The 72,089-nt window shown below is 42.0% G+C and overlaps 1 protein-coding gene across 1 annotated transcript; it reads left to right on the top strand.

Annotated features, from left to right (window-relative positions):
• The first annotated feature begins 25,426 nt into the window (after positions 1 to 25,426).
• LOC124596481 (turripeptide Lol9.1-like) lies at positions 25,427 to 57,444 on the top strand. Its single transcript, XM_047135627.1, has 3 exons — positions 25,427 to 25,505; positions 51,693 to 51,889; positions 57,259 to 57,444. Exons 1-3 carry the CDS (start codon positions 25,498 to 25,500, stop codon positions 57,315 to 57,317), a joined length of 264 nt encoding a protein of 87 aa, XP_046991583.1. The 5' UTR covers positions 25,427 to 25,497; the 3' UTR covers positions 57,318 to 57,444.
• The last annotated feature ends 14,645 nt before the right edge of the window (positions 57,445 to 72,089 follow it).

The raw sequence follows: 72,089 nt of genomic DNA, 5'->3' as shown, positions 1-72,089 counted from the left end.
AAATCTATGGGATGAAGGGGGCAAGCAATCCGAGAGGGAAGCTGCTCAATATAGATGAAGTTAAGGAGTGTATAATGAGTAATGTTGATCATCTTAATGAATATAGTGAGGAGGATGGAGTACATGAAGTGCAGAAGAGTAGAAGTTCTGTTCATGCCGTTCCAGATTCAGCCGAAATAGTTTGATTTGAACGGACAGCTGGTAACTGAAGATTGGCAAGAATATGTAGATTCTGACAGCCGAATGAAATAGGCGAGCGTAGCGGATGGTTGCAATGTATGCTATGTCAAAGTAGATGTAGTTCGCTCAGAGGACAGCAATGAGGAGAGTGAACCTGCCAATCAGTTAAATACGTCGAAATTAAGACATGCTTGGAATCAAAAGACGGAAGGGAACAGGGAAAGGTAGAAAATGCCCAAATAAATTGTTTGAACGAGATGATGCTTTGTGGAGTGATTTCGAAGTGGAGCAAGACCTGTTACAGAAAGACTGAGGAAGTGAAAAGAAGCGATGTGATCAAACTACGGTACCTGTTGGAGTATATGGAATAGAGACCCAGTTACGAATCGCTAGTAGTAGTCAGATTAGTGCCCTGTCTCAGTCATTTTATGAGCATATTAAAAAGGTAGCAGATGTAGCTGAAATACCTGTTATGGGAGTAAAAGTAATAGGTACTGTTGGAGTCTGCAGTAAACCAATCAAGACTCTAGTCTTGATACAGTTTTCTATTAAGAGTATTTTGTTTTTGAGCACGACTTTTTGGTGTGTCTCAATTGAACACTGAAATTATTGTGGGCCTAGACTGGATGATGAAAAACGAAGTGCTTATTCATTGTCATAAGAAGGTAACGGCATGTTCTATGAGATAAAGCAAACTGGAAATAAGTTCTGATGGCGTTGGTAGTAGGGTTGAGATTCAAGATACAAGGTTAAGTCCAATTACGTTACCTACGAATGAAGGGTGGAGTGAAGAGTCTGAGTGTTATTATGTTATGATTTCTCTCTTTGATGACGAATTTGCAAATATGGTGGACAATGTTTTGGGTATATCTCCTGAACAAAAGGAGGATTTATATAATATTTTGATTAATAACAGAGAAGTGTTTTCAGACAAACCCGATCGTATGTGACTCTGAATAACAGATGAAAGCGACATCCCATGAGCCATTTTTTTGGACCAGTCTACTAGGTACCATAAGCTAGGAAAGAAGCAATGCAGAAGGAAATAAACAGCTTGGAGGAATGGGGTTTATAGAACGATCTAAGAGCCAATACAACAAGGTTGTGAGGCATGAGACAGATCGTCCTGAATGTTTAGACTATGTGTTGCAAAAGTTTCACAACATGCTTGATGACGAGTCTCAACCTTACAACTAGCTATTGACAGAGACCTCTGGAATAGGAATCACGAAACCTGACAGCATTCCCTTTTGCAGGAAAATGATATCAGTTAGAGTTATTACTTTCAGATTAAATAATTCTGTAGGCCTATCAGCATTCATCCGAGCCCTGGATAGTGTACTATCGAAAGAAGTTAGCGCCAGAATTACAATCTATTTTGACCACTTATTAATAGTGACTTCTTCATGGGAGGAGCACTGCGAACTATTAAATGTGGATTTCCAAGCACTAAGACGTTGTGGAATGACATTGAAAATGAAACAGTGTGAATTTGTGAAAAGGAGGTAAAATTTTTGGGCCATATTATCACGACTGCACGGATAACCAATAAATAATCTACGAAAATTAGAGACGAAAAGAAACCACCTAGAACCAAACAACAACTGCAAGCATTTCTCGGTCTTCGCAGTTTTTATCGTATACGTGCGGAGGTGCAAATTTTTAATGATCCAGATTTATACAGTTTATTAAAGAAAAGTAGTGAGTTTATTTGGACTCAGAAGTATCAAATATCATTCGAGAAGTTAAAGGAAGAACTTCGAAAGACCTAATTTTACATCATCCAGATTTGGTGATAGGCCTACCATTGCACATGGCAACTGATTCATGAGATTACGGTGTCGTAGTCCATATTTCCCAAGGAATAGGAGAAGGTGAGAACAAGGAGAGTCGGCGTATAGCTTTAGCGAGTAGGACTCTGACGAAATACGAAAAGAATTATACTGCGTCGGAAAAACAAGTAATGACTATTGTGTGAGAACACAAAAAATATTAATATTTGTTATGGATATATGAAGTTGTAATTCCTGCTGACCATAAAGCATTAAAATTTTTAAAGAGCTATTGTTTATTGCACTACAGATTGAGGAGATGGACGTCGTATATACAACAGTTTCACTACAAAATATGTCATGTAAGAGGTGTAGACAACAGTGTAGCCGATGTATTTTCGAGGCTACCATATGATCATGATGTGACAATTAACTGGGAAAATTCCGAGAAGAAACCGAGAAAGTAATTTATTTCAAGGATGTTAAAGGTAAAGAGAAAATGGAAGCTGTATGTAGGTACATGTGTCGTTATCAAAACAAGTACGAATGTTCGAAGTCTATTGAGACCGATTTTGACGTAAAGGATGAAAAATATGAGAAGTTTCAGAAGTATTATAAGATCTGCATGATTGTACTGTACTCACGAAGGGATATAGATAAGGAAGACAGGCGTGTGAAATGGCTAGACAAATACGTATCAGAGTTAATCGATTATTTTCATTTAGGCTTTGGTCACTGGCAGACGAAAAAGCTTATGGACAAAATAACTGAGTCAGTAAGTTTTGACAATGTGCACAGATGAGTAGATGAAAAAATGTGAATGTGTGATAGATGTCAAAAAGTGAAAGTAACAAATCTAACTAGCCTTGGTCCCACGCAGAGTATTATACCTAAAGATAATTTAGAAATGTTGGCAGCAGATCTTTTGTTCTGCTACCCAAGACAATTGGTAATTCTGCATACGTTTTTGGTCGCTGCATAGCTTTTCAAAATTTGTGAAACTGTATACTTTACGTAAGGCTAACACAGTATTTAGCAAAGTGGGAGATGATTGTTTCGTAAAAATGGGGAAACCAAAACCTATATTACCTGATAATGGACCTCACTTCACATCCAAAATTTGGAATAATGTATGAAGGAAAAGGATGTTCAGGCTATTGACATATCGGTATACCACCCGTCGAGTAACCCTGACATGTGTGAGTTGGCTAGACATTTCAGGGCGCATTACCACAACAAACATAGACCGTGGGGCAAATTTGCTGTTGACATTGTCTGAATTATGAACTCTGTGTCTCACGGAAGTACCAGTTTGACACATGATGAGATTATTTTGGGTGTTAAATCGAAGAGTAGGATAGAAGAACTGATTGTTTTTCCACAATACAAGATGTAGACGTCCTGCAAAAGAAAGAGATGCTCAGAGAAAAAAATGAGAAAGCGTGCTGAGGTTCGAATTAAAAGACACGGTACTAATCTAAAACCAGTGAAAGTAGGATAGGGGGCAATGTCCTTGTAAAAACTCACGAAAAATTTGCTGAGACAGACAGTGAAATCTCTAAATTCAAATTTATCTATGATGGACTATTTAAAATTGAAAGCATTCCTCTCCCTAATGCTTTCTATCTGATATAGTATGTTAGGTAAAACAGTAGGTTTGCGTAACATTGTGGGCTAAGAACCTTACCAACCCAGAAGTAATTAACGTTTATACCACCTGTAAGTAATTATACAGAATTAACAACGAAAAGATTCTTGTTTTTTTTTTTTTCATTAATAGTCCCTAACGCTGATGTCACACTGAAATACTAGAAGCAATGCTTACGATATCAAAAATTTAGTAAACAAGAAGATTGTCTAGCAATTAGTTGTAAGGAATGTATTGTAAATGTACTTAGTGACTTCAGATGTACACAAACTTGTCATTTAAGTTGCAGGTGAAATTGAAATAGATGGATGTTTATTAAGACGCAAAAAGGTAACTAACACCTAGCAGAAGAAACGGAAAAATGAAAGAAATTAGACAAGGATGACATGCAGGCATAAAAGTGAGCGCTGATGAAATGTATCAACCAGTGCACCACTAATTTGCTTTTTATTTTCAGAAGAAAGAAATTTGTGAGAAAGTGATTATAAAAAGAGGATGTAACATACGTGTGAAACATGTTACGTCAAAAATGGAAATAGTGATTGTAAGATTTTTATATGGACACAGATAATGTCAATGCTGTGTGAATGTTTTTCATGATATGCTTTGATTAATGGTAATTAACTTTCATTGTAAATTTAATAATGAAAATGAGTTTGTTAGGAAACAGACATAGTTTTAACTAGGTGCAGTTGCTCACTTTATTTGATTTGTAACAGAATGCTGAACTGAAAGCAAACTTATGTAATTATGTTACTTGTATATATACCCATGTATGTGAGAAGACATTTTGTGTCTTGTACCGTAGTAACCGCAGACAAATTTCGTGTGAGTATTCCATAATGATTGCGTCAAAGACAACACAAAATAGTTATATAGACGTTCTGATTTCATTTCATTGAAAAGTAAACAATTTTAGCCAATGTTTGTTGCTTGCTTGGGTATTTCCTTGGGTCCATATAGGGTGAACATCAATAAAACCGACAAACTACAGGGACGCATTCCTGACTGGAAATGGAGTCAAATAGATCCTATGAATATGTGTCTGGAAGTGCATCGTTGCTCTGGTAGACGGCGTGGATGAATGCAAGTTCCTCTAACCACGTTCCATGTGCTCTCTGTGTGTTCCAGGCTGTCTAATTGATTCAGGATACTGTAAACAGCAGAATGGCTCTTCAGTAAAGAGGACTAATGTCAGAAATCCCATAATTGTGACGACCTGGTGCAAAAACCATCGAAAAAATCCTTCCAGTAGAGGAAAATCCGATGCTGATGATCCTTACACCAGTTTCAGGTGATTGGTATACACCATGTTAGTGGTACCGTTGCTTGGAGCTTGTACTAGCTTGTACCACTGTTCATCTCAATATGCTGTAGAGTCCAGTCCTCCAAATCTGGTGTACGCACAGACCTCCATCTCCCTGCACATAAGTTGTGTCAAAGGACCCATGATAACTCAAGCGTCCAGAAAGGGCTTGTAAGGTTGTGTGATGTAATTGGTGTCTGTGTGAGTACTTGTTTTGGTATAGAAGTGCTGCCTCTCGACCGTTTCCGTCTGCTTGGCCATACACAAACGCCATCTCGGCTTGTCCCCGACCTGAACACCGGACCATTCTGCTGCTTACGGTACACTGCGTCAGTCACACAGCCTGCAACACGCAAGGAACACAGGGCACGTGGTCGGAGGAACTTTCATTCGTCAGCGCCATCTACCGTGGCAACAAAGCATTTCCGGACACATGTTCATAGGACCTTTTCTCCTCCATTTCCTGTCAAGAATTCGTCCGTCTAGGTTGTCGGTTTCATTGATGTTCACCCTGTATTTAACAGTATAGATCAGTCAAACATGGGGCATCTGAAGCATTAAACAGTGCCTAATAATTATTTCGCATAATTAAATTTGTAAATATAATGTAATTCGATGTAATTAGTGTCATACACACCTTTTGTTGTTTTATTAATGTTGACATATAATTAAATCTTAATAATTAATTCAAACGAACTGCACTACTGGCCATTCAAATTGCTACACCAAGAAGAAATGCCGATGATAAACGGGTATTCATTGGACAAATATATTTACTAGAACTGACATGTGATTTTATTTTCACGCAATTTGGGTGCACAGGTCCTGAGAAATCAGTACCCAGAACAACCACCTCTGACTGTAATAACGGCCTTGATACGCCTGGGTATTGAGTCAAACAGAGCTTGGGTGGCGTGTACAGGTACAGCGGCCCATGCAGCTTCAACACGATACCACAGTTCATCAAGAGTAGTGACTGGCGTATTGTGACGTGCCAGTTGCTCGGCCACCACTGACCAGACGTTTTCAGTTGGTGAGAGATCTGGAGAATGTGCTGGCTAGGGCCGCAGTCGAACATTTTCTGTATCCAGAAGGGCCCGTACAGGACCTGCAACATGCGGTCGTGCATTATCCTGCTGAAATGTAGGGTTTCGCAGGGATCGAATGAAGGGTAGAGCCACGGATCGTAACACATCTGAAATGTAACGTCCACTGCTCAAAGTGCCGTGCCGTCAATGCGAACAAGAGGTGACCGCGACTTGTAACCAATGGCACCTCATACCATCACGCCGGGTGATACGCCAGTATGGCGATGACGAATACACGCTTCCAATGTGCGTTCACCGCGATGTCGCCAAACACGGATGCTACCGTCATGTCCTGGATTCATCCGAAAAAGGACGTTTTGCCATTCGTGCACCCAGGTTCGTCGTTGAGTACACCATCGCAGCCGCTCCTGTCTGTGATGCAGCGTCAAGGGTAACCGCTGCCATGGTCTCCGAGCTGATGGTCCATGCTGCTGCAAACGTCGTCGAACTGTTCCTGCAGATGGTTGTTGTCTTGCAAACGTTCCCATCTGTTGACTCAGGGGTCGAGACGTGGCTGCTCGATCCGTTACAGCCATGCGGATAAGATGCCTGTCATCTAGACTGCTAATGATACGAGGCCGCTGGGATCCATCACGGCGTTCCGTATTACCCTCCTGAACCCACCGATTCCATATTCTGCTAACAGTCATTGGATCTCAACCAACGCGAGCAGCAATGTCGCGATACGATAAACCACAATCGCGATAGGCTACAATCCGACCTTTATCAAAGTCGGAAACGTGATGGTACACATTTGTCCTCCTTACACGAGGCATCGCAACAACTTTCCACCAGGTAACGCCGGTCAACTGCTGTTTGTGTATGAGAAATCGGTTGGAAACTTTCCTCATGTCAGCACGTTGTAAGTGTCGCCACCGGCGCCAACCATGTGTGAATGCTCTGAAAAGCTAATCATTTGCATATCACAGCATCTTCTTCCTGTCGGTTAAATTTCGCGTCTGTAGCACTAAATCTTCGTGGTATAGCAATTTTAATGGCCAGTAGTGTAATTAAAAAAGAATATTGTAATTATGATGTAGTAAAAATGCTGACCTATTCAGGAAGTTTGCTATTATATAGAGCCAAAGACCACTTCTGAAGTAGGAGTATTGTCCGGGGGTGGGCAAGTGCGGAGTTGTGCAGGAGTAGTCAGCGGAGGGAGTCGCTAGCGAAAAGGGGTCAAGTGCAGACATGGTATCTGGGAATGTAAGGAATAAACTGCAAGAATTTTAATACATGGTGAGGCGTGTTATGCGGCTGTAAATCGGTACAGTACATTGTCATCAAGAGGAGATAATATTCAAGAAGAGTACTGTGGGCCCAAAGTAGTTGTGTGCGGCTACGATAAAGAAGAGCCTGTTGCCACACATTGTCGAAGAACAATGCATTACATCGCACCAGTAGCAGCTCATCAATGTAAGATCCGGCCAGTTTCATCTCTAAACTGCAAAACCAGCCAGCTTAGTAGTTTTTCGCAACTGAATAAGAAAGTGCTTAGTGCAGCAACTGTTATAGAGTAAATAAACTTTACCTGAGTCATCTACCTTAAAAGGGTCCTACCCTGTCACCATTATTGATTCCGAGAATATCACCAGTGAAACAATAGTAAAATATTGAAAGTGATGAGCTTATTTAATTACGGTAACTAAGATAAAGAAATGCACGTTACAAAACTAAGAACTATCTAAAACGGTCATTTAACAGCAGTGAACTTTATTTGCTTGGTGGAACGACTAATTAAAGAATACGCACTAACAATGAAAGAGTAAAAGCATAATTTAAACGAATGTTGTCAAAATATTACTTCAGAATAATGCATTTCATGTTTTTTGTGTGCATTGCAAACTCTGCTCACATCTGGAAACTACTTTACATTGTAGTCCAAAATTACTTATTCTTTGCTAAACGAAACATTGCGCACTTTCCAGAAAAATCTTATTATAAGAGAAAATAAGTACTTATGAAAATTTCCATTTCCAAAACCAGGAACAGTTAGCATTACATTGAGTAACAAAAAACTATTCGTGACGTGAACTGTTTTGTAAGTAATTGCCTTTTATGTGCATGTGTTCAGTACAAATTATTCTGCTGGTTTTCTGATTGATGTTAATTCATGGTATTAACTGGGTTTTTAAGTCTGAGCTAGAGTCAGGGCCTTTGCTTTCGTCCTAGCCTGATTACAGTTCAATGATTAGTTCGTAATTTCAGTTTATAAACAGTTAGTAATCATAGAGTAACTTTTGCTCACACATTGAGCTGGCAACTGTTCTTGAGTAATTTGCAATCTAAATTTATAACAGATTCAGTTTTGTTTACGCCAAATGTCGCTAACTATTTGTTATATTTACCTTTTTGGTCACAATTTCCCCTGATCGTTATCGTGCAAAAGTAGTCGCGCCATAACGAATCACTTATTATGGTATCTGCACTTATCCAGATATTCATTATTCTTTGGAATGGATACCTTTCCCAAACAACAGGGACCATTAGGTGCCTGTGTCATTTAAAAATCTTAATTAAATGAAAGTGAAGGTTAGTTATAGTGTGATGGCATGTCTGTCCCTCCCTTCCACTGTCATGTATCAAACTCTATACATTTTTTGATGGTGCAGTAATTCTAATAGTGTTCTCCTCTTTAGTACGAACTTATATCTTCCGGTATAACAAATCACACACATTTTGCCAAAAGCCTTGTCAAAGAGGGCAGAGCGGACAGTGGTTCAGGGTGATAGTAGGGTACTGGGGCTCTGAGTACAATTTTGGTATCAAATTGATGTTCAAGTTGATTAAATGGATCAATTAATACCTCACCCCCACACACCCACACACGCCCCCGCCCCCAGATGATGTCATCCGTTTTCCTCCTCACCTCTCCCCCCTTCCGCCCCAACCCTTTTAAAGCTAGTGATATCCCGAGATGGTATTCAGACCACTGCGTGTTGAATATAGTTCTAGGGATTTGCTGAAAATGTTGTCTGTTTGAACTAATGCGCAACTGGCACCTGCAGACTAATGATCGTCTAATACGCTCAAAGCAACCAAGTGTTTCACGAATAATTGCTGCAGTTTCGGCCAAATAGGAGTGTACTGGTGTTTCGTACACCAAACGCTTCATCTCCCCCCATAAAAAAATCCTTAGGAGATCAGAAACATCTGTAAAACAACCACACGGCTCTTTGAACACCGTCTCTCAGCAACACTAGTGTCAAAACCTTCTTGGATCTCTAGTGGGAAAACCGTCCAGCTGTGACATTTTTGTCACATAAGAAAGTGTTTTTTTCTGTCTCCTCTCAACAGTCTAAAATTTTGAGTACGTAGTTTTTCACACCGTCTGTACGGTTTGAGCGTTTCTGTCACTCTCTTTTACGAACGTAGGTCTGTTTTGTAGTGTATGGCAACTACATGTCATTTCAGTAATTTCCAGCACTCTGGTTGGCATAACGTGAACAACTGTATGATTTACTGAAGTATACAATGTATTTTAGAAAAAGGCAAAGTTACAATATTAATGTTCTTTATTACTTGATGACTAATTTCGAGCCTAAGCTCATTATCAAACCATCCAATAAATTATGGAATAACGTTTATTACGACAAGCATATGACTGTTCATTCTTATTAGACACATCTTGTAAAGCAGTGCGGGGCTGAACTTCATTCACCTATGTACCATTTTGTACACAGTATTACACTGCATTTTGTTTTTCATTGTAGCGTACATCAAATCATTTATACTATGAACCCGTCTATGCCCCAAGATCGGTAATGCATGCCTGCACGATGATGCTCAACTCGGATGTAAACCCGTTCGGATCCTGGTGGTGGTAGAAGAAATTTTCACTGCCCGTATTTCGCCGGCAAGGGGCGGAGAGATGGTGGCATCAGGCTCCAGATCACCACTCTTTGCGCCATTGTCCTGGATTAAATTCCGCACCTCTCCTCAATGTCTCACGAACTGAGGATATGTGATACTGTTGATGGTGATCATTCCGTCGCATAGGGACGTTAAGCTCAGCGGCAACTTCGTGCTGTTCGAGAAGTCTAGCGTATGTAGAAACACAAGGTTTCACCCTCTCCTTTCTCTCATCGTCTTCCATTATATACATAGCTAAGCTCCACATACGACGCAGCTATTACGTGCCTTCAAAGAAAGAGGGCAATGTTCGCGGAGGAAGAACAGTATGTATGTTCCACATATCCTATACTTCCTATTGGATCGACTTGAACGACACTTGGTACACATATCATTTACTGTCTGGAAAGAAGTTCTGTGGGGGTAAGAACCACCTACCCATCAAACGGATGGCGGTGGGACTGAAAATGAATGGAAGCCCGCAACGCGGTAATACCCATTGTTTATTCATCCAGTATTTGAGAATAACACTTAGTTACGAGGCGTGTTTTTTAAGTAAGTACCGTTTTGAAATTAAAAGAAGACGTGCTAAGATATCTCAATATTTTTATTTTTACATGAAAGCCTGTACCTTAATCTACGCATTGACGCCATTACAGTCTGATTCTTCCTTGTTTACGTTGTGTACTGAGTGTTTAAGATGCCTCCGATAATCGTGAGTCCCGCCGACTGTGAAGTACGGGCTGTTATAAGATTTCTTAATGCTAATGGCCTAAAAGCGATCGATATTAATCGTGAGATCTGAGCAGTTTACGGAAAAAACATTATGAGTGATGGAATGGTAAGAAAGTGGGTGACAGCATTTAAAGATGGCCGCACAAATGTGCATGATGAACAACGGAGTGGGCGTCCTTCGGTCGTTAATGAAAGTTTGGTACAGGAAGTGGACAATAAGGTGAGAAAAAACAGACGCTCTACGATTTCCTCCTTGCGGGATGACTTTCCTAATGTTTCTCGTAGAGTTTTGTATGGCATTGTGACCGAGCACTTGTATTACCGAAAATTGTGCGCACGTTGGGTACCGAAAATATTGACTGATGTGCACAAAACCAAACGTTTAGACAGTGCATTGACTTTCCTTGTGCAGTACCACGACGACGGTGATGATTTCTTAAGCCAAGCTGTTACGGGCGATGAAACATGGTTGGCCCACGTCACACCAGAATCAAAGCAACAGTCAATGGAAGTTGAGCAAGGGCATCGTTTTGCTTCAAGACAATGCCAGTCCGCATCAGACCAAAGATCTCATCACATCTTATCGATGGGAAACTCTAGATCATCCTCCGTACAGCCCCGGTCTTGCGCCCAGTGACTGCCATCTGTTTCTGCACTTGAAGAAACACCTGCGCGGTCAGCGTCTTCAAGACGATGACGAAGTCAAAACAGTGGTGATGCAGTGGTTAGCAAGTCAGGCGGCAGACTTCTGTAAGGAGGGTATTCAAAAACTGGTACAACGTTATGACAAGTGCCTCAATATTGACGGAGATTGTGTAGAAAAGTAGATTAAGGTACAGGCTTTCATGTAAAAATAAAATTATTGAGATATCTTAGCATGTCTTTTTTTAATTTCAAAACGGTACTGTCTTTAAAAAACACGCCTCGTACCTACAATAAATATAGCAGATAACTTCAAAGCCTTACGAAAATTTTTCTTCGTGTCAAATTCCACAAAATAACGAAAGGAGTTTATCGTTTCCTCCCTTTTGCTGTTCATGTAATAATACTGCCACATCAGGCATGACGATGTAGTTTAATACTTCTTTATTACTAACTCTATTCGCGAGACAATCGCAGACAGTATTCAGATATGCCGCTGAATGTACCTGCAAACTTTGTAAGACACATAGTTCAGGAGATAAGACGTCGCAGATATTGAGCTGCGTGAAAACGAAACTACAGGGCGAAATTCGCTAGAGGTGCAAGTGAAACATGTGCTCAGGTATGTGCGAAATATATTAAACACGTGACATGTGTGTATCCAGCGAAGCCGAGGGGAATTAACGCCTCCTACCTTGGATCAATTTCAGCTAGGCTCTGTTCACATGTTACTTACCATCTAGAAAGAAGTACTGTGGGGGTAAGGCTCACCAGTCTCCTGTTGGGGTGGGAATGATGGACAAAGATGGGTGGGGGAGGAGGAGAGGGACAGACAGAGAGAGGGTAAGATGAGATAGATACAGATAGATGGGAAGAGGATGAGATGGAGAGAGAGAGGGGGCAGGAGGAGATGGACAGAGAGAGGGAAGGATGAGATTGACAAAGAGAGGGGGAGGAGGAGATGAACAGAGAGGGAGAGAAGGAATGGTCTAATAGAAGATTAGAATAAATCCATTCAAGGGCAATACCCACTACTCAACTACTACATAATATGCAAACAGTTTTGTATCAAAAATTCTTTGGAAGATTTTTGAAAATCTTTTTATTGCTTATCTCTCTCTCTCTCAAGTCTGAAGGGAGTTTTTGCATGGCTTTTGCTCCTGTATAGGACGCCTTTGATTTGTATTTTACGTTGTTGTGACCGTGCTCATGTAGAAATTCCTTTTCGTTATGTCAATGTTGTGCCATATCAAAATATTTTGAGTATCAGTAAAATATTTGCATTTCGTTCGGCATAAGAGTTAATATCCGTATATTCTTAATAATGTTAATATCTTAAGTGCTTTAAATGCTGGCCTATGTGTTTCTATAACCACATTCGTAAGGGAATTCAGGAGAAGATGGAGGGTCTCAGAAATGGAAAGAGAACATGGACACCGACAGAGTGGAGGAGGAGATGGACAAAGAGAGGGGAGAGGAGGAGATGGACAGAGAGAGGGGAGAGGAGGAGATGATCAGAGAGAACTAGAGGAGGTGATGGGCAGATGGAGGAGGAGATGGACAGAGATAGGGGCAGGAAGAGATTGGCTGAGAGAGGGGAGAGGAGGAGTAGGACAGATAAGGGGGAGGAGGAAATGTTTAGAGAGGGGACAGAATCAGACAGTCAGAGAGAATGAGATGATAAGATGGACAGGTGAGGAGGATATGGATAGAGACAGGGGAGGAGGAAATTGACAGAGTGAGGGGGAGAGAGAGATGGACAGAGAGAGAGAGCTGGAGGAACAGATGTTCAGAGAAGGGGGAGGAGGAGAGGGAGAGAATGGGAGGGGGAGATGGGTAGGTGGAGGAGCAGATGGACTGAGAGAGACGGTGGAGGAGATAGACAGAGAGATGGTGAGGAGAAGATGGACAGAGAGGGGGGTGGAGGAGAATTACAGGGAGGGGGAGGAGGAGATAGAGAGAATGAGAGGAGGAGATGGAGCGGTGGAGGATTGAGATGGTCAGAGAGAGAGGGAGGAGGAGGAAATGGATAGAGAGAGGAGGAGGGAATGGCAGAGAGAGGGGGAGGAGGAGATTTACAGGTGGAGGGAGGAGGAGATAGAGAAAACTGGAGGACGGGAAGGGAGGTGGAGGAATAGATGGACAGAGAGAGGGGAAGGAGGAGACGGACAGAGAGAGGGGAAGAAGATGGACAGAGAGAGGGGCAGGAAGAGATTGGCAGAGGGAAGGCAGGATATGCATAGAGAAAGGGGGAGGTTAAGGTGGGCTAATAGAAGACTGAAATAAATCCATAAACGGGCAATGCTGTTTACTATAATATACACAGATACAATTTTCTCTAAAAAATGGTTTGGAAGGTTTTTTAAACTCTTTTTATTCTCTCTCTCTCTCTCTCTCTCTCTCTCTCTCTCTCTCTCTCTCTCCCTCCCTTCCTCTCTCAGATTTGAAGGAAGTTTTTTCATCGTTTGGGCGGCTTTGTTTTGAGTTTCATGTTGTTATAGTTGCGCTCATGGAAGAAGTTCCTTTTCATTGTGCCAAGATTGTGCCGTGTCTCAATACTTTAGGTATCAGGAAAATATTTGAATTTTGTCCAGCATAAGAGACTTGATGCGTATATGCTTGATAGTGCAAGTGCCATGAGTCTTTTAAAGGCTGGCCTACCTGATTCTACAACCACATTCATAAGGTAATTCATAAAAGAGCTTCCTAAGTCCATCCAGCATCCATTTGCCTGGCTACATGTCCTGACCATCTCAATTTCAGTTTCACTATGTTCATAATTACGTCTTCTACTTTGTCCTGTTCCATAGTAGATTTGTTTGTTTTTCTGTTGTTCGCTGTTCCCGACACATATTTCTCCACTGTACGACCCTCAGTGTTTCAGTGATGTTCGTTTTAAAAGTTCAGTTCTCGCTGACACGACCCAAAAGTGCTAATACATGCCAATGACAAACTTTCCTTTTGGACACATCAGAAGATTAGTTTTGAAGACACTTGCTAGTCCATTTTCACCCTGCTGTTTATTCATTTTTCTGTCCAACCAGTTGGTGTCTTCAACTATTCTAAACACACTGCCTGACAAAAAAAGTTAGGGATCCAGAAACATAGTCGGATGCCAATTTAACTTCGTACAGTTACAGAGCGTGTCAGGAAAGTAAGTTGCGTGACTGTTTTTTGCCAACTCAGAAGGGCGCAGTGTTACGTCTGGTGGTGGCAGTGTTGGTGTGTGGAGTGGGGAGGGGATCTTGGGAAGGCAACGTGTTACTCACCAGTTGCCAGCTGGGCGTTACCCAGTGCGGATTGCTCGTAGAGTGTATCTGCATTCGAGTGATACGTTGGGAGATCAAAATGCCACAATTCACTGAACAGAGAAGTGCCACTGAATTTTGTGTTAAGTTAGGGGAATTAGGCTCCGAGACCGTCACAATACTTTGAAAAACCTTATGGGGATAATGCGATGTCCCAGAACATGATTTACCAGTGGCGCAAGGCGTTCCGGAAGGGGAGAGATGACATTGACGATGAACAACGGCTTGCACTCTTGTCAACATTTCGTGTTGACGAGAATTTGCGGCAAGTGAAGGTCGTTTTGGACTCACACCGACGCTTCATTGTGTGAATGATAACAGAACAGTATAACATACCGAAAACTGTTACGCAAGAAATTCTTACTGAACATTTGGCCGTGCGGTAGGTCTGTGCAAAGATAGTTCTGGAAGTGATGTCGGATGAACCAAAGGCTGGTGGTTTAACAGTCGTGTGTGATCTTTTCGATAGTTGCGAAAGTGACACGAATTTTTTGGATAACGTAATAATGGAGGACGAAACATGGGTTTTTGAATACAGCCCTGAATCAAAAAGACAATGTGCCAAGTGGCACACGAAGACTTCCCTGAAGTCAAAAAAGACAAGGATGACAGAGCCCCGGATGAATGCGACGCTCATCGTCTTTTTTGGTTCCAAAGGCGTTGTCCGCTGGGACAGACTGTCAACAATCAGTTTTACTAGAAAGTCCTACAAAGGCTGCGAAACTGTGTGCTTCGCGTGAGGATGAAGATCAGTGGAAACTGGCAACTCCTTCACAGCAACGCGCCATGTGCTACCGACTTCATTGTCAGCGAGTTCCTGGCCAGGCACGGTGTAACATTCCTGTCCGAGTCACCATATAGTCCCCATCTGACACCAGCAGCTTCTAAAGAAAAGCTTAAAGGGCCATCATTTTGGGATGGTAGATGCTGTGAAAGGTGCTGCGTCAAGGTGTATGAAGGAGGTCCCTATCACTGTGTTCGAGGAGGCCTTTCAGAGCTGGCAGAATGGATGGAAAAAGTATATTGACGACCAAGGATATTAATTTAAAAAATAATGCTCGTTTGTACTTTTATTTTCTATGAATTGCAAGGATTTATCAACTTATTTTCCGGACACACCCTGTACACACCAACGGTGGGTGTGTTAATGATTAGAACTATAGTTCCCTGTGACATGTAGAACGGCCACCAAGTGCATTACTGTTGTTATCAGGCCTGGTAGGGTATATAGAGGGCGCGAATAGTGTCAGATGTTGACTGATCACTGTCAAAGGCACAGACGCCGGCTACTCAGACAGCGTTGTCACAGTCTGAAAGAGTTTGGAAGGGGCCTCTTTGTGAGTCTCCATTTGGCCAGCTGATTGAACAGCGCAGTATCCAGATTTGTGGAACATTCGGACGTGCCAGTGGCCCGATGTTGCACAGCTTGGTTCAAAAAATGGTTCAAATGACTCTGAGCACTATGGGACTCAACTTCTGAGGTCATTAGCCCCTAGAACTTAGAACTAGTTAAACCTAACTAACCTAAAGACATCACACACGTCCATGCCCGAGGCAAGGATTCGAACCTGCGACCGTAGTGGTCTCGCGGTTCCAGACTGCAGCGCCTAGAACCGCACGGCCACTTCGGCCGGCTGCACAGCTTGGGAACTTAAGGACTAGCACAGTCATTGTCAAGCATCTACGCGATCACATCTGACCATCATAATGGAGGATCCCCGTATTGTGCACCAAGCACACCGTAAACCCTTCACATCTTCGTACAACATCCGAGAAATGCGATGCCATGTGCAGGCTGCCGTTAGCACCACAACACAAACGGCTGCGTTTGAAGAGGTGGCGTGACTGGGAAGCATGAACCACTGACGAGTGGAATCGCACTGTGTTCGGCAATCAACTGCGGTTCTGCACTACGCTGAATGACCACTGTTGGCGAGTGCCACAGAGATCTGGGGAGAGGTCACTTTCTTCTAATGTTTTGGAGAGGCACAGTGGTCTCACTACTGGCGTCATGGTGTCAGAAGCCATCGTGTATGACTTCAAGTCGCGGCTGGTAATAATTGAGGGAATTCTGCCGTCACAACGGTATGTCATCGACATCCTGAATACTTGTGTTTTAGCTCTTACGCGACAGTGTCGTGGTGGCAGTATTCAGCAGGTCAGTTGCTCATGAATGGGATCACATAGACAATTTCTTTGTAAATTTGGATCGATTTTGTGATCACCGCAAAAACAGCACACACTCTGTCAACCCGTGAACTTTCATTTGTTTTCCTCCTCCTGTTCTGGGTGCTTCAATTGTTTTTGGTAAGCAGTGTGTAGCGTCGCAGCTATTACGCGACTGCAGATTCTTGCAGTAGGTTTATTACATTATGGCAAGCTGTTTTGGGAGCCTGCAGTATAGTAGCGTCTGGTGCGGCCAGCATGTGGCCTGCCGTATGTGTCATAGCCCCACCTGTCGCTAAAGCGGACCTTGAGAATGCTCACTGTGTCACCTACTAAAATCACTTATTCACTTCACCTAAGAAACTAAGTAACTACGTTAAATATTAGCTATTTTATTCCAAATGTAGTACATGACATTTTGTTATTCAGACGAGCTTTGTGTCGAAATTTGATACCACTACCTATAACGGTTTCAGAGATATAAAAACCTATTAAAAAAGTACTTAACCGACACTTAAGAAAATAAATTCAGATAGTAATAATAACAGTTATATTTCTTTTGTTATCTGAATACAGTAATAGCACTCTTAGTGTGCTGATTTAATTTATAAAGATTTTCAGTTCTAAACTTTCGATAATTTTTCGTTTGTAACGGAAATAACAGCTTAAATGTTTATATTTATATTTTGTGTTAGGGTGAGAGTAAATGAGAGTGAGTGTGAGTATGTATGTGGGACATAAGTCAAATTTCAATTCTATATTGTATTACACCTTACGTAGCTAGCAAGTGTTACGCCACCAGGAGTCACGAAAAAAACTGTGAATCTCCCTAACTGGCGGATGACGTATGTCTATGAGCGTTCGCTTTGTAATAAGGCAGCCAGAAAGGTAGTAAGAGGACGATCAATTCTAAAGGATGTTTCAAGCATAGTTTTCTCTTAGTTTTCATTTAGTTTGTTTCCTTGGAACATTTTTTTAATACTTGCAGCATGAGATGACGTAGATGCATCTGCGAATGTTGATTGGAGTAAAGCAGTTTGAGCGCGAATATTATCATGAAAGATTGATCTGATTGGCTGTTCATTTTGATCAACCAATGAGAGTGAAGTCTTTCCCGCGCATTGGAATGAGTTATATGCCCTGAAAGCAACGGCATTGTCAGTCGTGGACTAGCTGCCGGACGAGAAGGTCATGTTATACGTGCCCGAAAAAATATTTGTAAAATGAAGAAAAGTGTTATATCGCGTTCGGTTTGTATCGCCATGCAAGCAGATGCAGTTACAGACAGTTCTGCAAAGTTTGGGAGATTTTGGAGTGTCTGTTGTAGAGAAACCCACGTGTGAGACTATCGGCCTTTGTAAGGAATTCTGTGTGGCGTGTTCAGTTTGCGTTTACAGAACATTTTTGGCGAGCATCTTAATTAGAAGAATCCACTGAAAAGGACCGAGTATGAAACTCATTTCGTAGCAGAGTATTGACTGTATTAATGTCGTAATATTTCGGGTTGGACTTCGTACGATGCTGGCTGTCTTGCGTGTGACATTAGCTGCATGAACTATTAGTGGATGTGCTATCGACGGAATTGTGGGCATGTTGACACCATAGGTAAAAGACAATAAAAACCATTAGTATCGATAAGAGGACATTTTCAATGAAGGAAGGAAGGATCACCTTATGCCTGTTATTACTAGAGATTTGCAGGTTCATTTTGTTACCTGAGTTACGCAGACTTTGCAGTCGTAAGTATGGACGATGGTTTTCTTCAACGCTGCTTTTAACATTATTTGCATAGTATCTACGAATGCAGAGCAACGGACGGTGAACAAACGCTATACTGAGGTAGGTGGACATTAATTTTGCAGGTTGCTTCACTCAGTGCCAGCGCTCGAGAGACGAACCGCCACGCATCAAGTGTACACAGAACTCATAAAATGGTTGTATGACTTCGTTGCTGAAGTATTTATTTCACTATACTGGTTACACATTATTTTAGTCTTATTGAAATTTATATCAGGCGTACTTTCAAAACTTATTAAGTTCTTCCCCGTCTCATCGAAGTTCACTTGCACTCGAGGAAAATACCGCAATGTCATCAGCAGAAGGAAGGTTGCTCAAATGCGTTCCATTAACACGCGCTACTTCATAGTTTTCTGAGTTTAGGTGTCTGAGTATTTGCTGTGCGACTGCTGTGAATAGTTTTGGTTACATGAAATCTTCTTGTCTGGCTCCTCTTTGAATGTTGAATTTCTTACTATTCTGATGAACTCTAATGGAACTAGCAGCTTAGACGCGTTTATTTTTAAGAATGCTAACATCAGTTTTAAAAAAATTGTGGTATGATCCTATGGGACTAAACTGCTTAGGTCATCGATCCTTAAGCTTACACACTACTTAATCTAACTTAAACCAACTTACGCTATCGACGGGGAGAGCCGCGTGAACCGTGACAAGACGCCTAAGACCGCTCGGCTCCCTCGCGGGGCTATCATTAAGTTTAACCATTGCCTTGTTTCTCGAGGGATATTAACGAAGATTCAAAACCTATTTCAAAATGCATAAACCTCAGCTAAAGTATAATTCATATTCATTCTCACTTTCTATGCTGAGGAGCCGAAGAAACTGGGACACCTGCCTAATATCGTGTAGAACACCGCGAGCATGCAGAAGTGTCACAACATGACGTGGCATGGACTCGACTAATGTCTGAAGTAGTGCTGGAGGAAATTGACACAATGAATCCTGGAGACCTGTCCATAAATCCGTAGGGGTACGAGGGTGTGGAGATCTCTTCTAAACAGCGCGTTGCAAGGCATCCCAGATATGCTCAATAATGTTCATGTCTGAGGAGTTAGGTGATCAGCGGAAGTGTTTAAACTCAGAATAGTGTTCCTGGAACCACTCTGTAGCAATTCTGGACAGTGGGGTGTCTCATTGTTCTTCTGGCATTGCCCAAATCAGTGGGAATGCAGAATGGACTTCAGTGGATGCAGGTGATCACACACGACGCTTACGTACGTGTCACATGTCAAAATCGTATCTGGACGTATGAGCGGTACCAATCACTCCACCTGTACACGCCCCATATCATTACAGAGCCTCCACCATATTGAACAGTCCCCTGCTAACATGAAGCGTAAATGGATTCATGATGTTGTCTCCATACCCGTACTCGTCCATCCGCTCCATATAATTTGAAACGAGACTCGTCCGACCAGGCAATATGCTTCCAATCATCAACAGTCCAATGTCGGTGTTGACGGGCCCAGGCGAGACGTACAGCTTTGTCTCGTGCAGTCGTCAAGGGTAGACGAGTGGGCCTCCGGCTCCGAAAGCCCACGTCGATGATGTTTCGTTGAATGGTTCAGACGCTGGCAATTGTTGATGACGCAGCATTCAAATCTGCAGCAATCTGCGGAAGGGTTGCACTTCTGTTGCATTTAACGAGACTCTTCAGTCATCGTCGGTCCCGTTCTTGCAGGATCTTTTTCCGGCCGCAGCGATGTCGGAGATTTGATGTTTAACCGGATTCCTGATATTCACCGTATACTCGTGAGATGGGCGTAAGAGGAAAACATCGGAGATGCTGTGTCCTATCGCTCGTGCACCGACTATAACACCAAGTTCAAACTCAAATCTTGATAACTTGCCATTGTAGCAGCAGTAACCGATCTGACAACTGCGCCAGACCCTTGTCTTAACCACAGTTGAGTCCCATAGTGCTCAGAGCCATTTGAACCTTGTCTTACATAGGCATTGCTGACCGCAGCGCCGTATTCTGCCTGTTTACGTATCTCTGTATTTGAATAGGCACGCCTATACGAATTTCATTGGCGATTTAGTGTATAACATAAACGTGATACAATAACACACGGTTCAATAAACCGTCAGTCGGAAAGTCTCAGCGGAACAAGGGTCACCTCTGTAGATGTCCAGCGCAGCTCGGAACGAAACTTCACGCAAAAGTTTCGTGGAACACGACCACACAACCCAGGAGACTTACCAGCAGAAAAGTTATCTGGTGGTGAAAGCCTTTGTTGTATGCCTTTTCCCTATGCTTTTGGAAGCTAGCAACCTTCCTCTTGTGTTTATTAGTCGACATCTCTCCACCGAAATCCATATTTCTGAACATCTCATCATCAGCCTTACTCCAGTCACAACACAGGAATTCATTATTAATACATAAATGAACTGGAACAGATTGCTGCTAGTTGTCGGCAGTAATCGTCGAATCCGATGGATCCGATCTCGTAAAACTGCTGGTTCCACACGGCTGTAAATACGAGAGAGCGTGCGGAGAGCGAAACAGCCTCCTCACCTCCAGACGTATCGGAAGCGTCGAGGTATATCGTCAGTATGTCAAGTAAGTGAGCGTACACCGTAGCTGAACTTTCTTCTTTTACCGTTCCTCCAGTTGCCGAACCAGAGATGGCATGTTCCCCTCTACGGAATAACTTTATACCAGTAAAGCTCAGATTCTTCAGCCTGTAATAGGGCAAAGAAACATAGATAGATTACTGACAGAGAATTACTTGACAAGTAGCGGTAGTTCTAAAATAATGAGAAACTTGCAACGTTATAGCTTTAGAAACAAATGACAGATTAATTAGAAAAAGCTCCGTCAATCACAACCGCAAGAGGCGGTATAAGTATACATTTCAAACTGGGTGGCTAAAGTTAAATGTTCCACAGGAAGACACGACTAATGTTATCAAACAGATGTTTATAAGGGGCAGTGAAATGGAAACGAGACAGATGGAAAAAAAGTACGGAAACTGGTTATTATTTCAAAAATAAATGCCATAATTATAAATACAGGTATCCCACTTGAGGCAAGACGATCAGTGCCTTCATAGGAAACTATAATTGTACCCAGACGTGCACGTCTTCGTTCGGAGGAAATCGGCGGCTACGAATGTCTTTCTACATGGCTCCAAAAACATGGAAATCGCGTGGGTAGTGATCAGAACTGTATGGAGGATGTGGGCTTTCCACAGAAAGTTCTGCAGCGGGCCTGTATGTTGCGAAGGTTGTTTCGATTGCGTTGCAGAAGTTACGCTGTGAAGTCTCTACACATCCTTCATACGACAGCGATATCTACGCCATTTCCACATTTTTGGAGCCCGAAGAAAAATACTGGTAGGCGTAGATTTCTTCGCACAAAGAGGTGAACGCCTGGGTACAACCATGTCTCCCTAGACAACCGCAGCCATTTTTCCATGAAGACGTTGACCGTTTTGTGCCACAGTGGCATCAATTCATTAATCGTTATGGTGATTACTTTTGAAATAATAAACACTTTGTTTACTATTTCCCATCTGTCTCGTTTTCATTTGACTGCTATTTCTTTTAGTCCCGTGAAACTTTATTTGTCAATCGAGGAGAACTTAATTGAGATATTACAAAAACATTGTTCAAGACAAATTTGATTGGGGTTGTTTACCAAAAATATGTTGTACTTTTCCTGGCAATGTTGTATTATTTAGATATTTGGCTTATTGGATGGACAATGGCTAGGCACCTACAAATAAAATTTTTCTGATGTGGATGAATGTGTTTTACCAGGCGTAAAAATACATTTAATGTTCACAATATCAGTAAATATGATCGAGGGCGTGCAGAAAACTAATCCTTGAGAATTTTTTAATTGTGTTCTCAATGTGTGTTGCGGTATTACATGTCATGCATGTTGCTCGGTCGGCTTTTCCGCTTCGCTGAAGCAATATGCAGCGCTCTGCCAGAACGGAGTTCAGAATTGTTGTATGTAACATGGCGGTGTGTAACGTAACTATGTCGGTGCGTGAGAAACAGCGTGTTGTAATCTAGTTTCTAAGCGAAGAAAACGTGTCTCCATTTGATATCCATATAAAAATGAAAGCTGTGTACGGTGATGATTGTATCGACATCAGCAATGTGCAACGTTGGGTCGTTCGTGCTCATACTGAAGAAAACGGTTGTGCTAACCTCAACGTTTAAGATAGGCTCGGAGTGGACGTCCGCATACAGCAACGGACTATACTCATCGAAATCAGGTTGATGAACTCATCAGAGAAAATCGTCATATAACATACACAGCTCTCAGGTAAGTGTAGCATATCACGAGAGGGTCTACAGGCCATCATCGCATAACTGCGGTACAGAGAATTGTGTGCCCAGTAGGTGCCCCGAAAATATGTCTTGATACGAAAGAGAGGAGAATGGACATCTGTTAACAATTTCTTGTGCTTTTTCAGCGTGAGAGTGATGGATTCTTTAACAACATTGCGACACGTGATGAAAGCTAGGTTCACCATTTTGACCCCAAAAACAAGAGAGCTTCTGTGGAGTTCCGACACAAACAATGACCGACGCCAAAAAAGTCCAATGCTTTGCCATCAGTAAGCAAAGTCAATCTCACAATGTTTTGGGATCTTCAAGGTGTGGTGCATTTGGAATTCATGCCTAAAGGCACCACCACAACTCTGCGAGGTACTGCGAGACTCTCAGAAAACTGAAAGCACAAATTCGAAGAATTCGTCCGCACATTGAGCACCCTCTCTTTCAGCATAAAAATGTCAGGCAACACACGAGCGCTGAGACATCTGCAACAACCCGATGCCTTGGGTTCACTGTTGTCGATCGTTCCCCATACAGCCCCGACTTGACCCCATTCGATTTTCATCTGTTTCCAAAACTTAAAGAACGCCTTCGAGACTTCGCTTTTGATACTGTTAGAGCGGTGCAGTCGTAGATGAGGAGGTGGCTCCGTCAACGAAGTGAAACAACCTACGGTGACAGTATAAAGAAACTGTTCCTCACCAGGGTGACTATGTTGAGAAATAAACACGTAGACATGAGTAATAAAGATGTAGGAAGTCAATAAAATTTGTTTCATTTAAATATCTTTAATAGTTTCAAGAAAAAAAATTGGGAAGCGTTACTTTTCAGCACGCCCTCGTATGAATAACCTCCCGAATTAATAAAACGACTTACTAAATTATTGTATCCAGCGAACATTTTCGTTAATTCATTATGTATGACTATTATTATTGCAGATAAAACTTATAGACTTACAAATCTATTCCTAGACTTCTTTTTGTCAGCACGAGAGCTTCACAGATACACAGATTAATTAATTAAGTCGGACTATTAGAAAATTACCGAGATTCGCTGAAATTAAATCAGATATCTCATTGTTGCAGATTGAATTTACACACTTGCAAATCTATTTCACGATCGCTTTCTCAACAGTTGATCTCTTCACATTATTTTTATCTTCTCTTTGTTGGGATTAGGATAACGGCCTTGCCGCAGTGGACACACCGGTTCCCGTCAGATCACGGAAGTTAAGCGCTGTCGGGCGTGGCCGGCACTTGGATGGGTAACCGTCCTGGCCACCGCGTGGTGCTGCCATTTTTCGGGGTGCACTCGGCCTCGTGATGTCAACTGAGGAGCTACTCGACCAAACAGTAGCGGCTCTGGTCACAGAAAACCATCATAACGACGAGGAGAACGGTGTGCTGACCACCTGCCCCTCCTATCCGCATCCTCATCTGAGGATGACACGGCGGTCAGATGGTCCCGGTGGGCCACTTGTGGCCTGAAGACGGAGTGATTTTTTTGTTTTTTGTTGGCTTTAATCCTGTTTTCGTGGGTCACATTTGACGAACACTCATTTCGTGTGTACCGTGATACCATTCCTGTTGCTAAATTGAGGCGAAAGTCGTGTACACTCTATGCCTGAACTGCTTAACTTCTGTTCTGTGCGTTTTCGTTCGTTTTAGTGTTTGTTTACAGTGTTTGTTTATAGGTGTTTGTATTATTTGTTTACAGGGTTTTAGAGATGAAGTGAGACTTACATTTACCTCTACGTACGAACTCCACAAGCTGTTGTACAGTACATGGCGGATGGCGTTTTGTACCAATGTCGGCAATTCACGTAGTATTCCTTTCGTGCGTGGAGTGGGGAAAGTTAATGTCTTTATGTGCTCCGTAGTCTCTAGTCTGTAATCTTTTTCTCCAAATCGCAAAGATAGATGCATAGAAAAATTGTGGCTGTAGAATCGAGCCACAGACATCTAGTCCTCTAGACCTTCCCAACAAGATTTCGTTAGAAGAAGGTCGCTTTTATCCCAGCGATTGCCATTTAAGTTTCACAAGCATTTCTATTATACTTAGGTATTCGCTGCACCGACCTGTCACGATTTTAGTAGGGAATTTCCAAATTCCTTAGCATCAGCTGCCAGATTTACTAGATACGGAAGCCAAACACTGGACCAGTACTCTAGAATATTCGCATTAGACAATTATGTATGATCTTGTTAGACGGTACACTTCATAGAATATTCTCGACCAGCCCATCATTTACGTAGAAGAATTTGGGAAAAAGCCTAATAACTAAGACTGATCGCCTCACCAGACCAACGGACATTAATCTGGCTCTCTGATTTCGTTTCGAGTGTGACTCACGTCAGTCTCGCAATATGTATGAGGAGGTAACTGATTTTAGCTTCTCATCTGTGAATAGTAAAGTCACACGCACTACGTAAGCATGAATCATGACAGAAGTTTTCATACATTCCACGAACTACCTGTCTACTGCATAATGATGGTGACACTGTGTGACACTGTCGAGATTAGCCAGCCAATCAGTGAACGACGCGTCGTTTGATCGCTACGCCATGACTTATCGCCGGGCGCCTATCTGATAACACACATACACACACACACACACACACACACACACACACACCGCTGCCGTCTGCTGGTACTTAAATGAGCGCACAGGTCGCAGAACTTCATATCCTGAAAGTCAAGAATCAATATGGACAGGTGAGTGTAGCCTCTCGCTCTCTCTTTTCTCCCTCTTTCTTTCCCTCTCACTCTGTGTTTGTATGTGTGTGTGTGTGTGTGTGTGTGTGTGTGTGTGTTTTGTCCTCTTCTCCTCCATTTTAACCTGTCGCACTTGTCAATAGCGCTCCCACATACCTTGCTGAAATTCTCTCTGTGTTAGTTTAAGCAGCTAAACGTAAATAACGTGTCCTCGAAAATGGAAGCCGCTCTTCAGTCAGCCAGCCCTTAAGAGTGCGCAACATATACGATCGGACTTGGTCACGTGATGTCCAGTAGCCGCTATTTCTTTAAAAAGCTAACAATGCAACCCCACCCGTGCCTGACATTAAGCTGATGTGATGTTTATGTTTGCTTACTTATTTCCTCTTCAACGATTGTGCAGTTATACGTCACCCGTTCTGAGTCATGGATGCCTAATTAAAATTATACGAGGGCTGGAACTTCAGTAGTGGCAACTATTTATTTACAGCACGTACCAAATAGATACGCGTTTCAAAGTTTTACTGGCCTTCAAAGCAGAAGTCGTAGGATACTCTTAGCAGCGCCAGTTGTGTTGACAGTTCGAGCGGCGCGGTCTATTGCCCGACGAATTTGTAGCAGTTCTGATGCGAATGCCGTGAAGTGTTTCCTTCAGTTTAGAAATCGAGTTGAACTCACGAGGGCTTAAGTCAAGGGAGTGCAGTAGGTGGTATAGCACTTAGCAGCCCCATCAGTCAAACCAATCAGTAACAGCCTGCACTGTACGTGCTTGAGCATTGTCCCGCAAAATGATAGTCAGGTCCTGCAGAAAGCGTCATCACTTCTGTCTCTAAGCTGGTCGTAGGCTGTGTTCCAAAAATGAACAGGACAGAGACAGAAGTGATGACACTTGCTGCAGGTCCTGATCATCATTTTGTAGGACAATGCTCAAGCACGTACAGTGCAAGCTGTTACTGATTTCTTTGTCTGATGGGGCTGCCAAATGCTATAACACCTACTGCACTCCCTTGACTTACGCTCTCGTAAGTTCAACTAGATTTATCAACTGAAGGAAACACTCACGGCATTCGCTTCAGGATTGCTACAAATTCGTCGGGAAATATACCGCGGTGCTCGAACTGTCTCAACACAACTGGCACTGTTAAGAGTATCCTACGACTTCCACATAGCTGGCAATGGGTTATACACAATGCTGGTGACCACTTTGAAGGTCAGTAAAACTTTGAAATACTTATCTGTTTTGTACGAGCTGTAAATAAATACTTGCCACTATTAAAGTTCCAACTCTCGTAGCAAAATACCATGATTGCTACAAAATTGTATTATGATCTCTATATGGGTCTAGAGCTACAGGTGATGAGTAAAAGCTGTAGATGTTTGCGCTGTTTGCCAACGTCTTTTTTTTATACGAATATTACAGTAAGTTGCTGCCGTTATATGGTCGTTAAAACTGCGGTTGTCGTTAAAAGCAATCGTCCATGACGGAAACTGTGCAGATTCCGTCTCTTCTAAAACGAAGTTAATTTTAGTTAATTTGTTTTAAAATAGGAAACGAGGTTATGGTAGCGGCAAGAGAAGCAGACACACCATAACAACTACTTCTATATGTTGACTGAAGATGGTAGATAGAAACAAAATATTACGAATCTTATCCAGTCAACGTCGTTGCACAATTTACCATCTTCGTTCAATATATAGCAACAGTAGTTACCGTATGTCTACATCACTTGCTGCTACCATAACCTCGTTTCCTATTTTAAAACAAATTAATCAATATTAATGTCGTTTTAGAAAAAAACAGTGATGTCTGTAAGAAAAGTATTCTGACACTTCACAATTTGTATGTATGTTTTCCACAAGTTAAACATGTAATGTTCATTACTGTACTGAACGTAACGTGTAATCTTCGAAAATTGTGCATGAATATTGTAAATGCGCCTGAAAGGTATCTCACCCGTAATCTTTCCGCTCATCACGTGAATAATTCATATACAACACAATCCATAGTAACTCCTTTGTTATAATTTTTGTGTCATTAGCCCACGTCAAGCAACTATTTCACTTTTTCGATTGCTTTCATCGTAATGAAGAATAAATCTGTCAAATTACTTCTTTGATGATATGTATTCTAAGATACAACGTATCAAATTTGTTTGGTGTACCGGTTAATAATTCCAAGAAAATAAATATGGTATTATTTGAAGGCTAATGATACTAAGGAATGAAAGCATAACAGCAACGTCTTTTTCCTCGGTACAGAATCAACCCTTCATTGTTAGTGTTGGGTCATCGAGACCCGGACTAGATTGGCGATTAGTTTTTGTTAGGTTTACAACACTGTACCCGTGTTGATAATTTCGTGTTGCTTCTTATTTTTCACTGTTGTGAAATTTGATTGTTGAGGGCGGGTTGAAGTCCATTGTCTAAGAGTGATTCTGACGTGTTTTGTTCTGCCAGACCCGACGGAATCTAGCAGGTAAGTACTGTTAGGGTCTGCAGGTATCTTTTTTTTTTTATAACACAAATGCGATTTTAGCACACGTTCAGTACGCTGAATCAGCCTGCTCATTTCAGGAGAGGGCTAAAACTGATGAGACAGAAGACTATACATTGCTAAATCAGGCGAAAAGGTGTAGACTCAGACTTTGAACTGTATAGTAAACATGATACAGAAAGTGAAGAAAGTAAGGATGACTGTGATACAAAGCAGAAAATAATAAATATTTCTTTGGCAAGAACAAACATACCAAATGGATCAAAGACATTCCTTGTCCTCATTACAGGACTACATCACATAATCTTGTATCAGATATTCGAGGTGTGAAGGGAACTGCAAAGGATAAAAAGACATATATAGAAATATGAGAGTTGTTTTCCACTGATGAAATTATGGATAAAATAGTGACACGTACTAAACTATGCATCAGGTGTGCTAATTCTAGATACTCTTCTTCTTAGTCCTTTATTCATGAGACAGATAAAGTTGAAATCGGAGCCTTTATTGGTGCCGGCCGGTGTGACCGAGCGGTTCTAGGCGCTTCATTCCGGAACCGCGCCGCTGCTACGGTCGCAGGTTCGAATCCTGCCTCGGGCATGGATGTGTGATGTCCTTAGCTTAGTTAGGTTTAAGTAGTTCTAAGGTCTAGGGGACTGATGACCTCAGATGTTTAGTCTCATAGTGCTCAGAGCCATTTCAACCTTTATTGGTCTGATGTATTTGAGTGGAATATGCAAGACTGGTACGGTAAATTTAGAAGCAGTCTGGGATTCAAGATAGTCTATTCTACAATGACTCTACAGAGATTTAGCTTTCTGGAACAGTGTCTAAGATTTAATGATAGTCAACTAGATCCGACAGACGGAAACAGGATAAATTGACTCCTATAAGAAATATGTTTCATTTGTTCACAAAAAAACTGCAAGGCGCACTTTTCTCTTGGATAGTATGTGACTGAAGATGAAATGCTTGTAATATTTCGAGGACGCTGTAGTTTTCGGATGTACATTCCTTCCAAATCTGGCAAATATGGAATGAAAGCTGATGCAAGAACAGCTTACATCACAAATGTGGAAGTTTATTTAGGAGATCAACCAGATGGATCTTATCAGCTGACAAAATTTGCGCCACCTATGATGTAGCAAGAACAATTAGAAGATGATCTTTGGCCTTATTCTTTTGAGCAGTGAATGTAGCATGCATCGTCATTTTCAGAGCAGACAACCAGTGAGAGACGAATAGAAAAGACTTTCTGAATTCTCTTGGGAAAACTCTAATCAAAGGCCAGTTACTGCAGAGGACTAGCAGTAAGCATATCAACCAACCTCTCAAAAATTTGTGAACAGACTGATTGAACTCAAGCGACAGGAAGATGAAAGTGACAAGCTGAGTACAGTCTCTAAGCAAGGAAAGTGCTATGGTTGTAAAGATAGTAAAACTGAATATATTTGTTGCAAATTCTCTAAGTGTTTACGTCTAAAAAACGTTCCAATTTGTAAAGATTGCATGTAATAGCCCGATAAATTAAAAAGACATTTGGATACAACATGTTAAAACTAAATTGTGGAGACTCTCAGTTCACTACGTAAATTTGCTTCAATGGTATTTATTTAAATCATCATGCCTGATTGTGAGTTTCTTAAATTTCATTGTTCTTCCTAATTCGCCATTACACAGTTCTTGGTAAACAACAAAATAGTGTTAATTCGATTTCTACATTGTTCGTGTAAATTCATCCCTTGCATTCATTTTCGATATTGAACTTAAGTCTAAGAATTTTTTCTAAATTCCTTAAGTAGCAAAACAAACAAAAATCTACTCAAATCCAAAACAAAGTGTGTGCTAATTTAATATATACAACACAATTCTATTTCAAGCGTTTTTGTACTCTGAATCTCTAAAAAATAGGAGAGAAAAGCAAATTGGGTCCAAGAGACTCATCATAGTAAAGGAGATGCAAGTGAACACAGTAGCAATGCAAGGTAAAATTCAAAATGACTGTTACACTCGTTAACAGAACCACTGATAATGAGTTGAGAAAATGACTTCTTATTTTTACGAGTTCTCTTTACAATTGTTGACTAAATAAACGGTTTTAAAACATTACACCATTAACAGTGCGATAAAATAATCCATCTTTTAAACAGTTTTGATTGTACGGTAGTTAACGCCTAGCTTAAGGAAAACGTCCACTTTTTCGGGAAATGATAGGCTCATAAAAATGTACAGAGCTAGTTACAAAATCAGTGTCATTTGTTTTTTACCCTTGTCCTTGGTCGCATACTGGAGGAGCAGGACTCAAATAGATTAGATAGTAAGTAAGCAATTATATTCAAAGATGTGATGCTACTATAACCGAGCAGCCGAAAGCCAGTTAGTAAAAGTGAAAATTTGAACATGAAACAACAAAATGGAAGACTGCCTGTTTATATGATTGTGGAATACGGTCCCGAACAACTCAGAGAGTCGTCAACGTTTCAAACACGTTGTTTCCAATTCAGCCACTCAAACAAGTCGTGTCATCTTCTGAACCCCAAGTTTCTTCTAGTTCCACTCTTTTAGTACACAGTATTCCGAAATACGCTTTACACACTTTACTTGCTTGTGTATCTTTCAGAAAGCAGCATTAGAAGCATTCTTCTAAGTTTCAGTGGAAATCGAGGCGCTCCAGCCACTTCTTCTCCGTAGCAGATCCTTTTAGTTGCGAGCGGACTGTCCTGAGCCTGTGTAAAGAATGGCGCGTCGATATTCGCCTAGCAGGTTTGCTGCACAACTACATTCAGAAAACATTTGCCCAGTAGCACTGTTGTGTTGGAGAAACCACAGATATAACTTTGAACACAGATCGATGTTTTTTTAAATACCTAGGAGATCACTCTCCATTTGTTTTTGTGCATCGCCATAACTTACGACTCCATCCGACAGATCGATCGCTCCAAACAACGTCAGTTGCCTTCACTTTATTAAGCACAATCTGATTACCGGGGACTGTCAGGTTATTTATTATCTCAGTCTACTAGAAGACAGGAAATGGACAGGCTAAAAAAATAAGTTTTACGTTAAGGTTTTTAAAAATATAAGAACATTACAGAAAGAATATAGTAAAACATTCACTAATTCAGTGTAATAGTAATTTACCATAAAATCTGATTATAGCAACATTTTAATTCCTCCCTCCAGAAGCTAGAATAAATAAATTCTTCAGTGGGAGAAATAAGATGATCTCAAATTCAATCTGTAGTACTGTTTTGTATATCAGTCCCTTCCAACTTCAACATTGAAGATGGAAATGTTACGTCAATGGGACTGACTCCAGTCAGCCTAGAATCTTTGAAAACTAAAATATAGGCACTCATTTACGTTGTTTACGCTTATTGTTACGTGTGATCCCCTCCCACTACACTATCACTCCTAAGGTGCTACAAATAGTTACCTGACAATATTGTTTCCCCAAATAGTATGTCATATGAGTACTGATAGTGGGTGAAATTGCTCTAAGTGTTCCAGACAATCCGCCCCTAATCATAGGCGTGCTAGGAGATTCTTACCCTGCAGTAATATTTTCATTTAATAAGTGATAGGTGTAGCAAGTTTGGTTGAAACTGCAGTAGGTGTTCCAGAAACATAAAGGGCCCATTAATGCAATTACTCATGCAAAATTTTAGTCACTCGGTTAAAAGAGCACAGTGGTCGCTATACAGCGCTGTAGATGATGAATAACTGACTGGTACCAGGCAGTCGTGTACCCTTCACCGCCGACTTAAGTGATGTGTAATGAGTTCAGATGAAAGGTACGAAACGTCGTAACAAACAGCCCGACTGAAATTTGCAAATGGTGCTCTTGGATAACGTAGTGACACATCTAGGGACCTCAGCAGCAAGGTAATGTTCGTCGTCTTTTTGGACGTCCGATGTCCGATGCCCATTGAAGTCCTCGAGCATGAATAAACTATGAACAATGGCATGTACTGTGAGATGCTCGGTAGCCTACACAAGTGCACCAAGAGGAAACGATCTGGGCTCCTCATGGAGAAAGTCATTCTGCTCCGCAATAACGCGCTTCCAGACGTCTCCAAGGTCACACAAAATGTTACAGCATAGTTCAAGTGGGAGTAGAGCATCCACCCTGCAGCCCAGACATATCGCCCTGCGACTTCCATGTGTTTGGCCCGCCAAAAAAACATCTCTAGGGGAAGCACTTGAACTCGGAAAATGAAGACCACGGTAGGAGACTGGCTCCTATCACAGCGACAGGAGCTCTACGAACACGGAACCCTTCAGCTCATGAAACAGTGGGATAATCCCGCTCAGGCCTCTGGTGATTACTGTTGAACAAAGACTTCAATTATACCCACAGTGCTGTTTAGAAACCTTTGTTTTGAACTTCCCTCATACGTGTGCTCGCCTTCACTGGACCAAACAGCACAGAAACAGAAGAGCAGCTGAATGGAGACGTATTGTGTAGTTCGACGAGCTGCGCATTTTTCCTCTTTCAAAATGACGCAAGGTGTCGAGTGCACCGACGGTCCAGTGAGGGTGTTGGCGAAGTCTTGGAGCTGTTTTCGTACCATGACTTGCGTCCACTTATTGAGGTTACATTCAACATAAACTATAGTTGAGTAACCGTAATTTGATCCCTGATGGTTGTAGTAAGCTGGGTGCGGCAGTTTTACAGGCCTACTATCTCTACCAATAACATAACGCGATTTTGTAAACGTCTCTATGGCAACATCTCAGTGTTGCCGCAGCCCTGCAGACGGCTCCTGTTTTCACCTGCTGCCGTTAGCGCTTCACAGCTGAAAGCTGGCAAATGTGCTGCGAGATGTTAAGGACCTTCTTACGCCGTCTCTACTATAGAATGTTTGTTTCAACATTCTTGGTGACCAAGAGCTGCCTTTTCATCTACATCTTTGTGATGAGTTGGCCGTCGACATTCCCGTTTTCCAGGATGACGACAGCTATTACCAAGGCTAGAGGCAGTAGTATCAGAGCGATGTCTGCTGGAGGTGACTAAGATTTGCTCACAGTGCTTACATCTAGTTGTTCAGGGTGTTTCAAAGTCATTGCATCAAACACCTTGGGATGACAGATCACGTCATGAGGAACAACTTTTGTTAGAGACAGTATATTGCCTGCTGCCTTCCAGCGACTCTAGACCATAAGATGTGTTTGTAAGGTGAGAAATGTATTTTAGAAGCGAATCAGGAATTTTAAATTCGCTTCACCTACCTCCTTTCACGCAGAGCAGATGATGGACGAAAGGCAACTCACACCGTATGTGAGCGTCGCAGACTGCCTACAACCTGCGCCTCTCAAAGGCGTATGTGAAGTATGTTAGCGGCAAGAAACAATCAATGCCTTCTCTGCGCGATAGCAATGGAGATACTATCGAAGACAGTGCTTCCAAAGCAGAGTTACTGAACACAGCCTTCCGAAATGCCTTCACAAAAGAAGACGAGGTGAATATTCCAGAATTCGAATCAAAAACAGCTGCCAACATGAGTAACATAGAAGTAAATATCCTCGGAGTAGTGAAGCAACTTAAATCACTTAATAAAAGCAAGTCTTCTGGTCCAGACTGTACACCACTTAGGTTCCTTTCAGAGTATGCTGATGTATTAGCTCTATACTTGACAATCATACAGGGTGATTCAAAAAGAATACCACAACTTTAAAAATGTGTATTTAATGAAAGAAACATAATATAATCTTCTGTTATACATCATTACAAAGAGTATATAAAAAGGTTTTTTTTCACTCAAAAACAAGTTCAGAGATGTTCAATATGGCCCCCTCCAGACACTCGAGCAATATCAACCCGATACTCCAACCGTTCCACACTCTCTGTAGCATATCAGGCGTAACAGTTTGGATAGCTGCTGTTATTTCTCGTTTCAAATCATCAATGGTGGCTGGGAGAGGTGGCCGAAACACCATATCCTTAACATGCCCCCATAAGAAAAAATCGCAGGGGGTAAGATCAGGGCTTCTTGGAGGCCAGTGATGAAGTGCTCTGTCACGGGCTGCCTGGCGGCCGATCCATCGCCTCGGGTAGTTGACGTTCAGGTAGTTACGGACAGATAAGTGCCAATGTGGACGCTCCATACAGTTGATTGTGGAATTTGCAGCTCTCTGCTAGCTCTGCGAGTCGATTTTCCTGGGCTGCGAACAAATGCTTGCTGGATGCGTGCTACATTTTCATCACTCGTTCTCGGCCGTCCAGAACTTTTCCCTTTGCACAAACACCCATTCTCTGTAAACTGTTTATACCAACGTTTAATACACCACCTATCAGGAGGTTTAACACCATACTTCGTTCGAAATGGACGCTGAACAACTGTCGTCGATTCACTTCTGCCGTACTCAATAACACAAAAAGCTTTCTGTTGAGAGGTCGCCATCTTAGCATCAACTGACGCTGACGCCTAGTCAACAGCGCCTCAAGTGAACAAATGTACAACTAAATGAAACTTTATAGCTCCCTTAATTCGCCGACAGATAGTGCTTAGCTCTGCCTTTTGTCGTTGCAGAGTTTTAAATTCCTAAAGTTGTGGTATTCTTTTTGAATCACCCTGTATACAACCGTTCGCTCGCCGAAACATCCGTACCGAAAGACCGGAAAGTTGCACAGGTCACACCAATATTCAAGAAAGGTAGTAGGAGTAATCCACTTAATTACACGCCCAAATCAGAAACGTCGATATGCAGCAGGATTCTGGAACATATATTGTGTTCGAACATTACGAATTACCTCGAAGTAAAGTGTCTATTGACGCACAGTCAACGTGGGTTTAGAAAACATCGTTCTTGTGAAACACAACTAACTCTTTATTCGCATGAAGTGTTGAGCGCAATTGACAAGGGATTTCAGATTGATTCTGTATTTCTGGATTTCCAGAAGGCTTTTGACACTGTACCATACAAGCGGCTTATAGTGTAATTCCGTGGTTATGGAATATCGTCTTAGTTATGTGACTGGATTTGTGACTTCCTGTTAGAGAGGTCACAGTTCACAGTAATTGGCGAAAAGTCATCGAGTAAAACAGAAGTGATTTCAGGCGTTCCGCAAGGTAGTGTTATAGGCCCTTTGCTGTTCTTTATCTATATAAACGATTTGGGAGACAATCTGAACAGCCGTCTTTGGCTGGTTGCAGGTGACGCTGTCGTTTATCGACTAATAAAGTCATCAGAAGATCAAAACAAACACCAAATGATTTAGAAAAGATATCTGAATGGTGCGAAAAGTGGCAGTTGACCCTAAACAACGAAAAGTGTGAGGTCATCCACATGAGTGCTAAAAGGAATCCGTTAAACTTCGATTACACGATAAATCAGTCAAATCTAAAAACCGTAAATTCAACTAAATACCTAGTAATTACAGTTACGAACAACTTAAACTAGAAGGAACACATGCCGGCCGCTGTGACCGAGCGGTTCTAGGTGCTTCACTCCGGAACCGCACTGCTGCTACGGTCGCAGGTTCGAATCCTGACTCGGGTATGGCTGTGTGAGATGTCCTTAGGTTAGTTAGGTTTAAGTAGTTCTAAGTCTAGGGGACTGATGACCCCAGATGTTAATTCCTATAGTGCTTAGAGCCATTTGAACCATTTGAAGGAACACACAGAAAATGTTGTAAGGAAGGCTAATCAAAGACTGCATTTTATTGGCAGGACACTTAGAAAATGCAACAGATCCACTAAGGAGACTGCCTAAACTACGCTTGTCTGTCCTCTTTTAGAATACTGGTGCGCAGTGTAGGATCCTTACCAGACAGGTCTGTCGGAGTACATCGAAAAAGTTCAAAGAAGGACAGCACGTTTTCTATTATCGCGAAATATGGGAGAGAGTCTCATTGAAATGATACGTGATTTGGGGTGACATCATTAAAAGAAAGGCGTTTTTAGTTGCGACGGAACTTCTCACGAAATTCCAATCACCAACTTTCTCCTCCGAAAGCGAAAATATTTTGTTGACACCGACCTGCATAGGGAGAAACGATCACCACGATAAAATAAGGGAAAATCAGAGCTCGTACGGAAATATATATGTGGTCTTTCTTTCCGCGCGCTATACGAGATTGGAATAATAGAGAATTGTGTAGGTGGTTCGATGAACCATTTGGTAGGCATTTAAACGTGATTTGCAGAGTATCCATGTAGATGTAGATATATGTAATCGGTCTTAATCGACTCCCGGAGCTGCCAGGAAGCGTCAGTGAACATACTGTGTGGAACGAAAGTTGCGCACCAAGACGTGATCTACCTCCCCTAGACGTTTCTGTAAAGACTTTGAAACACCCTTGATATTCAGAGCTGTTAAAACCCCCCACCAGACTTTCCCGCGCATTGAGGTATTCGAATGTACACGTCCATGTCACTCCTGCGTGTAATAACAAACACCCACAATCCATTAGTTGCTCTCATCTCTAAGAGCGCAGCGAAGAACTTCCTAGGTCCATCTATTATTCATCTGCATTCACGTTCTGTCCAGTTCCATTTAATTTTCATTACGGACATAATTACTTACGTCATCCTCTCCAGCCCGTTTCCTGATCCATTTGTTTGTTTTCCTATCTCTGCCAGCAATTCCCAAAACATGTATCTCCATTACTATTCGGGAGTGCACCTGAAATATTATCAATTCTTCTACATCTACATGATTACTCTTCAATTCAAATTTAAGTGCTTGGCAGAGGGTTCGTCGAACCACTATCATACTATCTCTCTACCATTCCACTCCTGAACAGCGCGCGGGAAAAACGAACACCTAAACCTTTTTGTTCGAGCTCCGATATCTCTTATTTTATTTTGATGATCATTCCTACCTATGTAGGTTGGGCTCAACAAAATATTTTCGCATTCGGAAGAGAAAGTTGGTGACTGAAATTTCGTAAATAGATCTCGCCGCGACGGAAAACGTCTTTGCTTTAAAGACTTCCATCCCAACTCCCGTATCATATCTGTCACACTCTCTCCCCTATTAGGCGATAATACAAAACGAGCTGCCCTTTTTTGCACCCTGTCGATGTCCTCCGTCAATCCCACCTGGTAAGGATCCCACACCGCGCAGCAATATTCTAACAGAGGACGAACGAGTGTAGTGTAAGCGGTCTCTTTAGTGGACTTGTTGCATCTTCTAAGTGTCCTGCCATTGAAACGCAACCTTTGGCTCGCCTTCCCCACAATATTATCCATGTGGTCTTTCCAACTGAAGTTGTTCGTAATTTTAACACCCAGGTACTTAGTAGAATTGACAGCCTTGAGAATTATACTATTTATCGAGTAATCGAATTCCAACGGATTTCTTTTGGAATTCATGTGGATCACCTCACACTTTTCATTATTTAGCGTCAACTGCCACCCGCCACACCATACAGCAATCTTTTCTAAATCGCTTTGCAACTGATACTGGTCTTTGGATGACCTTACTAGACGGTAAATTACAGCATCATCTGCGAACAACCTTAGAGAACTGCTCAGATTGTCACCCAGGTCATTTACATAGATCAGGAACAGCAGAGATCCCAGACGCTTCCCTGGGGAACACCTGATATCACTTCAGTTTTACTCGATGATTTGCCGTCTATTACTACGAACTGCGACCTTCCTGACAGGAAATCACGAATCCAGTCGCACAACTGAGACGATACCCCATAGGCCCGCAGCTTGATTAGAAGTCGCTTGTGAGGAACGGTGTCAAAAGCTTTCCGGAAATCTAGAAATACGGAATCAACTTGAGATCCCCTGTCGATAGCGGCCATTACTTCGTGCGAATAAAGAGCTAGCTGCGTTGCACAAGAACGATGTTTTCTGAAACCATGCTGATTACGTATCAATAGATCGTTCCCTTCGAGGTGATTCATAATGTTTGAGTACAGTATATGCTCCAAAACCGTACTGCAAACCGATGTCAATGATATAGGTCTGTAGTTCGATGGATTGCTTCTAATACCCTTCTTAAACACTGGTGCGACCTGCGCAATTTTCCAATCTGCAGTTACAGATCTATCGGTGAGCGAGCGGTTGTATATGATTGCTAAGTAGGGAGCTATTATATCAGCGTAATCTGAAAGGAACCCAATCGATATACAATCTGGAACTGAAGACTTGCCCGTATCAAGCGATTTGAGTTGCTTTGCAACCCCTAAGGTATCTACTTGTAAGAGACTCATGCTAGCAGCTGTTCGTGTTTCAAATTCTGGAACATTCAATTCGTCTTCCCTGGTGAAGGAATTTCGAAAAACTGCGTTCAATAACTCCGCTTTAGCGGCACAGTCGTCGGTAACAGTACCATCGGCACTTCGCAGCGAAGGTATTGACTGCGTCTTGCCGCTTGTGTACTTTAGCCGGCCGGTGTGGCCGTGCGGTTCTAGGCGCGTCAGTTTGGAACCACGTGACCGCTACGGTCGCAGGTTCGAATCCTGCCTCGGGCATGAGCGTGTGTAATGTCCTTAGGTTAGTTAGGTTTAAGTAATTCTAAGTTCTAGGGGACTGATGACCACAGATGTTGAGTCCCATAGTGCTCAGAGCCATTTTTTGTGTACTTTACATACGACCAGAATTTCTTCGAATTTTCTACCAAATTTCGAGACAATGTTTCGTTGTGGAACCTATTAAAGGCATTTCGCAATGAAGTCCGTGCCAAATTTCGCGCGTCTGTAAATTTTAGCCAATCTTCGGGATTTCGCGTTCTTCTGAACTTCGCATGCTTTTTCCATTGCCTCTGCAACAGCGTTCGGACCTGTTTGGTGTACCATGGGGGATCAGTTCCATCTCTTACCAATTTACGAGGTATGAATCTCTCAATTGCTGTTGTTACTATATCTTTGAATTTGAGCCACATCTCGTCTACATTTGCATAGTCAGTTCGGAAGGAATGGAGATTCTCTCTTAGGAAGGCTTCTAGTGACACTTTATCCGCTTTTTCAAATAAAATTATTTTGCGTTTGTTTCTGGTGGATTTGGAAGAAACGGTATTGAGCCTAGCTACATCGACCTTGTGATCACTAATCCCTGTATCAGTCATGATGCTCTCTATTAGCTCTGGATTGTTTGTGGCTAAGAGGTCAAGTGTGTTTTCGCAATCATTTACAATTCGCGTGGGTTCGGGGACTAACTGCTCGAAATAATTTTCGGAGAAATCATTTAGGACAATCTCGGAAGATGTTTTCTGCCTACCACCGGTTTTCAACAAGTATTTTTGCCAACATATCGAGGGAAGGTTGAAGTCCCCACCAACTATAACCGTATGAGTGGGGTATTTATTTGTTACGAGACTCAAATTTTCTCTGAACTGTTCAGCAACTATATCATCGGAGTCTGGGGATCGGCAGAAGGAGCCAATTATTAACTTAGTTCGGCTGTTAAGTATAACCTCCACCCATACCAATTCGCACGGAGTATCTACTTCGACTTCACTACAAGATAAACCACTACTGACAGACACAACCACTCCACCACTGATTCTGCCTAATCTATCTTTCCTGAACACCGTCTGAGACTTCGTAAAAATTTCTGCAGAACTTATTTCAGACTTTAGCCAGCTTTCTGTACCTATAACGATTTCAGCTTGAAGCTCATGGACTTTCCCAGCACAACTACAACAATTTACAACTACAATTCCGACTGTTCCTTGATCCAAAGCACGTCCTGTATTTGCCATGCACCCTTTGAGATTGCAGCCCAACCCGTGCTTTCCTGAGGCCTTCTAACCTAAAAAACCGCCCAGTCCACGCCACACAGCCTCCGCTATCCGTGTAGCCGCCAGCTGAGTGTAGTGAACTTCTGACCTATTCAGCGGAACCCGAAACCCCACCACCCTATGGCGCAAGTCAAGGAATCCGCAGCCAACACAGTCGCAAAACCGTCTGAGCCTCTGATTCAGACCCTCCACCCAGCTTTGCACCAAAGGTCCGCAGTCGGTTCTGTCAACGATGCTGCAGATGGTGAGCTCTCCCTTCATCTCGTAAGCAAGACCGACAGCCTTAACCAAATCAGGTAGCCGCTGGAATCCAGAGACAATTTCCTCAGATCCAAAGCGACACACGTCATTAGTGCCGACATGTGCTACCACCTGCAGCTGGCTGCACCCTGTGCTCTTCATAGCATCTGGAAGGACCCTTTCCACATCAGGAATGACTACACCCAGAATGCACACGGAGTGCACACTGGATTTCTTCCCCACCTTAGCCGCCATATCCCTAAGGGGCCCCATTACGCGCCTAACATTGGAGCTCCCAGCTACCAATAAGCCCACCCTATGCGATTGCCCGGACCTTGAAGGCTGAGAATCATCCTCTGAAACAGGGCAGGCAGCTGCATCTGGCTCTGCCAGAGACAGTACCTGAAACCTGTTTGTCAGACGCACTGGGGAGGTTTTCTGATCAGCCTCCAGGGACGTCTTTCGCTGCCTGCCACGCCTTGGAACGACCTCCCAATCAACCACAGGCGAGGGCTCAGCCCCACTGCGGACGGCAACCGGGGCAACCACAGCGGCAGACCGATCTGAGGACAGATGGGACGATTTTGACATCCCCGTGATAGCCAAGTCCGGCTCCCCATTGGCAACAGCCTCAAGCTGCACGACCGAAGTCAGCGCTGCCTGCAGCTGTGAGTGAAGGGATGCCAACTTAGCCCTCATCCAAACACACCAATCACAGTCCCTGTCCATTCTAATCGATTTGAACAACAGATACTGAAACACGAGTCCGTGCCTAGATAACACAAGGGAAACACGCAAAGAATGTATGAACTAACCTGTACAAATGCCTAATGACTGCTCTACAATCTGCCTGAATTTACGATCACAGTAACTACAACTCGAAATTACACCTCCTATACGAAACTCACACGCAATTTAAGTAAGAATCTACGAAGTAAACACAGAAAAGAAGCTATATACGTATCTTTCTGCGCTGTCGATGTGCACCAACTGGGAGCTCTGGCCACACTGGTCTTGTTCCGATATTTCGGCTGACAACATTTCAGCCTTCCTCAAGATGAGTCGTTTGCAAGACTGATTAAAAAATCTTGCAAGCGACTCATCTTGAGAAAGGTAACATGTCGCCAGCCGAATATTGGAACAAGATTTAATATCATCCCGGATGCACTCTCGAAAAATGATGGAATATTCAGTCATTCGGGAAAACTTCAAGAAACACAAGTAACTCGATTGCTCGCTGAGCCATACCCATTTTTCGAATAGTGTACACCGAATTATGCGCCTAATTCTTTTACCTCAATCAACCTTTAACTCGTTAAAGATATTTATAATTTATTTTCTCCTTGATGAGTAGTAGCCAGAGGAACATGAAACAAGGAGCAACGTCCATTCGCAACGCCATTAATCACAGAGATATGGGCGTTAAATTAATTCATTTTAAACAGAACTATGCTATTTTTTGCTAGTACAGCCTACATAGAAGACAAATTTAGTGATCTAGATCTTTTACAGGCCTGACAAGAAATGAAGGAGTAAAAATACATTGCATATCGAGATTATTGTGTCACTGAAAGGCTCGCCGTCGGAAAAACGGCAAACGATACGAGATTTTTACTCTACTTTGAGTTGTTCGGTAAAACATTGGAAGAAGCAGGGGGTACACAGATAAGGTTGCAGGTTAGCTGCACAGTATACTTCATTGTAGCACCCCTACGTTCACTGTATTAATGTTGCGAAGGTCTGTCATGCCTAACTGAAAAGATGAGTAGCTGGAGGTATAGGCGCCCGGAAGGGGAGGCGAGAGGGAGAACTCCCCTGTCCGCAGCTGGTGGTCGTGCGGTAGCGTTCTCGCTTCCCGCGCCCGGGGTCCCGGGTTCGATTCCCGGCGGGATCAGGGATTTTCTCTGCTTCGTGATGACTGGGTCTTGTGTGATGTCCTTAGGTTAGTTAGGTTTAAGTAGTTCTAAGTTCTAGGGGACTGATGACCATAGATGTTAAGTCCCATAGTGCTCAGACCCATTTTTTTAACTCCCCTGCACATGCCAACTCCTCCCCCCCCTTTTTCCCTTCCCGGGGGAATCTGGAATACGGAACTTCTATTCAGATATTGAGTAGATAACTATCCATTCTTTGGGATATATTAAGTTTTTTATTTCGACTATGAAATTTAGTTCTTACCACACGGCATATCTCGAAACTGATCAACTCATTCATACAAAAAATGACAGAGTTTTGTTCTCGTCCTCCCCCTCCCCCCCCCCCCCCAATCTCCTCACCTACCACCATGATAAATTTATTCGAACGCCCATGCTGATCCCGGCTACTTAGACTCGTGACGACATTCTTTGAAGTTGTGACTCGCCAATTTATGATCCCAATAACAGTGCAATCTAAAGTAATTGACCAACTAAACAGTCCAAAAGGACCATGACAGTTGAAGTGCTATTCTCTGCTAAATAACCATCAGTTTGAGAGCTATGTTAATTGCATTCAGTAATGTAATAATGTTTTCCACAGCTGAATTTATGTATTGTTAAAACGTACGCAAAGTATTCGCGCTAAGAAACCTCTTTTCCATTTCTTTTATCTCCTTGATTTGGAGATATCTTGTAGATAGTACACATGAGTACTGATTCGTGGATTTCCCAGCAGTCCGCCGAAGGGCGTGAGTCACGCTCGCTATCGATGTTACAATGTTTCGCCACAGAATCGAAACCAGGTGGGAAGTGGGGGCGGGGGGAGAGGGGGGACGTTCGCGGTGATCAAGACAATGGACTAGCCTGCGGGAGGCGGGAGGTTCAGTTCGCTCTCTGAAAATCAGTATATAGGTTCTCTGTGGTTTCGCTAAATCGCTTAAGACAAACTCTAGAACGATTAATTTCAAAAATGACTTGCCTGATTCCCTTTCCAATGACCTCGTCGGCGATGGGACACTGAGTCCTGCTCGTTCTTCTTTTTTCCACAGCACGAAACGTAACTCTGCATGTGGCTATCTCATCATTCAAGAGCAAAGTCAACTCTAATATACATATAACGCCAGCACAGAACTGCTTTTATGTCTTCGACTACGACGGAATTGAAAGTTCTGCCTTTGACGTTCTGATCCAGTAAATTCTGCGTCAGCGTAAGCTACGTGTTGTTCAGTCGTCAAGCGCTGTACGGCGAGATATGGCGTAAACGATATCGTGTTTAGCGATAAGGCGGCACCACAGTACGATGCCTCGCCCCCCTCTCGCCAAAAAATATGGCCCATAACGATGAATTCGAATGTATTAGTTTGGTGCGTAAGTGAGTAGCGTTTTTGTTTTGCATATTGGTATTTTGGATGCTATGGGTTTATTTATCCACTGTAATTTTTTATTTATAGTTCACTGTTGCTATTTGAGCTTGGACGCTAGAACATTGAGTGCCGAGGGGAGAAATCGGAAAATTTTTGATGTATTCTTCTGTTTGATTTCAGTAGAAGAGTGGCAGCACCGGAGGTAACCAGAATCATTTGCGCCATGTATGGGGATAATGCTACTGGACTGAGCACGAAAACGGCTTTCCAGTTTTAAGGATGATCGCTTTGTATTAGTGACTCTCCACGTTCAGGGAGATCTTGGGGTTTGCTGAAGATCGTTTGAACTCATTAATCCACATCGAACCACGTCACAGTACTCGAGAACTGGCAAATGTGATGAACTATGATCATTCCACCATCGTGCAACATTTTCATTCAAATAGGGAAGGCTCAAAAATCGAGTCTATGGATACCTCATGCTCTAAGCCAAAGTCACAGAAGTCAGTGGGTGGCCATTTTGCTTGCTCGTCATCAGTTGGATCGTGAACAACACCGACCATTTCTGTCCTGTATCCCAACTGGTGATGAGAAATGGTGTCTTTACGCTAAAATAAGGAAAAGAAAGGAATCGTTGAGCCAAAAAATAGCATCAACTCCACGTACAAAGACCACAAAAGACAATGATACACATCTGGTGGAACAGTGACGGTGTGGCAAACTGCTAATAGCTTTCCCGAGGTGTAACCATCACTGCTGACGTTTATTGGCAACAACTGAGACGTCTTGCAGACGCAATCCGAGAACAACGACCAGAGTGCTTGAAGTGATGCTACCCCGCGACAGCGTCCGCCCGCAGTCTGCTAGACTGCCAAAAAACGCTGTACAGGAGTTGGGTTGGGAAGCCATTCCACACCCACGTTATACACCCGATCTTGCGCCCTTAGATTTTCACCTTCTCCGCTCCCTGTCGAACAACCTTCAAGAAACCTTCTTTCTGGCTGAAAATACGCTCCGACCCTGGCTCGACGAGTTCTTCGGCTCAAAACCACGTGATATTTATAGTCGTGGAATCGAAAAGCTACTACCGCGTTGGCAGAATGTTGTAAGTAGTAAAGCACGATATTTTATTGATGACTTAAGTCTCTGTTATGTGTATCTGTTGTGTTTATTAAACTTACGGAAAAATGCTACGAACTTATGCACCAGTCCAGTAGAACCAGAACTGTCGATCACTTTCACTGCTTTCATCGTCGCGTATAACAACTGAAGCCAGTATTTACCTCGACAGTAACGTCGAGGTGGAATCCATCGAGATGAATAATGGGCTCTCTGCGTTGCAGTCGCATCCGGAGTGAACTAACCAACAAAGTTTCGAGGGCTACATCCATTCACTTTGTCAGTAGTATGGTGACTATTACTATTTCTCTACTTCTGCGGGGATCAGCCCACATCGTTCTGACAACTACATCCGTTACTACGTCAGATATGAAATTGTCTGCGTTGAAGGTATTATCTTCTAACAAAAAATTTAGAGTATCTTCGCAATTGTTAAAAACTAGTATTGCCCTCTGTATGCATATCCTGAAAGAAAGGACAATAAATAAATAAAAATATAATTATATCTTCTAGTGTAAACAACACTTAAGTGTTTACATTTTATGGCTTGTTGATTCCTCAATCAGAATACCAATCCAAATGTTCCAATGCATGTAGAAGATACAGTATTGTGAAATAGGATAAATCTTCATTAAACACACTGTCTTGTGCAGTTTCCACAAGTGCATCTGCCACTACGCCAGATATCCATTTATTCAAGAAGTTACAATGTTAGGAAATCATGTAAGAGGATATAAACTTACTTGTTTTCCTCACTGCAATCTAATTATTTTTATGAGTTTTGAGCACCTCTAAAGGAAGATCTCAGAGAAGAGAAACAGAGTGGAAAAAAATCAGAGTACAGCCTCGTTATAGGAGGATTTTTCATAACTTCATGCTACATTTAAAAAGAAAGAATGTTAGAAAGTAGCATACCGTCGACGTAAAAGTCATTATAGACGCTTAGGGCTTCAACATGGACAAGATTGCAGTAACCATTCCGGCTTTGGCACTAAATCACTTAGGAAATCTACGGAAAATTTAAGTCAAAATAACTGATTTGCAAGCTCACTCTTCTCAGATATGAGTTTAGTAGTGAAGCACAACTACTACGCCCTAACCTTAAATCATGATCGTTAACAATCCCTGAGCCGCATTGATGGATAGATAGATAGATACGTTTTTTGATTTCTTTTGCTTTTTTTTGTTTTTTGTTTTTTCTCTGTTAGAGAGATACATTCCTTTGGTTAGTACCTAAAATTTGCGGTATGGTCAGTAATATAAAATTTTATGTTATGTCTGAACTGTTTATATCATGATATTCGACGTATTACTATAACAGAACAAAAATAATGAGCTAAATGGCTGTATAAAAAGCATATACAAAGTATTCATCACTCTGCGATGTATATATTTTTTCTCAGCGGGTTGTTTCCCTACATTTAAAGCAAATTATGTACTTATAACACGACATCCATCGACTGACTGAAAGTATCACGATAATATGAATATGCAAAGTCGCTTAAACATGATTATTTAGTCGGTTGTGAAGAAGTTTATATGTCGAACAGTGGCAACGTATTCTGCGTGTCTCTTTGTAAGTGAACATTTGACCTTCATTTGTTCGATATATTTCAACAGCAAAATGTCATTAACACCACAGATCAACATCTTCAACCTAATGAGGCATCTTTTGTGCTGATAAATATGTCATTTTAAAATTTTGAGTGCTCTCAGCTATCCAGATGTCCTTATCTTTGCATATCGGTTGCCTCATGTGGAAATATCCGTTTCGAGAACAATCGATGACAAGAATATGACGCAGAAAGTGAACAAGTAGCGAGGAACAACAGGCAGCAAGATCTTTGACTTAATAATGCGCGAAAGAGCTCACCCTTCCAGTTGCGCGTACACCAGTACTTAGAATGCTAACACCGACTATCGGTCGATTTTCTGGGAACACATAGAAACCTATTAAATTCTGTTGCTTAAAAATTAAAAAGAAAACTGGGGACTGAGTCGGGCCCCAAGCTACAGGTCTTTTTGCACCATGTCGCTGTTCGGTGGGTAGCAGATATGCAATTGCACAATGAGCTTTGTTTTGCAGAGATTAACTGTCATGTTTATTTTCGCTATTTACAGAAATCTTGGCCAGAAAATGACTTACACTTATACAATCAATATTGTGATTACGTTGTATGAGCGCTGTAGGAAGTATCTGACATGAAACTTCCTAAAAGATTAACATCGCGTGCCGGACCGAGACTCGAACTCGGGATCTTCTTCTTTCGCGGGCAAGTGTTCTCGAGCGGTATTGCTGTAGAGCACTTGACCGTGAAAGTCAAAGGTCATGGAAGGTTTATATCAGCGCACACTTCGCTGCAGAGTGAATGTTTCATTCAAACAACTGACACGTGGCAAGCATGTCGGTTTGGTGTGCGCTTCAGCACCTCCGACTTACACTTGTGAATTTTCTAGTTTATTTGTATTATTCCTTCCTCTGTTTGAAATGCGGTAGGCTATAGCGTCATTGAGATGTTCTCAGTTTTTCACGAGTTTTCTGCTTCACAAAGTTTCACACGGACCAAATTCATACTTACAATTATTACTTTGTTACTAAAATTATTATTTGGACTGACGCAGCAACAGAAATATGTTTTATGGTATTCACCGGCTCCGGCCAACTTCGACCGTCATCATAGTAACTGAAACAGTGTCAGGATGGGCTCCAAGGAAGGCTTTGTCAGACTGTGTAAAACACAGGATGCAATTATACCGATTACGATAAGCAGAACAAAACCTTCATGTGATTGCGGCAATAAAAATATTAAATGCGCAAACAAAAGAGTCAATCACTGTCTCCAGACAAGGTCTCATCTTTTCCAAATCATTATTTCATCAGTCGATATATCTTGTGACTTCAAAGGGCAATGGCGCAGTGTGACATGTGGTATCACTAAGCGATGTCGAGATACGATAACACTTCTGTACATAGTAACCACTGATTACACCACAAATCGATGGACACACGCATCGTTCACTGTTGCATTGCATTATCTGATCCTGAAAATTATATCGGTAAATGTATGCCGCACACGATCACATTTGCGCAGTAAAATTTATTACATGGCTGGTATCAGTTGTTAAGCATTCATTTTAAATTAACAAAAAAGGTTTCCGGGCGTAAAGTCGTGTAAAATTGTGAAGTAACTGTCACTAAACGCTCGAAACCGTCGTTTGGACCTCGGTAACAGTGGTCTAACCGGCAACGATTGCAACTGTGGAAGCCACAGTCGAATGAACTAAGTATAGCAAATCATCTATCAATAGACAATACTCTCCTTCCACGTATGCACAGTAAAGAATAACTCTCGACATAAGGAAGGAACGACATCACAAACACTGCTGATTGGTTTCATAAGGTTACTTTTTATTGTCGTACATGTTATTTCAACCCCACACTTTTCCGTTCTGACTGCTAATTTTACGCACCAGCTTATACGAGGGCATGCTCTAAAGTAATACATCCGAACTTTTGATGTCAAAACTCTTAAAGCTTATTAAATAAAATAGACTTCATTAACATTCTACATCTTTATTGTTTATTTCTAAATATCTTTTTCTCAACATAGCCAGCCTGATGACGAGCAAATTTATCCCATTGAGAAACCAGTTTGTTGATACCGTGACTGTAGAATATGTTACTTTGTTGATGGAGCGATAACATCACCTCTGCCTTTGCCATTTCATCACTATCAGAGTGAAGTTCTTTTTTCTCCTTCATTGGTTTCCAATTCCCCCCCCCCTCCCGCCCCCCAAGGGAGAGGGTTGGCAGCAGATTAGTACACCGCTCTTCAGCGTACAGAATTATAAAAACACAATAAGATAATAAAAGCAGGGGATAAAAACGGTGACTTTTAAATTTTTTTTTTAAATGGCGGAAATTTGTGGAAATTAAAATATAAAACAAGAGTAGGAGATGATAATTAAAAAACACAGTAACTAGACAGGTACAATAGTAAACATTTAATTAAAAAACACGGCGACAGTCTAGTTTCTGTTCGCAAGAGATAAAAAATCACGCCACCGACAGTATGGTTTCTGTTCGCTACACGTCGGAAAAGACGCACAACACTTAACACTCACCTAAAATACTGCACTAAAAGGTTGGCACGGAGATGACACACCACAGCCTAGGGAAGATGGGAGGGGGGAGGGGGAAAACTCGGACAGATTAGATGAAAAAAGGAGGAGAGGAAAAAGCAAGGGCGGGGGGAGGGGGCCGATGGAGGGAGAGGACTCATAGGAGGGAGGGGGACAAGGCGAACACGAGAGGGAGTGAGGAAAGGCAAAGGGGGGAAAAGCAAAAGTACTCGTTAAGTTTTGGAAACAGAAGAAAATCAGGTAGGGCGAAGGAGGGACTATGTAGCGGATGATCAATGACAATGAAACCAAAGCGTCGGATTGTTGCAGATGTCGCTGCGCTGCTGAAGGAGCGGCTGCACCTTATGTAGACGAAATTTTCGAATTCGAAACTCGATTACAGCACGCTGTTTCTCAAACGCCGACAAAGCTAAGTTACACATAGCGACATGTTAAACGCTGCAATTTGGAGCCCACTAGCGCCAGAGAGAAGCAAATTTGTAGACATGAATAATAAAGATCTACAATGTTAATAACGTTTGTTTTATTCAAAAACTTTAAGAACTTTCCCACAAAAATTCGAAGGCATTACTTTTCAGCACGCCTTCATACTATAAACTCTTTGTAAAGTCTCCGTGATGAAGTGGTGGCTTCACAGCTAATTGTATTTCACCACTTCGAGTACATATTTAGATTTCATGTAGGGTTTACATGTCAGTATCAGCAAGAACAAATTTTAGCATTTTGTAGAAAATTAGAAAATATATGCCACACATCCGAAATCGGTCATTAATAAATTTTACTGCTTTATTTATTTGCTGCCACTGACATTTGATCTGCTGCCTTGGTACTATAGCTGGTACATACATACATACATTAATCCTTGTTCCATAGATCATGAATACAACATTTCGTAGCGATGTGGAATATGTCATTCTATCACTTTAACGTAAGTTTTCTTTACGAAAAATAAAAAGCTTTTTTTCAGTTACTACTTCATATCTAAGAAATTATCTGTTGAGTGGAAGGATTTGTCATTCAAAAATTCTCTTAATCTGCTTTTAAATGTTGGTTGTCTATCTGTCAGACTTTAAATACTATTTGGAAAATGACCAAAGATTTTTGTGGCAGCGTAATTCACCCCTTTCTATGCCACAATGAGATTTAATCCACAATAGTGAAGATCATCATTTCTTCTAGTGTTCGCTGTTATTTTTGGATTGGGATGAGTTATTAATGACAAATTTCATAAGTGAATATATGTATTGCGAAGGCACTGTGAATATCCCGAGATCCTTAAATAAATGTTTGCAAGGTGATCTTGGGTGGGTTCCAGCTATTATTCCGATTACATGTACTTGTGCAATGAATACTCTCTCTCTTAATCACGAATTGGCCCACAATATGATGCCATATGAAAGTCTATACTTATCAATGGTGTTATGCCATTTACTGTACAGAATTGTATAAACTGGGTTTTCTCAAAATTTAGTAAGAGTCCATTTGCAGAGAACCACTTAATTTTCTGAAAGACATTATTTGCTATTTCCTCAGCTGATTCTTGCTTGTTGGGTGTGATTACTATACTTGTGTCATCAGCTTTGCATCTTCATGAATATAGAGTGGCAAGTCGTTTATATATATTAAGAACAATAAGGAACCTAAGACCAAACACTGTGGGACGCCATTCTTGATACCTGACCAGTTAGAGGGCTCTGCTGGTTTTTACTGACTGTACTGTTAATTTCAACCTTCTGCGTTCTTCCAGTTAAGTATGAATTAAATCACTTGTGCACTGTCTCACTCATACCACAATACTTAAGCTTACCTAAAAGAATGTCATGATCTACACGATCAAAAGCCTTTGAGAGATCACAGAATATCCAAATGGGTGATGTTCGGTTATTCAATGCATTTGATCAGTGAAAGCATATATAGCATTTTCTGTTGAAAAGCCATTCTGAAAGCCAAACTGATATTTTGTTAGTATTTCATTTTTACAGATATGTGATGCTACTCTTGAATTCATTATTTTTTGAAGAATTTTGGATAAAGCTGTCAGAAGTGAGATTGGGCGGTAGTTGTTAGTATCAGATCTATCCACTTTTTTATGCAATGGTTTAACAATAGCGTATTTCAGTCTATCTGAAAAAATTCCCTGTTTCAGTGAGCTACTACATATGTAGCAGAGAATCCTGGAAAACCGTAGTCTGGTCAGATGAGTCCCAGTTTCAGTTGATAAGTCCTGATGGTAGGGTTCGAGTGCGGCGCAGACCCCACGAAGCCATGGACCCAAATTGTCAAAAAGGTACTGTTGCAAGCTGGTAGTGGCTCCATAATGGTGTGAGCTGTGTTTCCATGGGATGGACTGGGTCCTCTGGTCCAACTGAACTGGTCACTGACCATTTGCAGCAGTTCTTGGACTTCCCAAACAACAAAGAAATATTTATAGATGACAAAGCGCCTTGTCATCGGGTCATAATTGATCGCGATCCGTTTGAAGAACATTTTGGACAATTCAAGCGAATGATCTTGCCACCCAGATCTTCCGACGCGAATCCCATCGAACATTTATGGGACATAATCGAGATGTCAGTTGGTGCACGAAATCCTGCACTGGCAACACTTTCCAATTAGGGACTGCTGAAGAGGCATAGTGGGTCAGTATTTCTGCAGGGACTTCTGAGGACTTGTTGAGACCATTCCACGTCGAATTGCTGCACTAAGACCGGAAAAAGGTATCGCATGAATGTTGTCACCTGCCGGCCGGGGTGGCCGAGCGGTTCTAGGCGCTACAGTCTGGAAACGCGCGACCGCTACGGTCGCAGGTTCGAATCCTGCCTCGGGCATGGATGTGTGTGACGTCCTTAGGTTAGTTAGGTTTAAGTAGTTCTGAGTTCTAGGGGACTCATGACCTCAGAAGTTAAGTACCATAGTGCTCAGAGTCATTTGAACCATTTTGAATGTTGTCACCTCAGTGTAATTGAAACGCTTTTGGCGCAATTTGTATGCTATCACTGTAATATGAATACAAAACTGTTTGTATACTATTGTCCTGTACATCCTCTGAGTAGTGATTCATTCGGGATTGTGTGTTGTAGATTACACATTGACGATTGTATTCGATAATCTTCTTGTCGTTGGCAGTCAACCTGTCTTCAAGAGATGCAGGAGACTGTCATGAAGGTCCTCGGTGACGCTATTCACATGTGTCATTTGTGTACCGCAGGAAGACAATCGTGTGCTTGACGGTGCTGCTGCTGGTGGCGGCGCTGAGCTCGGCGTCCGCGAAGCACCTCCGCGGCCGCGGCAGAGACGTGTGCGCCTGCCCCCGCATCTACCGCCCCCTCTGCGGCTCCGACAACAAGACCTACGCCAACGAATGCGTCTTTGAGTGCGACAAGAGCCTGGGCCGCGCCGCCTCAGGTGAGTCGAGCATCTGCATCACTTACTTCTGTTCTTGTCGTGTCTGGACTTTCACCGCGGTTTTACTTTCCCCGTAGCCTGATGTTTCCCACCACACGCCCAAAATTTACCATTCCACACTTGTCCTAGAATGCCTCTCATTCCGCCCTGTCTTCCGCATCCCCCACATTCTCCTACACATATTCTCTATCAGTTGACAAAATTCTCCCCTCTTCTAAAATTCTCGAACATCCACGCAAATCCTGTACATGCTGCAGAGCCAAACATCATAACCCAGTTGTTTACTCAATCGTGGGCTCCTGCTGCGCCTATACCAACGCGTCCTTTCATTACCACACCGTCCATATCCAGTCCCAAGGCAACTTCAAAAGGCTCTTTCCAAATCTGGAAACCTGTCCTGACATTTACACGTCCTACGAGCTATAGCCCTAGCCCTAACATCCTTTCCCTGGACCAATGCTCCACTACCTCTCCCAGCCTCATGACCTAGCGCTGTTCCTTCGTGGTTTGGCATCCATTTGTACACCCCGTTTCCCAGCCGAACATCGTATTCCCACTTTCTAACTCGGTGTCCTATTTGTATGTATTTACTACTTCCCAGATCTACATCTCCATTTACATCTGTATGATTACCCTGCAATTCATACTTAAGTGCTTGGCAGAGGGTTCATCGAACATGATAAAGGCGCCCCGGCAAAAACTAATACTTAAATTTTTCCGTATGAGCTCTGATTTCTATTATTTTATTACCGTAATCATTTCTGACTATGTAGGTAGTCGTCAACAAAATATCTACTCATTCGGAGGAGAAAGTTGGTAATTGAAATTTCTTGAACGCAACAAAAACCACTTTGTTTTTATGAATGTCACAGTAACACATGTATCATATCAGTGACACACTCTCCCGTATTTCGTGATAACACAAGATGAGCTGTCCTTCTTTGAAGTTTTTCGGTGTCCTGCATCAGTCCTGTCTGATAATGATCCTACACGTGCAGCAATAGTCCAGAAGAGGACGGACAAGGGCAGTGTAAGCAGTCGATTTAGATAATTTGTTTCGTAAATGTTCTGCCAATTAAACGCAGTCTTTGGTTCTCCTTCCCCACAACAGTATGTATGCGATCGTTTCAGTTTAACTTGTTTTGAACTGTAATTCCTAGATATTTAGTTAATTGACAGCCTTTAGATTTATGTGATTTACCGACTAACCGAAATTTAGCGGACTCCATTTAGTACCTATGTGGATGACTTGACAATTTATATTTTTTACGATCAACTGACCCTTTTTGAACAATACCGACACCTTGTCCAAATCATTTTGCAATCGGTTTTTATCTTCTGACGACTTTACTATACAATACACGACAGCATCATCTGAAAACAATGTAACAAGGATGCTCACATTGCCTCCTAAATCTTTAGCACAGATTAGCAGAGGGTCAATAACACTTCCTTGGGGAACGCCAGATAATATTTCTGTTTTACTCTATAACTTTCTGTCAATTACTACCAACAGTGACCTTTCTGACAGGAAAACACGAATCCAGTCCCACAGCTGACACGCAATTTGAATAAGAGGTACTTGTGAGGAACAATGTCGAAAGCTTCTGGAAATCTTGAAATGTGGAATCAGTTTGAGATTCCCTGTCTATAGCACTCATTGTTTAGTGTGAGTAAAAAACTAGTTGTCTCGACGTCAGTGATGTGGGTCTGTAATTCGAGAGACTACCCCTATTACTGCCAGTCTTTAGGTACGGATCTTTCGTCGTGAGTACTTGTGTATGATTGCTAAGTATGGAGCTATCATAGTAACATATCCTGAAGGGAACCTACTTGGTATACAATCTGGACCAGAAGCCTTGCATTTATCAAATTATTTAAGTTCGTTCGTTACACCGCGGGTATCTACGTTCAAGTTATTCATTTTGGAAGCTGTTCTTAATTCCAAATTTGGAATATTTACTTCATCTTCTTTGGTGTAGGAATTGCAGAAAAGCGTACTTAGAAACTCCGCTTTAACGGCAGTCATTGGCAACATCACCACTGATATAGTTCCAAGGTGCTCCATCCGTACTTCTCTCCTTCGTTACCATGTATCATCCACTGGGAGCTGAAATCAAGCTGCTTGACAGATGCGTCGTCGTGATCCTCATCAGCTTAACACCAGTCACACCACTGCCATTAGTGTTTTTTATGCATACATTATCAGATGGAATTATTTTTGACTCCTATTATTTTCTAAATCTACATTTACATGAATACTCTGCAAATCACATTTAAATGCCTGGCAAAGGGTTCATCGAATCACCTTCACAATTCTCTATTATTCAAATATCGTACAGCTCGCGGAAAGAACAAACACCTATATATTTCCGTACGAGCTCTGATTTCCCTTATTTTATCATGGTGATAGCTTCTCCCTATGTAGGTTGGTGTCAACAAAATATTTTCGCTTTCGGAGGAGAAAGGTAGTGATTGGAATTTGAGTGACAAGATTCTGCCGCAATGGAAAACGCCTGTGTTTTAATGATGTCCACCCCAAGTCCTGTATCATTTCAGTGAGGCTCTCTCCCCTATTTCGCCATAATACAAAACGTGCTGCCCTTCATTGAACTTTTTCGATGTATTCCGTCAATCCTATCTGGTAAGGAACCCACACAGCGCACCAGTATTCTAAAAGGGGACAGACAAGCGTAGTGTAGGCAGTCTCCTTTCGTAGATCTGTTGCATTTTCTAAGCGTCCTGCTAATAAAACGCAGTCTTTGGTTAGCCTTCCCCACAACATTTTCTATGTGTTCCTTCTAGTTTAAGTTGTTCATAATTGTAATTCCTACGTATTTAATTGAATTTACGGCCTTTAGATTTGACTGATTTATCGTTTAACCGAAGTTTAACAGATTCCTTTCAGCACTCATGTGGATGACCTCACACTTTTCGTTATTTAGGGTCAACTGCCAGTTTTCGCACCATACAGATATCTGATATTTTGAAAAACAATATATATGTCATTTGACTAAAGAGCGATAATACGTCTGTTGCCAGCCGCCCCCTATGTGAGAGGAATCAATAAACAAGTAATGTCTCTGATAGAGAGATCACGGAAGTTAAGCAGCGTTGGGCATGGACGGTGCTTGAATGGGTAACCACCAGAGTATGTCATGTGCTGTTGGCAGCTTTGCCTCTCTGGCAAAGGAAAGGCGAGGTGGTGGCGTTAAGTTCTTAGTCACCATACTTTGCATCAGTGTCCTGGATTAAACTGCAAATCTCTCCACAGTGCCTTATGGAAATGAAAATAAAATGTCGTGTGGCGAGGGCCTCCCGGCGGACAGACCTGATCGCCTGGTTCAAGTCTTCTTAGGTGAGGCCACTTCGACGACTTACGCGTCGGTGAGGATGAAATGCTGATGTTGAAGACGACACAAACACCAAGCCCCTGAGCAGAGAAAAAAATTTCTAACGCAGCCGGGAATAGAACCCGGGCCCCCCCAGCTTGACAAGCCAGCGCGCTGTTCCCTTTTTTGTTCGTTTTTTCGTTCGTTGCATGTGCTCGGTGCGGACGTCACAAGACACCCGTTTCAGTTCGTCGTTGATCCATTAACTCAGTTTTTTTTATTGCATAGGGCAGCTAACCCTCTGACCGAACGCGCTGAGTCACCGTGCCGGCGTAACTTAGCTACAGTGGCGCTGGCCTAACCGGGGCCTCGGGCCTAACACAGTGACGACATATGACACTGTTGATAATGATCCGTCCGTCGGACACAGAGGTTAAGCTCGGTGGCTCCCTTAACGCTATTTAAGAGGAGTAGAGGACAGTTTAGGTAAGGTTATGTTAGGTTAGGTGGATGAATGTTTCCACTTAGGCAGGTTTCACCATCTCCCTTCCCTCATCGTCATACAGCGCAAACATAATCCTACGCTGCACACCCCCATTCAAGTCGTCTACACGTATCAAGTATACCTAACATACACAGGTTAGGTTAAGTTAAGTTAGGTTAGGTTAGGTTAGGTGGCTGAACCTTTCCAATTAGGCGGCTGAACTTGCCTCCCCCCCTCCCAACCCCCCCCCCCCCCCCCCCCCCCCGTGCTTCCCAGCCAACCAATCCACACGTCACACGACTTTAATTTTCTTACCTCGAAGATCAAGTCAACACTGTGCATCGTCCACCCAATCCTTCCAAACACTGGACTGGTGCAGCACTGATACCAGCCTCCCTTGATTTCCATGCATCCCACTTGCTGTCCCAAGGCAACTTTAACTGACGCCTTCTATCCAAAGCAGAAGTGCATTCTCCCAATCAATCGGTCCTGTCAGCTACAGTCTTGGCGCTGCTCCTCACAATACAGTCGTTTTCCAACACTCCACCATGGCTCCCATCACCAAAGCCCAAACATTGCTTCTTCTTGTCTCAGCTCCCACAGGATATGCAGCAGTTCCCAGTAGCTCTGCAGCAATAATGTTAAACTACAGTCACAGTAACCTACAGTACATACAAGATTTTGTGAGAGATCTAAGTTACACCTTCAGTAAAGTACGTTTTCAAGAAAAATTACTTGCAGTCAACTAATAAAGGGACTTAAACCAGGCAGAATGCAAGAAAAGTATCCACTGTTAACTGGGACAATAACCTACACTTACAATTCTTCACCAGTGACGCGAAGGCTTCTTGGTACAATGTAGCCAATGAGATAATCATAACACAGGCAAAACTAAATGAAACACATTTGGCAGTCAGTAACAAACTGAAAACCTGTATTGGGTTAGATAACCTGGCCCACAAGTTTACATGGAGAAAAAATGTGAAGAACTGGATACAGACTCAAAATAAGCAGAACTGGATATGAATCGCTATGATTTTCTCTCAAGTGTCAACTTTTTCATCTCAGAGTAACACTTACTCAGTGTCCTCTCTTATCTGTACCGAGCGAGGGGACGTATTGCTCGTATTTGGAAGGATTTCAGATCACAGAGCCGAGCAGTCCCGCTTTAGGTTGCCCATAATCCGCCAGATTTCTAAAGACAGACGCCAGACGATGGAATATTTTTAACATTTAGGAAGAATGGTAACTTGTAATTAGACACAAAAAATTCCAGTTCCGACCCTGTTAAAAAACTGTTTAATACCGACTTTTAAATCATTTTCTTGAAAGAAAAATACATGACTAGACTTTATTTTTTCCTCCCCCCGTGGTATAGGTCCTCTCGTTGCCAAACACAGCGTGCCATACAGATGCCATGGAGCCACACAAGATGAGCCAATTTCAATCTCCCTCTTCTTTTTTATATGATTTTCGTTGATCTTTATCCTGGTTTAACATTATCTTCAATCTGCTGGTACCTGTTATGACCGTAACGTTGTTTTCTGTTTCAGATGTGCGAATCCTGCACGAAGGAGGCTGTGATGAACCCGTACCACTTAGAAGGCTTTAAAAAGATTGGACATGTATCGAGCCATTGACATGTGACATTATCCCATTCATTTTGAGCAATAAAATGTCAGAAGATTGTTTGTTTGCCGATCAAAGGCCTTGAAACAGAAATAAAAGTATGAAAGGAAGTTTATGTCATTATTTAAATGTGGAAGCTAATTTTAGCAGATTTCTTTACAAGAGTTTAGCGTAACTGCTTCTCCCAAATATGTCTTAAGACCTACACACTGCTATGAACACTTCAGACACGACAGAGGTTCTGCTACAGATGCATTTTACTTCAGCTGTATTACTAATAGTTTTATCTTTGTGTATACCTATTTTAATAAGTTGGCATCTTACATGATTAAAATAATGTGGTTCTTTTATTGATCAAAAACGTTTTTTGGTTCATCACACAGACATTCCAAAGGTTATCTGTTGACTAGTACCTGGTTCTATCTGTGAAGACACCGTGAAAGAGACCTAATTTATCCCACTAGACACTCGCTCTAGATGCTACATATAACACATTTATTACTGTGTGTTTACATGAAGGATAAACGAGGAATAATACACACTTTGTTTCCTTTTTCCTTCTGTCATTATGACCACGATTTTGATCACAGCGAACAAATCTGTATTAAAACATGCTTAGGTAGCGAAGGTTCTCGGTATGTGTTCAGTTTATAGCTGAGTAGCTCCTCCTCTTTATCTAGAAGATTACAACAAGTTCGACCAAAAAATAAGTAAATGGATTGATGATTTATTGGTGGGAAGGCCGTAGCATGTTATGATAGACAGATGTACAAGTATTACTAGGTGCGCTCCAAGAAAGAGTATTGGGACTCTTGCTGTTCATGTTGTATGGTATAGACGTGACGCACAATATAGATATCAACTTCAGACTTTTGCAGATACAGTTATCTATCTATTAGCACTGTCTCAAAAAAGTTGCACAAATATTCAGTCACAACTTGATAAGATTTCGAGTGTCACAGAGACTGACAACTTGCTTTAAATGTTGGGCAATGTAAAATTGTGCATCTCGCAAGATGAAAAAAATGTAATATAGTACGACTACAATATCAGCGAGTTACAAGTTGAACCAGTCAAGTGTGTGTAACAACTTGTACGGATATGAAATACAACGATCACATAACGAGATGGCAGATTTCAGTTCATTGGCAGGTAAACAGGAAAATACTTGGAAAAAAAATTGTGTGATGAGTTATCTCGAAGAAAAAATATATGCATATATTCTAGTAAAAACTACTTCGAAAAGATTCAGTAAATTGGACTCTACTGCAGAAGTTTCTAACTACACTCTCCATAGCCTGTGGCACTAATAACGACATGTGGGATATAAACTGGCTACAGCCGTTAAGGGCAGTATTAACAGTAAAGATTATACAACGGCACCTCTATTAACGACAAACTTAATACTAACAAAGCGTTCATCACCAAGGCTGACCAAGCCTACTAAAAGATGATTGTAGTTTTTTAATCAGATTTAACCACAATTCCGAACTCCAGCACTATTCTAAATACTCATACTTTCACCATATCTAATGGGCTCGGTGGAGTTATTGTGCTTCCTATCAAGAGCAGGCAGTGCCCTTCTGGTGGTAAATTCCACTGAGTGCAATGTCGTCTGAAATCAGTAAGAGAATACGAAGAGGTTTGACCCTATGGTTTACCTAATACGCTCAACGGATTCTGGCTAAATGAGTTCAGCATGAGTTATCACTGACAATTTAAAAGGACATTTTTCAAGCAGGTCGTCTATTCTCACTAATAAAAAAAAAATGGCTCTGAGCACTATGGGACTTAACTTCTGTGGTCATCAGTCCCCTAGAACGTAGAACTACTTAAATCTAACTAACCTAAGGACATCACACACATCCATGCCAGAGGCAGGATTCGAACCTGCGACCGTAGTGGTCGCGCGGTTCCAGACTGTAGCGCCTAGAACCGCTCGGCCACCCTGGCCGGCCTCTCACTAATCACAAGAGGTTGAAAGTAACAGTGCAAAGCGCATGGGTAGAAAGACTAGCAAATCACACACCACAAAAAAAATTATTAAAACGGGTTTAGAAATCATTTGGCGAGCAAAATCATCTTGTATTACGATTCCTCATACTGGCTGATTTAACAAATTCTATGGACATTATTGTGTCAGCAGAAGATAGTTCATTCAGAAACGTGGCACGTGGATGCTTTTGTGACTGCATCAAAAACCCAGGCACTCATTACAGCAGTGGAAGGAAGATATTATAAGATGAATTCACCAGTAATTCCTACGAATTGTATGGTACAGACGTGAGAAGACAATATAGATATCAACTTGAGACTTTTTGCAGATACAGTTATCTGTCTATTAGCACTGTCTGAAAAAATCAAATCTGGCTTGTGACTGTCCGCTCTGTTAAATAAAATCTGCAGAACACAGTGGAGAAATCCTAACGGAGGTGTCCAAATGACTCTGAGCACTATGGGACTTAACATCTATGGTCCTCAGTCCCCTAGAACTTAGAACTACTTAAACCTAACTAACCTAAGGACAGCACACAACACCCAGCCATCACGAGGCAGAGAAAATCCCTGACCCCGCCGGGAATCGAACCCGGGAACCCGAGCGTGGGAAGCGAGAACGCTACCGCACGACCACGAGATGCGGGCCTAACGGAGGTGTCCAATGAAAAATAAGTCACCCTTCCAATAAGTGGGTTGAAAACCAATAAAATTCACACACTCAAAATTTCGCTACTTCCTAGATAAATGAATTAACCTACATTATAAAACAAAACTACTAACAAGATTCACACCGCACGCCAGATTTGTAGATTAAAAATTCAACGGACGTTCCCACGATTCTGTAGTGAGAACAAAGAAAGCTATATTGATTCTCTCAATTAACCACACATCCATGTTTCACAGAGCTAAATATGATTAGGTTATCGGTAAAGGTGACATGAATGCTTATATGAGACAAATGGAAATAAAATCAGTTAAGCTGGTTCCCCATACAATCCTTCTCTCAATCACGGTTATATGATAAGCAAATAGCAGAGAAGCAATCTTATCCTATAACGTCCGTTACAAATAATACTTCCATGAAAGATGGCATAGGCACACCTTTCGTTATTCGAATGCTGGGAAGGAAAAAGGCGCTGGACCTGTTATTATATGACGTGGTGTAACCTCCCCACAAAAAATAAAAAATAATAAGAGTAGTATTCACATTTAGTGTAACCTCTCAATAGTAAAAATTCCGTAACCTACCAATAATACAATGTGATTAACCTCTCAATAAAATTGTCGCTCACTTATAACCTTTCAATAATGACCGTGAATTTAAACTGGTGAATTTTGGACGTCAGCAGTGCTGCGTCATGGCCCTGAAAGATCATTCTGAATAAAAAAGAGAAAATTCTTACCTCAATGAAGTCGCCAGATAACGCATATATATCTGCTCTTACAATAAATTTTTGTGGCACAGCCCAGTGCAATGCTGGCCAATAGATTTGTCATTTATAAAAGGAACAACTGGTTTTTCTTTGCAATAATCGGGATGATCATGGATTGGAGAAATTAGTAAATTCTTTAAATTGAAATGAATGATCGTCAGAAGTTACTTTTTATGAGAAAGATTATTATTACGAGATTTTTTTTAAAAGATTTACATGGGACTTGATTTAACAATACTACATATGCGCGAGTCTGCTTTTACCTTATATTATACCGCTCGCTGCACACGACCGGCCCAGCCAACACGATACACCAGACTGCTCGCTAGCAACTACTTACTGCTACAACTACACAGTTCCTACTGCAGTCAACACTGCTCTTTGATCTGAGATTCTCTTATACCTTACATATCGCAGGCAGCGCGTGAGCAACCCACCGAAATTACATCTGCTCGAATGCGCTAACAACAAATTCCTTAATCATGGACCTCTTACAGTGGTATAGCGATTTTTATTTTTCGTTATTCGTCCTTACACAGTGATGGGAGCCCAAGGAGAACGTCAATCCTTGAGGTCCGGAATGATTACAAAATTTACAGCAAAAGAAGATTTGTTCTTGCCTTCATTCAGGCCAATACATGACTTACAAACAGAATATGACACTACCAATTACATAATTCTTCAAAACGGTTATTCCCAAAAAAGGAATGTGCTTTATACATCACTTCAAAAAACTTGATTATATACTAAGGATGGGTAGCAGATCATGTATCTATGTCATATGTCTACATACACCAGCAAACGTCACTGGAAATGAATGTTAACAGGCAAGGTGAAACATGCTTCCGTCTCATTAGAACATAGAAGACAAATAGGCAAAGTCAATATCTGCAAAAGATTTGATAAACTTTATCTAAATATACAGGGTGAATATTAATAAAATCGACAAATTGCAGGGACGGATGCTGGACTGGAAATGGAGGAAGAAAGGTCCTATGAACACGGTACATGGCACTGACGACTGAAAATTCCTCTGACCACTTGCCATGTGTTCTTATATGTTGCAGGCTACGTGATTAACGCAACGTACTATAATCAGCAGAATGGTTTGGTATTCATGCCAGGAACAAGCTGAGATGGTGTTTGTGTACAGCGACGCAGATGGGCGATACTAAAACAAGTACCATCACAGATACCAACCACATCACACAACATTGCAAGCCCTTTCCGGGTGTTTGTGTGATTACGAGTCCTTTCAGACAGACGAACTTGCGGGGAGGCAGCAGACTGTGCGTTCACCAGGTTTGGAGGATCGGGTTCTACAGGACATTGAGACGAACCCTAGTACAAGCTCCAGCCAAGTGGCGTGCCAACATGGTGTAAAGCAAAAGGACGGCAGTACGTGATGCGACGTGTGAACGTGTGCATTGCATCACATGGAGGCCACTTTGAACATCTGTTGTGACAAAGATTCGATGCAGCTCTTTACTGTGTCCTGGAAAGATTTCTTGTCGTTGCATACATACTGTCAATTTCTAGACATATGTTTATAGGACATTTTTCCGTCCATTTGCAGTCAGGAGTCCTTCGCTGCTGTTTGTCAGTTTTATTAATGTCTATCCTGTATAGGTCTAACATTGTACTAATTATGGTCAGTTACAGCTGTGTTCAGAGGATTACATAAGGACACTCAGTATCAATGTGCATGTGTCTGTTCCTCTCATCACTCATCGTTATGCAAAAAAATATGCCGACAAGGTGAAACGTACTCCTAACACAATGAATGATTACTTTTGAATGCATTATGGGAACAGCAGTGATCAATGTCTTGTAAATAATTACTATTAAAAACAGTCTTGATCACGATTTATTTAACAAGGTGACCGGTTTCGACCACTACTGTGGTCATCTTCAGACCATTGAGTAGGAACCCCTTTCTGTTGGAGAATCGCAACAGAAAGGGGTTCCTACTCAATGGTCTGAAGATGACCACAGTAGTGGTCGAAACCGGTCACCTTGTTAAATAAATCGTGATCAAGACTGTTTTAATAGTAATTATTTACAATGAATGATGTCACAAAGATAAAATTACAGCAGTTAACCCAAAATGAGGATTAAATGCTTGTGTACAAAGTGCTCATTTGACTGAATTTACAAGGAAAAAATGTGAAAATATATCATTAACTACATAATTAAAGTTCATTTACCTAACACGGAAAGAGAACATTACAGAATCAACACAACCCCTACAGTCATCATGAAGCATAACGCAGTTTATGACCTAGTCTCTTCATATTACAACAACTTTCACACACGTCGCACTGAGCTGAAATGGGCAAGGGCGTTGAAATGGTTATCAGGTATGACGTCACATCTTACTATGAGTACTGGGAAATACTTCACGTAGAGATTGTTAAACGACGTAAAAATGTGGTTTTCACACAGTCTGTCTCATTAGTCCCACAGAAAGTCACACCCAGGCTACACGAGATCGAAAGCATTATTTCATCAACTACACATCGCTGTCTTTCAGTTGTCGCTACCATTACTCGATATTGATTCATTAATTGCTGATTATAAACGTCTGTAATCTTGCTATTTGCAGTGGACCACCCCTTCTCTTCACTAAAAAGTGTGTCCTCAGAGGCTCCACACTGCCACTACACACTAAAGTCATGTCCATGAGCTCCACGTGGAAAAGTTCAACTCACAAGCACTACTCCCTCTAGACAGGCAATGGAAAACAATCAATTCATTCTTGATTTACATGAAAGGTATCTTTTGTATTTAATGAACTAAATCCAAGCCGGTAGAAATTGGTAGCACAGATAGTCAATTACTGTTCTTACTACCCACATCAGAGGTCAATCTAAAAAAAGTATAGGTTCAGCATATCTCAATATAAGTCTCTTGTTTACACCATGAACATCAGGCCAGCGCCAGTCCATGGGGCATTTAGTTAAGGCTTTCCCAGCACAACATACACTATGTGATCAAAAGTATCCGAACACCTGGCTGAAAATGACTTACAAGTTTGTGGCTCCCTCCATCGGTAATGCTGGAATTCAACATGGTGTTGGTCCACCCTTAGCCATGATGACAGCTTCCACTCTCTCAGGCATACGTTCAATCAGGCGCTGGAAGGTTTATTGGGGAATGGCAGCCCATTCTTCGCGGAGTGCTGCGCTGAGGAGAGGTATCGATGTCTGTTGGTGGGGCCTGGTACGAAGTCGACGTTCCAAAACATTCCAAAGGTGTTCTACAGGATTCAGGTAAGGACTCTGTGCAGACCACTCCATTACACTATTGAGCGAGGTGGCGCAGAGGTTAGCACACTGGACTCGCATTCGGGAGGACGATGGTTCAATCCCCGTCCGGCCATCCTGATTTAGGTTTTCCGTGATTTCCCTAAATCGCTCTAGGCAAATGCCGGGATGGTTCCTTTGAAAGGGCACGGCCGACTTCCTTCCCCATCCTTCTCTAATCCTATGAGACCGATGACCTCGCTGTTTGGTCTCTTCCAACAAACAACCCAACCCACTCCATTACAGGGATGTTATTGTCGTGTAGCCACTCCGCCACAGGCCGTGCATTATGAACAGGTGCTTGATCATGTTGAAAGATGCAATCGCCAACCCCGAATTGCTCTTCAACAGTGGGAAGCAAAAAGGTGCTTAAAACATCAATATAGGCCTGCGCTGTGATAGTTCCACGCTAAACAACAAGGGGTGCAAGCCCCCTCCATGAAAAACACGACCACACCATAACACCACAGGCTCCGAATTTTACTGTTGATACTACACACGTTGGCAGATGAAGTTCACCAGGCATTCACCATGCCCACACAGTGCCATCGGATTGCCACATTGTGTACCGTGATTCGTCACTCCGCACAACGTTTTTCCACTGTTCAATCGTCAATGTTTACGCTCCTTAACCCCCCCCCCCCCCAAGCGAGGCGTCGTTTGACATTTACCGGCGTGATGTGTGGCTTGTGATCAGCCGCTCGACCATGAAATCCAAGTTTTCTCACCCCCCGTCTAACTGCCATAATACTTGTAGTGGATTCCTGATGCAGTTTGAAATTCCTGTGTGATGATCTGGGTAGATGTCTGCCTATTACACATTACGGTCCTCTTCAACTGTCGGCGGTCTCTGTCAGTCAACAGACGAGTTCGGCCTGTACGCTTTGGTGCTGTGCGCGTCCCTTCACGTTTTCACTTCACTATCACATCGGAAACAGTGGACATAGACATGTTTAAGAGTGTGTAAATCTCACGTACAGTTGTATGACACAAGTGACTCCAAATCACCTGACCACGTTCGAAGTCTGCTCTCTCACGATGTCTAATGATTACTGAGGTCGCTAATATGGAGTACCTGGCAGTAGGTGGCAGCACAATACACCTAATATGAAAAACGTATGTATTTGGAGGTGTGCGTTTACTTTTGACCACTAGTGTATAATCTGTGAAATAGTTCTTCTTAGCCCGGTTATCACTATGGAACTCACAGTCAGTAAGGAGGTATGGATGCTGCCTGACACGTGGCATCCTTAGTCATCCCAGTGGAGAGTCCTTTGTGTGGAGCGCCTATGGCGGCAGGAATGTATGGACCCGTCAGTGCCCCAAGGTTACAAGAGCTGCCCTTAGCCAGCTGGCATATCTCTATCGAAGTTCTCTCGAAATAAATTGACTGCGTAGTGCTGTTACCAGCCAGTAAAAGTGTCCCAGTGGAGGTTTACTTGGCAACCCCAGTGTAATGGTACATAGAATTCTTCTTTATCTAGTAATGTTGGAATCTTCAGTTGGTTTGTGCACTTCAATGTAGGACACTTCCATCTCTAAATCCAAATTAACAACCGTTATTCTTTAATTGACTGGTCCCTATCCTCTCAGTTTCATTTCAGGCTGCTCGCACGTAGTTATACCTACTCTCTCTTCTGTTCGACTATTCATTTCAGCACCAGCGTTCCTTAAAATGTACCCCTCCTGCATTTTTCTCACTCCACTACCTCTCCGCTTCACCTCGCTTCACCTCCAAGTACTTTTAATGCCGTCCGAGATGAAGTAAAAAAAAAAAAAAAAGGGGGGGGGGGGGGAAGAAAAGACACGCAAGGGGTGAACCCACAGAACAAAGCTTGGAATGCGGAGACCAGCCTATTTGTAAACATTGCTCTACGCTTTACGCAAATGATACACTATTGATGGGTGACACACCAGAAAGACTTCAGCAGGCTGTAGTGGAATGGTATGAAGAACTGAAGAGAAAGGGAATGGTAGTGAATGCAGAAAAAAGCAAAGTAAAGTGGGTTCCAAAACAGAACAAACAGGAAGAAGACCTCAATACACACTGTAACGGAATTCCTCTCGGAAATGTAGACAGTTCTGAATATCTCAGTAACATACTATTTAGTGATGGAAGAATGGAGGCATGAAAACTAAAGTTACAGTGCAATCACGCAATCATGGTACAAGCGATAGCATATGGCGTGGAGAGTTTGGCACTATAAGAGAAACAACTGAGTAGCGTTACTGCCACAGGAATGAGGTTCATGAGGAGGGCAGTAGGAAAGATCAGAAGAGGCAGAGTTAGAAATGAATGGATACGAGAGGAGACCAGTCAGAAGAAACCAATGAATGTGGTGACTGAGGCATCGAGAATCTGGTTCAAAGGCGTGGAAAAACAATCATGGAAACGAAGAGACTGTATGAGACAAGAGTAGAATGGGAGAAATGGATAGTGATAGGCTACTCTGATACTTGAAAACATAAGGGAACTGAAGAAGAAGAATAAAGTCCTCATTACATACCAAACAATATACAGGGTGTTTCAAAAATGACCGGTATATTTGAAACGGCAATAAAAACTAAACGAGCAGCGATAGAAATACACCGTTTGTTGCAATATGCTTGGGACAACAGTACATTTTCAGGCGGACAAACTTTCGAAATTACAGTAGTTACAATTTTCGACAAAAGATGGCGCTGCGGTCTGGGAAACTCTATAGTACGATATTTTCCACATATCCACCATGCGTAGCAATAATATGGCGTAGTCTCTGAATGAAATTACCCGAAACCTTTGACAACGTGTCTGGCGGAATGGCTTCACATGCAGATGAGATGTACTGCTTCAGCTGTTCAATTGTTTCTGGATTCTGGCGGTACACCTGGTCTTTCAAGTGTCCCCACAGAAAGAAGTCACAGGGGTTCATGTCTGGCGAATAGGGAGGCCAATCCACGCCGACTCCTGTATGTTTCGGATAGCCCAAAGCAATCACACGATCATCGAAATATTCATTCAGGAAATTAAAGACGTCGGCCGTGCGATGTGGCCAGGCACCATCTTGCATAAACCACGAGGTGTTCGCAGTGTCGTCTAAGGCAGTTTGTACCGCCACAAATTCACGAAGAATGTCCAGATAGCGTGATGCAGTAATCGTTTCGGATCTGAAAAATGGGCCAATGATTCCTTTGGAAGAAATGGCGGCCCAGACCAGTACTTTTTGAGGATGCAGGGACGATGGGACTGCAACATGGGGCTTTTCAGTTCCCCATATGCGCCAGTTCTGTTTATTGACGAAGCCGTCCAGGTAAAAATAAGCTTCGTCAGTAAACCAAATGCTGCCCACATGCATATCGCCGTCATCAATCCTGTGCACTATATCGTTAGCGAATGTCTCTCGTGAAGCAATGGTAGCGGCGCTGAGGGGTTGCCGCGTTTGAATTTTGTATGGATAGAGGTGTAAACTCTGGCGCATGAGACGATACGTGGACGTTGGCGTCATTTGGACCGCAGCCGCAACACGGCGAACGGAAACCCGAGGCCGCTGTTGGATCACCTGCTGCACTAGCTGCGCGTTGTCCTCTGAGGTTGCCGTACGCGGTCACCCTACCTTTCCAGCACGTTCATCCGTCACGTTCCCAGTCCGTTGAAATTTTTCAAACAGATCCTTTATTGTATCGCTTTTCGGTCCTTTGGTTACATTAAACCTCCGTTGAAAACTTCGTCTTGTTGCAACAACACTGTGTTCTAGGCGGTGGAATTCCAACACCAGAAAAATCCTCTGTTCTAAGGAATAAACCATGTTGTCCACAGCACACGTGCACGTTGTGAACAGCACACGCTTACAGCAAAAAGACGACGTACAGAATGGCACACCCACAGACTGCGTTGTCTTCTATATCTTTCACATCACTTGCAGCGCCATCTGTTGTTGAAAATTGTAACTACTGTAATTTCGAAAGTTTGTCCACCTGGAAATGTACTGTTGTCCCAAGCATATTGCAACAAACGGTGTATTTCTATCGCTGCTCGTTTAGTTTTTATTGCCGTTTCAAATATACCGGTCATTTTTGAAACACCCTGTACAAACTTTATTACAAGCTGTAACTGAGCGGCCTCTCATTTCTTTCTCTCTCTCTTGGTGTTATACATACCAGAGGCAAACGCCTGTTTAACTACTTACAAACATTATCTTTCCAAGAGAAATTTTTCATGATGTTCCTAAAACCTAGCTTTTAAACAAACCAAACACTTCAGCACTTAGGATAGTGAGGTTCCACTTATGACAACGAAAGGTCTCTGTAGTTTAAAAGACCAACACCATAGTCCCACTAATATTTGACTCATCATTAAACAAAAACACAAAACAAGACCACACAACTTCCTACCGGCTCTATCATTGCGGTATACCTGACTCCCACTAATGCAAGAGTGGATCATCTTTTCATTGTATTTTTCACATCAATCTAATATCACAAACTACACTACCAATTGTCTAATACACTAAATGATCATCACTACTATCCTTCATCCTTCACCCTCTACAACATATAAAAAATCAACAACTATTAGATCTACCTAACTACATACATAACGACTCATGATCTATAAGCCAATTTAAAACAAATCAAAGTTATTACTATTGAACAACACCAAACATCACACGTACATCTCTTTTGATTGCAACTGTCAGTCCTACGGGTGCACATGACATTGCATGTGCCATCACCTTGTCCATCATTAGCACCTTCATGTTTCTAAATCAAAGCTCTTGGAGATATAGTGAGCTGTGCACCAAGTGTCCATGCATCAACTTGGCAGTCATCAAAAACTGCAGCCTTTTATAGCCACAGAACAGGAAGAATAGAAACCCCATAAATTCCTACGCATTAGCCAGGACTTCGAGTGCCATAATGAAGTAATTTCATTCAGACTTAGACAGGATGCTATCTGCAAATGCAAGCATCTAGTCACCATAACACTCTACCTCCTAGAATAGATAAACACCAATTCAATATGGGAGCTATTCAACAGAAAACAGAACTCTCTCTCTCTCTCTCTCTCTCTCTCTCTCTCTCTCTCTCTCTCTCTCTCTCTCTCTGTCAGAATGTCCCAATGTGGGAGTGTTGATTAATGCTTCCTTCAATGGCATGAATTCTCACTGTGCTTCTTCATCCCAGTTCCAAATGTATTCTTTCCTACGAAGTGATGCCTCGTCATAGATATGGTCATCTACATGAATCATTTGTAGATATTTATTAATCCAAAAAAAGATGCTAACCTGTCACTTAGTTTTTGGTACTACATAATTGCTAACGGCCTAGACCTTCTCTGAGTTGGGACAAAATCCTTCTGATGAAGTCATTTGCCTGAGGAAATTGACTTCCTTATACTCAAGCTCTAATTTAACAAGGTTGACAGTTATCCCACGGTCTTTGAATGCTTTTAGCAACAGTCTCAGGTCTCATTATGCTCTTGCCATGATCTTGCAGTGATTAGAACATGATCACATCCATTGTCACCTTCTTCCTCAGCTTTAAGAAATCACTGTGTTTAAACATGTAATGAGGGTGGCTGACAAGACAATCAGTCCCAGAGGTAACTCTTTGAACTGGTAGCAACGCCCAAAACACAGGTATGTGGTATTACGGTGACAATCCAGTTGCAGTTTCACCTGCCAATAACTCAGACTCAAATCCATGGAGGTGAGTAACTTCCCACCATGGAAACATTGTAACAGTTCTTCTAATGTTTTTGAACAGGCATTACTGATTCTGTAATAGTATTAATCTGGCATGAGCCAATTACCAAGCATATTGATCTGTCTTTCTTTGGTACACATAATAACATATTGCTGTAGAAACTAGTCGCAGTTTCAATAATACCCTGTGCAGCCATAACACAAACCTCTTCATTGATTAGCCCATTATGTTTTAATGGGATCTATATGGACATAAGAAGTGCTTTTGCTGCTATTTAACATTAAATTAGTCCCTGGCATTTCTGAAAAAATGTCACAATGTGCTACCAAAATACTGACTCAAGGTGTCCTAATTTATTATTTACCACTTTAATCAAGTCCTGCTTCTCATTAATTCCTTTTTCAGGACTCACAGTGTTTAAACCTCTAATGGAGGCAGCTGACAACATGTTTTCTCTAAATGGTAAGGTTCATGCCACATCAATTAAAGGCTTTGAACAGTCATTTTCTAGAACAGCCTTTTCCACAAACTCCTTAAAATACGACATGAATGACTCAGTGTAAGTACCTGTCACGATCAGCCTCATATCAACGTTTATTTTCGTTTTGTAGTAATTTAGAAAGTACAAACCTAGGATCGCATCTACTGTAATGAACAAAATAGTTTAGAAGTTTACCCACTCTGCTCATGACTGCCACACCACCTTGATCTGAGCTTGACACTTGACTTAAACTGCTTTTACCGTTACTGCTTCTCTACCTTACATCTGCTACATCGGAAATTCAGGCCGTTCTTCCTCCCCAAGACAGTCCTCATCGACGCTATTGCTCATCACAGACACCTGACAACCGGTGTACAGGATGTGATACCTTTATTTACTGCTAAATCTTACTCCAAGTACACTATATACTGGTATCTCCATATCAACCTCCTCTCTTAACAGTACTTCCCTTATCTCTTCAAAAGTAATGTGTAATAAATGTGCAGTAACCAGGTAGCTGCTTATTATTTACACTATTAACCAGCTCAGGCCTCTCCAGTCAATTCCTTGCATTACTGGTTTCATTCACGACATTCTCAAATCAGCCGTCCATACTTCCACAATTTCTGGTGTTGCTTCACGTCCCTCTCCTTTCTCGTATATCACAAAGTCACAACTATCATTGTAAGAGCCTCTTTGTGACCAATGGCCTCTCCTGAGACTACAGTTATCCTTGTATCAATCCTATTCAATTGACAGCGAGGATGCCAGTCTCTCCATCCCTCTCAACGATGATCCAAACACAAATTATTTCCAACTTACTGTACTGGCACTTGTTCCTCATTTCGACGGTCCTGGTAAGAGACACTGAAATGCCCTTACATCATTCATGCATCTCCCAGCTATGACCATTTCGAGGCCATGAGGCTGCTTGGTCAAGCATATCCTCATTACTGCTGCCATATCATACAGCAAATTAAGGTATGCACTTCGCTTAATCATTACCTTCAAATACTGGATCGAATTACTATAATCTGACACACTATACGCTTCCATCATGCGAATACTCATGTTTACCTGGCCCTGGGTACTCTTAGATTAAAACTCAGATAGAAATGTGTGCTTGAAATGTTGCTATGCCTTACAATCTTGCATTATTAATCACACTCCCGTGACCGACTCTTCTTGTAAATGCCCACAGACAAAATTTATCTTCATTAGAGGGGACCACGACATGGGCAGTGCTTTGTGACAGTGATCAAGCCAAATATGCAAGTGTTGCTCAATCATGAGGCCAGGAAACAATCCGTACTTCTGGATCGTGACGAAATGACATTGGGTCTCGTCTGCATCCAAATCAGTCAACTTGCGTGGTTTCTTTGGCTTAGTTTGCGCTGACGACCCACAAAGTTGACATAACCTTTCCTGTAATTTATTCAGCTCTTCTGGTTCACTACACATTCACTTTTCTCCTGTACTAAATGCAGCATTGTGCTGTCCTTCCCACATTTGATTGTGGTCCACGATCCATTGCAGATCATGCTCTGCTTTCCCTATGCTTTCTATTTATCTGAGTTTGATTCTATTTGAATCGTAGCATCGACCGCACTTTTTCACTGCCACCTACTGCGGTGAGACAAGTTCAGTCAGAGTTCTCATCTGTGTGGTGACAAAGTTGCTCAATGGCGGTGGTCAGCAACACTACCTTCTCTGAAATTTTTGCTGTCTCCCCTCCTCATTGGATTAACACATTAACACATTGTAGAACTTGCTGAAACAAGTTCTTTAGCAATTCAGTATGTTCTCTGATGATTTCACATATGACTTCACATAACTCCATTCGATCAAGTAGC

The sequence above is a fragment of the Schistocerca americana genome, chromosome 2 (assembly GCF_021461395.2).
Source record: "Schistocerca americana isolate TAMUIC-IGC-003095 chromosome 2, iqSchAmer2.1, whole genome shotgun sequence".
In the NCBI taxonomy this organism is placed as follows: domain Eukaryota; kingdom Metazoa; phylum Arthropoda; class Insecta; order Orthoptera; family Acrididae; genus Schistocerca; species Schistocerca americana.
The sequence above is the reverse complement of the archived record's forward strand: the minus strand, read 5'-3'. Positions and strand labels throughout refer to the sequence as shown.

Excerpts from the sequence above, each read along its gene's own strand:
- LOC124596481 (XM_047135627.1), top strand. Across the intron at positions 51,890-57,258 it reads CCTGGGCCGCGCCGCCTCAG|ATGTGCGAATCCTGCACGAA; the intron begins GTGAGTCGAGCA and ends TTTCTGTTTCAG.